We start from the raw sequence: 70122 nt of genomic DNA on the forward strand, positions 1-70122 counted from the left end.
TCCTAAAATTAAGTAAAATGATATGTGATAGATGCTTAGGTGTATAATAAGCATACATTATAATTAAGGAATTGTTATTAGCACTCTAAAAGTCTTATTCTGCATTTCAAACTTTCTATATTATGAAAGAAAAATACACTCATGAAAAATGTAGAATGAGATTTTTGAAATGTCAATATCACTGCCTTACTTTTTGAACCCTTCCCATTTTCTTTTATGGTCTGATGTCTGGTCAAAAGACCTTCATGTCCGTATGGTTAACAAGGTGTAATGAGGATTCTTTCCGGATTATGAGGATCTCGGATATTCTTAAATTGTGTTCGTTTATTGTATATCGTGTGATTAAAAATTATTTTAAATATTTTAATTTAAAATTAAATATGAATAGTATTTAAAGAAAACTGACTACATAATGTACGATCAATAGACATAATTTAAGAATCCTCCTCACAAAGAGAATCCTCATTCCACAAATTGTTAGAATAAAACTGTGTGCGCTATTTAAAGGTCAAAATTTCGTGAACTCTGTGCGCTATTCAGATCTTGTAAATTGTTAGAATAAAGGTCACATTTTCGTGAACTGTGCTATTCAGATCTTGTAAATTGTTAGAATAAAGGTCGAAATTTCGTGAACGGTGCTATTCAGATCTTGTTCCGTGGTGCGTAATAGAGTGCGGCACCCGGTCTCCACCTTTGTGTCTAAAAATAAAAAGAATTTTAACAAAACACTTTCGTTATTGTTTATTTTTAATAAAAATAATATTTTTACTCTAAAATGTCATTTTTGGTATTATTTACTTACAATATATTTTTGCTTTTTTTATTAAAACTCAAAGTTTTCAAGACATTTTCATTAGTTTTCGTAAAAAATAAAAGGTAATGTTGGAAATGAATTTTAGATTCGTATTTCATATAACACAGGAAGGGTGGATTACCATGGTGAAGTCACCAGCTGGTTCATTTTTTGAAAAAATATAACAAGGAATACTAAATTTGTAGATTTCATTTTGTAAATTAAATGACATGTAAGTTAATGATTGAATTATTACTTAAGTGTCGATTACCGTGCTTATTTTTTCTTGATAACATATTATTTAGATTATAAATTTAGTCTACTTAACATTACTCAAAAGTCCTCATATGTGGCATTTTTTGGAACTATAATAGTTTAAATACAAACACTATCTAACAAAAATTAACGGCATAATATACGATTAATTCACATTATTTACTGATCTTCATAACCCTCACTCAAAGAATCCGGAGATGATCCTGTTGGTAACCTCGTGACAGTTTATGCATATATAGATAGATCCGTCATCACAGAGAAGTCACAAAAGATAAAGCCGCTCCTGCTCCTCCTAGGTTACAGAACAATGGCCAAAATTCCAGTGGTAGATTTCTCGAAAGATGACTGCTTGAAGCCGGGGACAAGTTCTTGGCTCTCGGCACGCAACGACGTCTGCCGTGCACTGGAAGATATCGGCTGTTTCACGGCAATTCTTCCCAACAAAGTTCCAAAGGAACTTGCCAACACCTTATTCTCCACATTTGACGACTTGTTTGATTTTCCAACCAGTACTCCTGAAAAGCCCTTCTTCTATGCAACTTCTAATTCCGGGCAACGAACCTACGGGATCATCAACGGCACAAACCCTCAAGATGTTCAACAATTCACACATCTCATTTGGCCCGATGGAAACGATCAATTTCGGTATGATCGATCACTGCTGCATTTCTCAAACATATAGATCTCAATATATAAATATATATATATATATTGATCATACACACACTACAAGAAAAATGAGCTTTGGGTACAAAATAAAGGGCACAATTGAGAATTTTGTGTCAGTTTGACCACCAAAAAGCTTAAATAATTCTCATTCCATAGAGGGCACCATCTATTGTGCCCAATGTTAAAAAAAGTAGACACAAAACAGTAATGGGCACGGAAATCGTGTCGAGTGGGATCACAGGACAACTTTTTTACTGAAAATGGGCACAAAAAATATTTTGTGTCTATAAAAATTATTTGTCAAAGGCACTATATGTTCTCTCTCGTTTGTCTTTACCTCCACTAGCACACCAATAATTAAAATTTATAAAATTGTGGTAAATAATGGTATGAAGCTGTTTATTACCGTGCAATATTTTAGCCTCAAAATAAGTTAGCAATAATGTTGTTCAAATTTGTTTTTCCCGAAAGCTGAACCTCAGATTTCTCACTTACAAGTAAAGAAGAATACCACTACACCATAGTACTAAGTGGCATATTTTAGATTTGCAAAAGATCATTTCCAGGTGCAATGAATGTTTGTTAGATTCGTATCTTTTTGAATTGCTTTTTGGATTGTTATCTTCTTGCAGGTTTGTTTTTTATACTTGGTGATATGGTTTTTGGTTTTAAAGTCCTACTTGCAGTGACACATAACCAACAATTGTGCCCTTAGGGTTGGTCAAAAGTTAGTTGGTCTTCAGATGGACAAATGAGTGAATAATTGTAGATTCCTTTTTATGACACTAATGATAGAAATTGTGTCCACTAAATATTAATAAATAATAAATCACTCTACTTCTCATTGGGTCTTCAAATAGAGAATATATTTTAATAATTATAAATTCCTCTTTTCTGACACAAATGTTAGAAATTGTGTTCAGTAAATATTAATAAATAATAAATACTCTATAGCAAAAGAATATTTTGGCACAATTATGGATTTGTGCCTTTATTCTACTATAAAACGTCCACACTCCCTTACTAATTTGTATATGGAAATTAAGAAGGTTGCTTCATACACATATGTTTCTTTTGAATTTGAGCAAGTTCTACATCATTGACAATGGCGGACAGGCGACGTCGTGGAGTTAGAATTGGAACTGAATCTCCAGCATCACATTCGTATATTGCTTCCAACATTACAACAGAAAATTCCACAACGAATCCTCCAGTTCAACGTCCACGACAACCTGTTAATGCCGGGCGTATGCCTCGTCCTGTTAATAATCAGTACATTCTTACTACTTTTGCTGATGGTCGCCTTGGCTACGCATTACCCTTCAATAACGGATGCGTACGCGCACCTCAAGGACGTGTATTGCCAGCATGGGCAAACCCAGGTAGGACAGAACAATATCCTGTCAATTTGGTTTCTGCTGAAACAACAACTGAACAGTCTACCAGTTCTGTCGTTATTATTGAAGAACCACGCACTTATCAAGCACAAATTCGTCCTAGAGGTCTGTCTGTCCCACAGTTGAGCTCACGAAATATGCAGAATGTTACCGTTGAGATTTTAAGCAGCGATGACGAGGACAATTAATATATTTTGTATTATGTTATATTTCACTGGTGTACTATGAAAATATAACTATCTTATGCTATGCTGGACTCCTCTTGGGTCCTTTTATCAACTTATGTCGTATTCCAATATAATAATGTTTTCTTTCTAATTAGCCCTTCTAGATTTACTCCTACTATATATTTTTTTAGGTTATAATTATGTTTCTCGTCCGCTTCATACCGCAGAATTCAGTGACTTCACAGCGTGGCAACACAAAGGTTATGAGACATTACCAGTAAACTAAAAGATAGAAGAAATGAAAAAAGGAAATAAAAAAGGAAAAAAAAATGCTTGCTTTCATACTTCCCTAACACCCATTACCAGTAAACTAAAAGAAAAAAGAAACGAGAAACCAAAATAAAAAAGGGAAAGAAAAAAAAACTTGCTTTCATACTTCCCCAACGTAAGGCTTCATACTTCTGCTTCACCAAATCGCACACCTGGGCAAAGGAATCATAACTATAAACACAAAAATATCTTTATCCAAATCCTCGTTTTCCTCCAAATCGCACATCTGGTGTGCCTTTGTTCAGGTAATTTCTGAACGGCCGGTGCCGGAATCGCACTGAACTCCTCGTTTTCCTCCAAATCGCACATCTGGTGTGGTGTTCTTCAGGTTATTTCTGAACGGCCGGTGCCTAAATCGTACTCAAGTCCTCGTTTTCCTCCAATTTGCCCAGCTAGTGTGGCTTTCTTCAGGTATTTGATTTTTATATATGTTTTTTTTTTGTGTTCTTATTTGGTGTCGCTTGGATAATCGAAAACCATGCGAGACAGATTGAATCGTTTTCTGGTACTCAATTGTTTTTTGTGTTCTTAATTGTTTCTACGATTTGCTGGTACTTAATTGTTTGGTGGAATTTTCTGTGGGGTCTGATATATAATAGGAATAAAACAAGAAGTAATTGAAAAATATGGGAGAGAGATTGAACCGTTTTGTTTCTAAGATTTGGCTGGTACTCAATTTGTTTGGTGAAATTTTATTTATGGTCTTGAGGTAACGTCAGGGACAATGTTTAGGCCTTCGACCCTTCCCTTAGGCTGCTTATTGATTGGAAGTTCACAATAGAAACTGTTTTGAAGCTAACAGACTTGCATGTTAAGAGGGGTGTAATACATAAGTGTAAGTGATGAATGTCAGCTTATCATCCTTCCAATGTTGTGTAATGGAGCCAGCATGGAAAAAGTAAATTACTCACCAATATGTGCTCTTTTTTTTTACAGAACTGTGTAATTAGGAAATCTGAGATTGTAACAGAGAAACATGGAGTTTTTAGTTGCCTTTCCTACTAGATTTCTTTCGTAATTTATGTATACTCTGAATCAATTTGTTTGGTGCAATGAATACTTTGTAGTCTGATATATATATTATGAATAAAAGAACAAGTATAAGTCTTTGGCATCATATGTTTGTAGGATTTCAATAGCATGATCAATTAATTCCAAGCACTCCAGCTGTTCCTCTTTCTCTTCCTTTGCTGTAACCGACGAAAGCTTAGCACCAACTTATTCTCGGTCTTGGCCCTCTTCAGTTTACTCACTACTGTATGTCAATGGCTTCTTTCCTGGTCTTTGGGAGACAAAGGCATGACTAATATTTGTATTACCTGCACTGGAAAGAATAGGGTTGTCCTTCTCATTTTCTTATAAATAGTCACACGACTAATGGGAGGATAAGGGCAAAGCTCTTATGAATGCAATTCCTCTCTGTTTTATCATCTTGCATAAAATTCAAATGATAGAAATGCACTACATAATCCAGTTGCACATGTAACAACTCTCAATATGCCACCAAACAAATGATTTAATAATTAGAGCAAGAGATCAATGACAATCAAAACATTCTCCAAATTCACTTGACTAGCAATTATAGAATTTTAATACGATTTTTTCCATCTCATTAATCTAGCCACAAAACACAAAGAACATGCAATTCCTTTCATTTAAATCAAACATATCACAAGAAAACGTCGTTGTCGGGGTAAAATAGGTAGAATAATTTTTTGCTTATCATAGCAAACTTCAAATGGAGTTCATTCAAATGAAACAAAATTCTATTCAAAGTAGCCGTTAATGAATAAGGCACTTTAATGTAGACCACATCTGCTTTTAGTTGGTTTGTGATATTTGGGATATTAAGTTGGATCTTTATGAAAGTTTTGTTTCATTGTCTCAATTCACTAATCTTATTGTGTAATCAAATGTCTTATAATTTCATACATGCTTGTAGGTAAAGATGAACAAAGAATGGGTGCATCTGAATAGGACGACCAATGAATACTTGATTGGCAGGCGTGCATTCATCAGTAATGCTTTAGATGTTGCTGCCTTTCAAGGAAAAATTAAGTGCCCCTGTCGGCGCTGTTGCAATATGTTTTATCATGATCCATTTGAAGTCGATCAACACCTCTACGTCGAGGGTATGGATCCCCATTACATAGATATACCTTGGGTTGAACATGGCGAACAGGTGTATACGTCTGATAATATATCAAGTCCAACTACTGAAGCTCATAATGAAAGAAGCCCTGAAAATTTCATGGCAGCGATGCTTCACGATGTTTTCGGTAACCACGTGCATATGGATGAGTCAGATCATGTTGGTGAATCTTCTTTTGCTTGTGACGAAACAATTGATGTGCACCAATTTGACAACATTCTACGAGAAGCAGACGGAGAATTATATCCAGGTAGTAGGAAGAAAAAGTTGGATTTTGTGGTCAAATTATATCAGTCAAAATTGTTATATGGAATGAGTGATGCTGCATTTGGTTCAGTGCTGGCACTAATAAGAGAGCATTTTCCTATGTGCGAGACTCTTCCTCCAAATTTGTACTATACAAAGAAGATTATCCGGGCTTTGGGGTTGGATTACCAGAACATAGATGCGTGTCGAAATAATTGCATGCTATTCTGGAAAGAGCATGTAAATGACATCGTTTGTGCAAAGTGTGGCGCTAGTAGATATAAGCAAAGGAAGGCAAATTCAGGAACGCTCGAATGTACTAAGGTACCGAAAAAGGTTTTACGCTACTTTCCCATAGGTCCTAGACTACAAAGGTTGTACATGTCTCGTTACACAGCTGAGTCAATGATATGGCATTCAGAGATTAGAACTGACGATGGTGTTTTGAGGCACCCTGCCGATTCTCCGGCTTGGAAGCATTTGGATAATACATATCCAGATTTTGCAAGGGAGTGTCGCAATGTCCGTCTTGGGCTTGCAAGCGACGGATTCAATCCGTTTGGAATGCATGGCAAACCTCACAGCACATGGCCTGTTTTAGTTGTAGTTTATAATCTTCCACCTTGGATGTGCATGAAACAACCTTATATCATGATGTCTCTTCTAATTCCAGGGAAAAAAAGTCCTGGTGATGCAATTGATGTTTTCCTGCAGCCGCTCATTGATGACTTGCGGCATTTGTGGACGACAGGTTTGCAAACATATGATACTCACCGTCAAGAAACTTTCACCATGCGTGCTGCCTTGTTGTGGACTATCAATGACTTTCCTGCTTATGCCATGCTCTCAGGGTGGAGCACTAGTGGTGAGAAAGCTTGTCCGACTTGCGGTGATGACACTAATTCTTTATGGCTTAAGCATGGGAAAAAGTTTGCATTCATGGGACATAGGCGATGGCTCCCGATGTCACACAGGTACCGAAGACATAAAAAAACTTTTAATGGATCTCAAGAATTTCGAAACCCCCCTAAACCAAGAACTGCCATGGATTGTTTATTGGAAGTGACGGGATTGACCTTCAGATTTGGCAAGGGTGCAAAGGCAAGTGGTCGTAAGCGGGGGTGGAATGATGATGGACACGTTGTCGGTCAGTGGACAAAAAAGACTATATTCTTTGATTTGCCTTACTGGAAGGATCTTCTACTGCGGCATAACTTGGATGTCATGCATATAGAGAGAAATGTAGCTGAAAATGTTATTGGCACTCTTTTGGAAATTGAAGGGAAGAATAAAGATGGTATTAGGGCAAGGGCTGATCTCGTAGAGTTGGGCATTAGGCATGATCTCCATCCACGGGCAGATGGTGCCCGTACAAAGCTGCCAGCGGCAGAATACAATATGAAACCTGAGGAGAAAAGAATGTTGTGCCAGGTTTTGGAATCAATTCGGGTGCCAGACAACTACTCTTCTAATATTAGCAACTATGTTAATATTCAAGAAAAGAAGTTAATTGGCTTGAAAAGCCACGATTATCATATGCTCCTACAGGTATTCCTCCCTATTGCAATACGAAAAGTGTTACCGAAATCGGTTGTTACAGTGTTGTTAGAGTTGAGCAGATTTTTTCGCCACATTTGTTCAAAAACTGGAACTGAAGAATTATTCAATGGCTTGTCAAAAAACATTGCCTTAACTCTATGCCATCTGGAGAAGTTATTTCCGCCATCATTCTTTACCATTATGGTACACTTGATAATTCACCTTGCGGATGAAGCTGCTGTTGCTGGTCCAGTCCCATACCGATGGATGTACCCCATTGAAAGGTGTCAGTTTCGTAAAACAGCTACTCAGTTTAGTTTCTAAATTTAGTATTTGTTTTTCATCATTACCTTTTGCTTAAAGATTTTTTTTTTAACAATCAGGTATCTACATCTTCTAAAATCGTATGTGCGCAACAAGAGTCAGCCAGAAGGATGTATTGCAGTGGCTGTTAATTTAGATGAGTGTGTATCATTCTGCTCCATGTACATGGATGACTCTATTGTTACCCGTCGCAATAGGCATGGACGTAACTATGATGTTCAGCAATGTGATGCACGACAAGGGCTTCCTTTATTTAGTAGCCAAGGCAAACCAGCAAGCGCTGTTGACACTGTTTTGCTAGAACGTCCGAGGTTTGAAATGGCTCATCGGTATGTCCTAGTAAATTGTCCTCAAATGGCAGAATACTTAAGGTACAGTTATAACAATGACATTACCTTAGTATATGTTTGATGGACTAGCTTGGATCCTGAATTGATTTATGTGTTGGTCTTGTAGGAGACATATGTCACATGTAATTTCTACTCGTGGCAGAAGAACTACTATATATGATGCAGAAAGAGAAGCTTTAGATAGTTTCCCTCAATGGTGTCGGGATAATGTACCTTATATATATTCCTATTAAGTTTCAGTATTAAATGTAGCATTCATAATGGTGTAATTTTGTAACTGTGTTTTAATTCAATGTAGGTACATATCATAGGGGCAAATGATGAGGGAGTTATTAAAGACGATATATGTGCATTGGCTGCTGGACCGATGCAGTGGGTAAATCGTTATACCGCATACATCATGAATGGAAATCGATTTAAGGTTGCTTCTGCTGATCGACATGCACAAACCCAAAACAGTGGTGTTTTTTTAGCATCTGAAGTTAGTAGTTTTGCTACTACGGTTGACAGGAATCCAAGGTATGGAGATGTGGATTATTATGGTGTTGTGACAGATATCATTGAGTTAGATTATCACAATGGTCGGAAGGTTATACTGTTTGATTGTGATTGGTTTGATGTCAAGAGCAAAAGGTTTCGTACTAAGAAGGATGAGTTTGGGTTCACTTTGGTTAATTGTGAACATCATTTACCATCGGATGACTCATTCATACTGGGGTCACAAGCAACGCAAGTGTTTTATGTTCAAGATCCTATTGACACTGAGTGGTTTGTTGCTACAAAGACAAAGCCACGAGACGTTTACAACATGCTCGATACAGATGTAGAAGACCCCAACACAGCTCAAGATATAGAAAACACATTAGGGGATGATGATATAGTGCAAACAAGGCTAGATGTTGCAGAAATTGTTATTGCAGAACGATTATCAGACTTGTAATGATCAAGAACTTATATCTACTATGTAGCTTGTTCATGTATGAAAGATTAAATAGTGCAGGGAAATAACATGAAGACCACGCACAAGTTTTTGGTAGAATTTTTTGGATGATCTTCATTCATCTCGGTGTATTGTATTTATATAGTTTTACAGAGGGTTTACAAGCTTTCACAATTTGCATAAGGACAAATTCTACAAATCAATATTTACATAAAATTAGGGAGCTTAATAAGGCAAATGAATATGATCACGAAATCATCTATTGCACAAATGATGCATGATGAGCATGATTGTCTCCATCTTGTCTATCAATGTATCCAATCATCTATTGGACATGAATTGGCTCATATTATGAGTTGGCAAGCTACTTTCGGTTGAGCATGATTGTCTCCATCTTGTCTATCAATGTATCCAATCATCTATTGGACATGAATTGACTCATATTATGAGTTGGCAAGCTACTTTCGGCTAAAGAAAGGGACAAAGAAAAAGGGGGACATCATTATGATGTCTAGCCCTTGATTTGTGGCTTTTACAAAGGCAAAGATTTGGCATGAGCCGAAAGAGATAAGAGGAGGGAGAGAAGGCGGTAAGGCATTTGGTTATGCCTTTGTGATGAGTAAAGAGAGCATCCAATGGGGGACATCATTATGATGTCTAGCCCTTGATTTGTGGCTTTTACAAAGGCAAAGTGTGATGAGCCGAAAGAGAGAAGAGGAGGGAGAGAAGGCGGGGCCTTTGTGATGAGTAAAGAGAGCATCCAACGGGGAGAGCATTCGGCTCTCCCATGGAAGGTTGAACATGGGTTGAGAGAAAACAAATGATACATATGCAATTAATCTCTAATATAGGTTGAGTGTTATAATATATATATATATATAAACAAAAACAAAAAAAAAAACCCTATGGTATAGGTAGATAAACACAATTAAGCTTCAATACAACTTCAAAAAAAAAAAAAATAACAATGGAAAGCAGAAAGAAACCCAAAAAATAAAAAATAAAAAAGAGGAAGAACCCAAAACACAAGATTGAGTAATGCAAAATAACACATCAAGATAAAGATATTGACAGGGAGAAACAAGATAAGAGAACTGAAACAAGAAAAGAGAAATGAACGGTTTGGGTAACGAGAAGAAAAACGGAGATTTAAATCCCTAATCCTATAATTCAGGATAAGATTAACATTAATCACAAATGAAAAAATAAACAGCAATTACTTAATTAATCAATTTAAGGGTAAATTTGGCAATCTAATACAAATAAGCTTATGTGGATAATTAATCACTGGACCTCATCCGAAAAATAAAACAAATTAAGTTGGACTATAACTAATAATGACTTATAAAATTGAACTTATATTAAGTTTCCCCTTCTCCAAATTGGATTCTCCCTCTATTTTTTAAAATTGGACTTCTCCCTCTATTATATTAAGTTCCCACCACCAAATTCAAAAACTTGGTTTGCCAAAATCTGATTTAAACCCACCGCATCCCAAAATTGTGCCCACTCACTTTTAAAATATTAATTAAAAAAATAGTAGCTATATTAAAGGGTTAGAAACTGGAAAGCTTCCATTCCACCATTTCTCATTCCGTCTCACCTTTACTCTCCCAAAATTAAAAGGACGCTCATTCCAGCTCCTCCGTCCAGTTCCAACCCATTCATCCGTGGAGTCTATCCACCTCAAGCCTACTCCTCTGTCCAGTTCAAAGGCACTCCTCTGCCCTCTGGTGACACACACCGACACACAAGAGGGCCAAGATACATGTAAGGTTTCTGAATTTCAATTTTTCAATGGGTTTCTATTCTTTAAGGTTTAAGGTCAAGTAGGCTGTTTATTTTGTTGAATATGGTTTATGGTTTGAGGACAGTGGGTTTCAGAGGACAGTGGGTTTGGGATTAAGAATCTAGGATGGGTGCAGATTTTTGGGATTGCAGGTCTCATTGAAATTATGAGGGATTTCCCTACCAGTACCATCCCAGTTGTCTTTCAGATAAGTATCCCTCATAGGGAACATATAGAATAGAGTGTGCGAGTACATCCATCATCCCTGGATCGATCATACTCCTATTACTACGTGGCCCTGTTTTTGTTTTTGTTTTTTTTTTTAATTTTCACCATCCATAACGTCGGCAAGTTAAATAACTAATTACTAAGGGATAGAGAAATCGATAGGGTCAAACCTCCACCATGGTGCATAAGCATGATTGCTTTACACCACTACAATAAAACTGGATCTGCTCTACGTGACTATTAAGTGTTCAGATTCCACGGTACTCATATGCATGCCTCTTTTGGTATTTGATGTTGTGGTTCATTAAATGAATGCACAATATAAACTATAACTCTTCTAAGACACTACACATTGTGATCCAGCCGTCAATCTTAGGTCTTTCTTTGATGATCACCTTGACAAAGATCACTCAACTCAAAAGTCACATGATGGTTACAGTACATGGTGGCATCATATAGTGTGTTCATCTTTTTTCTTCTATCAATAATTGTATGTCTTAATGAAAAGATTTTCACTTTTATTTAAGGATATTTTATGCATGATGATAAAATGTAGATAATTTGAATCATTATAGAACTTGTTAATGTTACCTGTATGTTCATTGGTGTAAAAAAATAGTTCTTGTTGGTGTAAATGAATAGTTCGTGTTGATTACACTTCATTTGCAATTTGCAATGTAGATGGCTAATATGATGCTTGATGATGATGCATTTTTGGCATCTATGGGAACTCAACCACACTTCCAATTTGGTGTAGTCACCGAAAATGAATCATTTGCAACCAACCAACCCCATGAGACATGTAGTCGACATACGCAATCAAGTGGCTCTACTTCTTTGTCACCCACAACTCGAAAGAGGAATAGGGGAGTTAACAAAATACGGTGGGGCAGAGGGAGGTGCGAAAAACTGAACTTTAACAGATTTGGTCAACCTATTTCTCCTCGTGACAATGTGGCCAAATTTGGGCGCTACATAGCCATGTTGGCTCGTGATGGTGGAATAATCCCAATTGATTCACCTGATTGGCGCCAAATAGAATCTTCGAAACTTGATCGAGTGTGGTCATTGGTCCAGGTATTGATGCTAATTTCTAAAATTTGACTTGTTGGATGCTTACAATCTTATGTCACAACTTCATTATTGTTTATGTAGGCCACTATAGACTGGACAAATCCAAAAGCTGCTGGCAAGGAGGACAAAGTAAGGGCTATTGTGGAAACGAAATTGCATGATCGTTTCAGGACATGGAGGGCAAAACTCCGTAAGTTGTATTATGTTCCCTTTGAGAACTCCGAGCAGAGGAAGCATTGCAATGATTCTAGGGTAATCCAGAGACAATGGCAATCCTTGGTAGCTTATTGGGATAAAATTGAAAATAAGGTTTGTAAAACTTTCAACACTATAGTTACTATACTTCATTAAACTGTTGTTGAAACGAAATATAAGGTTCGATAAAATGAGTATTTTCCTTTGTGGTGTTCTTTATTTGTTGTGATCCAGCGGAGATGTGCAACGAATGTCAAGAATCGAAAGATGTTAAAGACGAGTCACACAACTGGGACAACAACTTTTGCTCAAATACGGAATGATTATGTGAGTGGATTCTTGTACTATATATTATAATTTTAGTTCAAATGTCTCAAAAACTACATCTCACATTTAATTTTAGTTCAAATCAGTATACATTTGACATAAACTAAAGTATTTTTTTTCTTCCAATTTTTCAGGAACAGCGGTTTATTACCCTTATTGATGTTTGTGTTTATATATAGTGCACTATAGTTTTTGTCATTGTAACTGTGATTGTTTAATGATTGTGGTTGTTTTTGGGATTTTTTTTGTGTCTTAGGCTGAAGAACATGATGGAAATGAACCTGATCGTGTGACTTTTTTCAAAATGACACACACAAGAGGACCTAAGCAACTCCCAGTTGATGATGAATCTGCTAGAATGATGGTAATTTGTACATTTTCACTTCACCAAATTTATTTCCAGCAACCTTTAATGAAATTTTATGCATTTACGAATGATTAAGGCTTTTTCAAACAGTTAGCGTTTGAAAATCTGGAAGTGGAGGTTCGTGAACGTGGTGATGAGGTAACAACAGAGGTTCGTAATAAGATTTATGCAGAAGTGCTGGGCCCAGAGAAGCGAAATCAAGTGCGAGGCTTTGGCCTTGGAGTTGGTTGGGCAGATGTACCAGGAATTGTTACTGAACAGCGAGGTATTTCTAGGGAAGTGAAGTATCTTCGGGAAGCTTATGAAGCTCAGAAAGAAGCCACTGCTGCTGCGGAAGAAAAAATGACTCGTATGATGCATGAGGCAAATGAGAAAGCGGAAAAGATGAAAAGAGAGCAAGAAGAAAGCATACAAAGGCTTAGGGCCGAACAAGAGGAGAATTTGAGGTTAGCAAAGGTGCAAATGGCTGAGCAATTGAAAGCCATGTTGGCACATGTAGGCATCAACATTGGTTCATTTGGAGTGAGTGCTCTACAAAGTACTTCAACTCAGCAGCAAGGGTGTGGAAGCTCACATGCTCAGATTTCAACGGGTTTCGAAGGTGGAAATGACAAGAATGTGCAGTGTGGACCTCCAATTTCTAGTGCTATGATGCATGAGGACTGCCAAAGTCAGAATACTGGTTAGTTGTCATCAAGCAGCCCTTGTAGATGTGTATTTTGTTTATATATTGCTGGTTTAACCATTAGTACGTTTGACTTGGGGATACAAGCTTGGATATGTTATATTTTGTTGTATATAGAGAATCCCGGGCATGTCTAGCATAGGATAACATGTATTTTTTGGTTTAACATTTGGATGGGTTGTATTGTTAGGTTGCATGAATCGGTCTTAACCGAGAACATAGGTTATGTAATATATTAACTTAACTATTTTAGTGCTAATGTTGATTTATGTTTAGTTTGTAATGGATGATTTGTAACTTTCTAAATTTAGGTGGAAATTAGATTCTATGAGCAACCTGATGATTGCCATGTTTAAATAAAAATATCCAATTATGCCACAAATTTTTTTTTTTTTTTTTTTTATTGAAACCCGCCACAAATTTTTAATTGTGCTGGAGTTTTATTGTATTTATTAAAATATAATAGTGGCACAATTTTTAAGTTGTGCCCTTGCTTTAACAATCTAAGCCTTTAAAAATAGCAATTGTGCCCATCTTACACCATACATTCAGTAGCCTTTATTAGAGGTAAGACACAATAAGGGTTGTATTTGTGCTTAGCTTTGGGCACAAAACATCATATTGTGTGTTATAAGTAATGGTGACGCCCATAGAGGGCACAGATACAAACTTAGTTGCTGCACTGTTGCTATTGGTCTATGAGCACAAATGTTGGTGCTTTTTGGCCTCAAAAGGCACATATAATTTTTGGTGTGCAGTGCTCATTTTTTTTGTAGTGACATCAATTTATACTAATAATATGTTCTTTGTTGGCCAGTGAGAGTGCTGACTTCTATGCAAAAGTGCTGGCGGAATTAGATCAAACTGTGACAAGAATGGTGTTTGAAAACTATGGTGTAGAGAAGTACCACGACGATCACGTTCGATCGATGTTTTACAATTTGAAAATGATTAGATACGAGAAACCCGAGAAACTTGATAGTGATGTAGGTTTAAAGATTCATACGGACAAGAACTTCTCCACCATAATCCATCAAAACCATATCAACGGTCTAGAGATAAATACAAAGGATGATGAGTGGGTGCTTTTTGATCCTCCATCTTCATCCGTAATATTCATAGCAGCTGACGGATTTCAGGTATGTCACATATTATTTACCCCTTGAGCACAAGTAATTTGATAACCATTTCATTTTCACCTTTTTTATTAATTATTTGAGTTTTCAAAATTTGGCTTTCCATTTTTATTTTTTGACAAATATTTTAGCAACCAATTACGAGTTGTCTACGATGCAAGTAATTATTTTCCAACAAGGACATTTGTGTTCTTTTATTGGCTTAGGTTTGGAGCAATGACAGAATTCGACCTTGTAGACATAGGGTGACCTTGACTGAAAATGTCGTAAGATACACATTTGGTGCTTTCTCTGTCAAAAGAGGGGTGATACACGTACCAAATGAGCTCGTGGATGAAGACCACCCGTTACTGTATAAGCCTTTGAATCATGTTGAGTTCCTCATGGCACAGAGACATACTGGTGAAACTGAGTATGCCGCAAAGGCATATTGTGCCATTTGACATTTTCTTTGGTCCAACACTCTAAGTCAATCCCGTTATATGGTTTTCTCTTTCTATTTTCTTCCATGTATTTTATTCTACTTTTATTTTTCCAAAACAGTACTAAGTTTATAGGTAAATGTTGAAATAACAAGGAGATATTCTTGTGTGCGGATTCTCCTATGAGACAGAGAACTCAAGGTGAAGGAGGGAAGACAGGGCACAAGGGGTCAAGGGGTCCACCTACTAGATGACCGTCAATGGGACTTTCCCAGTGGCGGAGCCAACGTTGGGGTCACTGTTGCCCATGACCCCAACAGCTTCAAAATTCCTATGTACATTTGAATCTGTATTTGTATTTCACCCCTACAAATAGTTATCGCAAACTAAGTCATAACAACCTCCTTCTATTAATTATGTTTTCTTTTGTCATCCATATTTTTCTTTTCTCTCTTCTTGTGTGCTACTTTATTGTGCAAACCAATTGCTCGACAAATGTCTCAGTTGACAACTTTAGTAGTCTTTAACCTTACTCGATAGTTTCCTACAGCTGCCCTCGATAAGCCTCTAGTAATCATAGTAGTTGTTGATATATGTAGTGTAAGCATTTGGCAAATGTCGGCAGGAATCGACAAGTGCGCACTAGGTGCTCGATGAATTGGTCCATTGAAGTTTTTTTGTCGAAATTATGATCTCATTATTTGAAAATTCGGGCTCCGCCACTGGACCCTCCAATAAAGTCTTTTGATATTGGCTCTGTATCAATGGATTCTCATTTGCCATACATAACTAAGAAGTAAGGCCGTGGCTCCAAAGGGCACATGTCCGTCAATCAAATAGCCAAAGGTCATAAATGATCAAATAATGGCCTTGCGCTTGATACAACCTGAACGAAGGGTAGCCACTTTAAGAGCAACTCCACCGTTGCTTATTGCCTTGGGGATAGGGAATCCAATCCACTCCATCCCCCTCCCCAAAACACTCCAACTCACTCGGGCAATTGTGCTCAAGGCAAGCCCAATGGAGAAGTCAGGCAATAAGAGTACTTCCAGTGTGTAAAGGCTCCCCTTTGCAATAGGCAATTCAATCTCCTTAAGTAAATAGTAATTGCCTTTAATAAACAGTAATTGCTTCTTACATCTCCACCTATACTGAATAACCCAGACAATTTGTATTAAAATATTAATATTTTTTATTTTATAAAACAATAAAAAATAATTTTATTTTTAATTTCGGATATGATCTTTAACCGATCACGTCACGCCACATGTTACTATCCGAAAGTACGATTTTTGTGGTTTCGGATATGATCTTTAACTAATCACGTCACGCCACATGTCACTATCCGAAAGTACGATTTTTGTGGATAGATTTCGATAAGATTTTTAACCAATTCCGTCACACCTCATGTCTATACCTATTTAGAATCGTTTGAAAATATTGAAACGTGGTGTAAGATGGGAGAAAATGGTAAGGTACTTTTTTCGGAATTTTAATTATTTTTTAAATTTTTATTAACTTAATTAATCTAGATTGTCGGATTACAAAAAATGTAATCCAACAGTCTAAATTGTGACACGTAGCCCAACTTAACATTTTTTTTAAAAGCCGAAATATGTGGACCTTTGATATGGAAATCAAACGGTCCAGATTATGCAACGTCATCTAGCCGTCTAGGGAGGTTTGAAATTTTTTTTTACCATTGGAAATCCAACGACCTGGAAGCAACCACGTTGCTCAAGCAACGGTAATTGGGTAAGGCTGACACACGAGTCCCACTGCCTAAAAATATGTCGGAGTCGCGCCACCACGCGCCTGACGTAAATTTTTTAATAACATGTCTGATATTAGCCTTGTATCACATCTCTTCAAGCACTCGGCCCTTGGACTTTTACCTAACTTCTCCCACAGGCTCCCCCTCAGCCCAGGGAGGGGAGGAATGAATTTGTTGCCAATCCACAGGGCAATTGCCCACAGTGGAAGTGCTCTAATCACCTGGTCCAGCACCTTATCTATGTGACTCAAGGTTGACATCATAATGATGTTAGCCACAATTTAAATTATGAAAAATGATAAAAAGTTATTTAAAAAATTATAAAAAAAAACTAATTAAAATATAAAAAATTATGATTTTTTTTATTTTTTATAAATATCGAACTATGTTCTTCCACTTTACACTACATTTCAATATTTTCAAATACTTTCAATCAATATTTTATTATTATTCAAAATAAAAAATAAAGTTATCTTTTATTATCTTATAAAATAAAAAATACTAATATTTAAATATAAATTGCCTGGACTATTCAGTTTAGAGGTGAATATGCACTTGGATAGTTACTGTTCACTTCAGGCATTTACTCTTCATTTAAAGAGATTGAGTTCCCTATTGCCCAAGGGAGCCTTACTAAGTGCTCTAATGGGCGAATAGCCTAAACCTTGGAATATCATAGGGCGACGAAAATTTTATTCTGAACTTAATTAATATATTTCAAATTTGCCTAAGCAATGTTTGGGCATATTTCAAGCAACCTAAGTCCTAGCTTGGATTGGAGGAATGTTGCTTAAGTCTTAGTATTAGATTAACCCACACAATTGTGCACCATCGAACTTAATAATTAAAGAGTATTGTTATGTCCATCCATCTGTCTTATTTTCTCATCCATTTTATAATTAAAGTATATGTGTGTGTGTATATAGATATAGATATATAGTGGTTGAGAAAATAAAACTGATGAATAAACATAATAACAATCTAATTGAATAGGCGTAAGAATATTAACAAATAAGACAATTGTCTAATTGGCCGTAGGAGGCTTATCCTTGTTTGCTCGGATTCTTCTGTTGCGTTCCAAACCACACAATATAGCAATCTCGCAAAATGCGCCTATAAACTTGTTCATGTCAAATTTGCAAGTGTATGATTTGGAACAATTCGAAACAAAAGTTTCAAAACTTATACTTTCAATTACAAAATTAAGAGTGTTTGGAAGGTAAAAATAGGCCATGTCATACTTTCGAGGGCCACTGAAAGTACTTGGTCAAAGAGAAAGAGCAATACCAGTGAGACCCCAAATTTGAACAAGACCAATTTTTAAACATCCAAATTAGTTTTAATAAAAATAAAAATAATAACTTGAATAGCAATCTGCATATAAAGAACCTTGCCACTTTCATAATCCTCATTGCGGAATGGCGTAAACTGCGTAAAAATGAGTAAAGTTTAACAATTTTAACCTTGAGAATTATGGCTATAACCCATAAACTTTTTTTCTTCAATAATTATGGTTTAAAATGATGATAAATAATACAATATTTCATCATCAAAACGCAAGTTCATACACATATGCACCACATAAAACATAAATATTATGAAATAACATGAAAAACACTTTCTACACATGAAATACATTTAAATTAGCTATTGAGTTTTTCATGTGTTACTTATGTGTATAAACTTATGTTTAAATTTTTATGCTTGAACCCACGACATTGCACATGGTTGAAAACCAAATTATTGAAAATGCTGGGAGAGCATAAAGTTTAAGTTTTAAGCCACCTATTGCATATGGTCTAAAAGTGGTGAGAAAAAATGAAAACCAAATAAAACAATGATAATGTTATAAATGTGGATGACCCCATCTAATGATTTTGAATTCATTCATAGACAACACCAAAACTTGAATGTGAAAACATCTGTGCACATAATAGTGACTTTTGGATCATCCATTTTCCTATAAAACCAAATCAAGCAAATGTTTCAAACATAGGAGAGAGAAATAGTAAGTCTCAACAACCAATATTCCATGCTTTGATATTTTACATGAGAGATCCAAAATTATTATATGGAACCATCCGCATTTACAACATAAAATTTAATATTTACCATTTGATTTGTTTATTGTTACCATAAATGTTAAGATATAGGAAGTCAAAAAATACTACTTAAATCTTACTTTAATGATAAAATAAAAAATACTATTAAAATATTTTTTTTGTCCATATAATTAAAACAAATTCATTAATTACTTTTGATTGAAAAAGTGTGCGAGACTCTTTCTATTATTTATATATGTATATTGACTGAAATTCTACACACACACTTTCAGATTAGTTGGAGACAACTTGATACAGAAATTAGGTAATCGTGGGTTTATCAGGAAATGAATAAAGCTACATGTTAAGGGCAAATTATCCTTCCAATTCAGAAAGTAACTGGTAAAGGAAATCAAAAGGCCTTTGCCACATAACCATTTCAGAGCTCGGAGGTGAGACTACAAAGGCAAATGTTATTCAATCAAATAAAACTTGAATAATGTTGTAAATGTAGTTGGCCATATCTAATATACGAGAAAAACTTGTATGAATATTAACTTGATTTAGAATAATGCTGGACGACATTACTAGTCATTCAAAACTTGCCACCTATTCAAATTTAAGCACGATTTAACACAACTGTGAGGAAAAAGAACTCCTGCACCCATCCTCTAAAGCACGGTTTCCAAAATCTTTTTGAAGTTTCACTTGCTGAACTCCAATTTTTGTTATCAGCCATTTTCATTTTGACTAAATCTTCTCTATATTTGTTTCGATTTTATTGGATGTCACCGAAGGGACATTTTGACTATAATTCGAAGTTTGCACTTAGTTTTTTTAGTTTGATCAGTCATTTTCAAATTTGTAATCTCCGTCAGATGAGCACAAGGTTTTACCAACGGTTCATGTCTAATTGACTTTAATTTGTAATCTCCGCTTTGGTTTTCTCTTTCTTTTTTCTTCCAAGTATTTTTATTCTGTTACTTTTTGTTTTACCAAATCAAAACTCTGTTTATGAGTAAATGTTGAAATATCAAGGACTCTACTATGAGACAGAGCACTCAAAGGGAATGGGGGAAGACGGGTACAAAGAGTCCACTACTGGATGTAAGCCGGGGTTTTTTGGTTCCTTTTTCTCAATACAAATCAATTAGATTTTTTTCATGTTTCTAAATTCTTGAGTTTGAAGCTTTTTTTAAGTGTAATTTTATCTAAGTCTTACATGTCAAAACAAATAATTTTTTTTAAATTTTTTTATATAGAGTTAAGATATTTTTTTGGTGTCGCCGCCATCTGGACCTAAAAAATCTCAGGACCGGCCTGCCATTTTTGGTGCCATATATTGAATATAGATTTCACAAAAATCCCTTAATTTTAATTTCTTGAAGGGAAAAGGATCCTCATTGGATCCTTTTCCTATGGATCTAGGGGATCCAGAAATCATGTCCGTTCATCGTACATCGTGCGATCAAAAATCATTTAAAATTTAAAATTAAATATTAATAATATCTAACAAAAATTGACCGTACAATGAACGGACATGATTTCTGAATTTCTCATATCTCCAGAAAAAGGATCCGGCGAGGACCCTTCTCCTTCTTGAAGAGCCATATCCTCGTTTTCGGTATCAAACAAACTCCATGGTGCGGCTACTATGGGCCAGGGTGGCTAGTACATAAGAGCAAGTCTAGTGGAAACGACATGGGTTAGGGGTTAGAGGCTTTATTTGACCTCTCAAAGTATCATCATTTATGAAATTCAGCCATCTCACAATTTTGTTGTTGTAACGATGTGAGAGATTAGAGGTTAAAAAGTATTAGGTGATTAATTTTCATTAGCTACCGGTTTGTTCCTAAGTTGAACCTTCAAGGGCCATCGGCAAGATTCGAAGCTAAACTGGCTGCTTGGAGGGTCCTGGGCTAGTTTAGCATAAACTAGATATGTCCGATTAAAATTTGAATTTTATCATGTACTGCATTTTTACCTAAACTAGCTTGCATGCATTAGATATGCTCGACACACCAAGCTAGCGCACAAGGGATTTTGTGTTACAGGTAACATATGCTATACATCTTGAATTTGGCATTTTACTTAAATGAAATTTTTCATAAAAATGGTTTGGTAATGAAACGAGTATATGAACCAACATGAACGACATCTCGGGGACGCCTCACAAAATTGGAACGACAATAACAAATAGGATCATGTTTACCAAACTCGAAGTTGGTCATCGATGCTATAAAAGGTGTTTGTTCTGCTCCTTGGCGTCTGAGGAACATTTTAGAAGATATCATACGGTTGGCTTCAACTTTTGATGTGATCACTTGGAACCATGTCTATAGGGAAGACTTTGTTATTCGACTTTATTGATACTGAGTCACCGACTATAATATGAGTGACTTTATTTAATGTTATTTATTTGAATAATGATAGAGAGATCAAATTTTTAAACCAAATAACGTGTTACTAATAATAAATAAACAAGTTAATCAACACTTAACTAGTAATCCAATGACCAACTACCATATCATTTTATTGATAAATTTGATTTAAGAGTTTTGATCTCTTTACTATTACCCTCTCTTTTCCTATAAGAAAATGGAATTTCCAAAAATTAAAAAAAAAAACAAAAAAAAAAAAAACAAAAAAAAAAAAAAACAAAAAGGAGGAAAAGACAAGGCTGTCATTATAAATGCAAAAGTTTAGTCAAGTTGCCAATGCTGAAGTTTATGGGTGGTTTGACTTTTCAACAGATGCTGACTTTTTTTGATCAATAGTGCGGTGGCTCACCGTTGACGTTTCCCTATCAATGGTTCATATTTTCAATAACGATCTCCACTCATTTATTGATGAGCGAAGTTACTTTCAAATAATAATACAGTTCTTAATTGCTTGAAAAAATGGGTCAAAATTATTGTTCGTCCATGCAAGTTGAACATTATTTTGTGTGATCGATTAGGGGAAAGTCCACTGTTTAACCACGTAACACAGTTTATGTATATATAGATAGATCCATCATCACTCATAACTCACAAAAGATAAAGCCTCTCCTGCCCCTCCTAGGCCAACAGAACAATGGCCAAAATTCCAGTGGTAGATTTCTCGAAAGATGACTGCTTGAAGCCGGGGACAAGTTCTTGGCTCTCGGCAAGCAAAGACGTCTGCCGTGCACTGGAAGATATCGGCTGTTTCACGGCAATTCTTCCCAACAAAGTTCCAAAGGAACTTGCCAACACCTTCTTCTCTACATTTGACGACTTGTTTGATTTTCCAACCAGTACTCCTGAAAAGCCCTTCTTCTATGCAACTTCTAATTCCGGGCAACGAACCTACGGGATCATCAACGGCACAAACCCTCAAGATGTTCAACAATTCACACATCTCATTTGGCCCAATGGAAACGATCAATTTCGGTATGATCGATCACTTCTGCATTTCTCAAACATATAGATCTCAATATATATATTGATCATGTACATCAATTTATACTAATAATATGTTCTTTGTTGGCCAGTGAGAGTGCTGACTTCTATGCAAAAGTGTTGGCGGAATTAGATCAAACTGTGACAAGAATGGTGTTTGAAAACTACGGTGTAGAGAAGTACCACGAAGATCACGTTCGATCGATGTTTTACAATTTGAAAATGATTAGATAGGAGAAACCCGAGAAACTTGATAGTGATGTAGGTTTAAAGATTCATACGGACAAGAACTTCTCCACCATAATCCATCAAAACCATATCAACGGTTTGGAGATAAATACAAAGGATGATGAGTGGGTGCTTTTTGATCCTCCACCTTCATCCATAATATTCATAGCAGCTGATGGATTTCAGGTATGTCACATATTATTTACCCTTTGAACACGAGTAATTTGATAACTATTTCATTTTCACCTTTTTCTATTAGTTATTTGAGTTGTCAAATTTTGGGTTTCCATTTTTTCTTTTGACAAATATTTTTGCAACCAATTACTAGTTGTCTACGATGCAAGTAATTATATTTCAACGAGGACGTTTGTGTTCTTTTACTGGCTTAGGTTTGGAGCAATGACAGAATCCGACCTTGTAGACATAGAGTGACCTTGACTGAAAATGTCGTAAGATACACATTTGGTGTCTTCTCTGTCAAGAGAGGGGTGATACACGTACCGAATGAGCTCGTGGACGAAGACCAGCCGTTACTGTATAAGCCCTTGAATCATGTTGAGTTCCTCATGGCACAGAGACATACTGGTGAAACTGAGTATGCCGCAAAGGCATATTGTGCCATTTGACATTTTCTTTGGTCCAACGCTCCAAGTCATTCCGCTATGGTTTTCTCTTTCTATTTTCCTCCATGTATTTTATTATTCTGCTTTTATGTTTCTAAAACAGTACTAAATTTATGGGTAAATGTTGAAATAACAAAGAGATATTCTTGTGTGCGGATTTTCCTATGAGACATAGAGCTCAAGGGGAAGGAGGGAAGACGGAGTACAAGGGGTCCGCCTCCTAGATGAAAGCCGATGGGATTCTCTCAGTGGTGGAGCCAATGTTAGAGGTATGGTTGCCCATGACCCCCCAACAGCTTCAAAATTCCTATGTACATTTGAATTTGTATTTGTATTTCACCCCTATAAATAGTTATGGCAAACTAAATCATAATAACCTCTTTCTACTAATTATGTTTTCTTTTGTCATCCATATTTTTTTTCTTTCTTCCTTCTTGTGTGCTACTCTATTGTGCGAACCAATTGCTCGACAAATGTCTCAATTGACAACCTTAGGCCATCTCCAACTGAAGGGTTCAAAGGGCCAGAGGGCCGAAAATAGCCCGAAAACCGTATCCAACTGAGGGCTAGGGTAGAGGGTTATGGAATCTGAGAAGGCCCCACAGAATCGAAGAGGGCTAGAGGGCTGGCTGCATACAGCCAGCCTAGGGCTAGCCAAAATTGATTTGAATTTTTTCTTTTTTTACAGTTTTATTATTATTTTTTATTGACGAAATTTTTCCTATAACTTCTATTTTTCATTTTTTTTTTAAATTCTATTTTTTTTCCTATAACTTTTATTTTACAAAATTTGTAGTTTTTAACAACATTTAACAAATTATTAAAAACATTTCTAGTTTTTCATATTTGTTAAAAAAAACATTTAACAATATGAAACTTAAACAACGTTTAAGTTGTAGTTTTTAAATAATAAATTATGTTTGACCCTATGACATTCGGTTGGAGACCCTTTTTTGTGATAGGGCTAAAACGAGCCATCTGACCCTTTGACCCTCGGTTGGAGGCAGAAGCAAATATGGTCATGTACTGTTCATTAAAATATTAATATCTTGGAGGGCCAGAGGGCTAAAACGAGCCCTCTGGCCAGCCATTGGTTGGTCTCCAACCGAAGGGTCCAGAGGGCCGAAAACAGCCCGAAAATCATCTCCAACTGAGGGCTAGGCCAGAGGGCTGTGGAATCTGAGAGGACCCCACGGAATCGGAGAGGGCTAGAGGGCTAGAGGGCTGGCTGGGCTGGCCAGAAAATGGAGCAATCCTGTCGGTTATAACCGACAGGATTGCTTAAAAAAAAATTTGAATATAGCAGCTAGTCAGCTAGCCGTTGTATTCAAATTTTTTTTTTAATTCTTAAAAATCTAATTTTTTTTTCCTATAAATACCTAAACCATTCATTAAATTTAAGTTCTATTTTTTTTTTTGGTTTTTTGGGCCAGTTATCGTTGTAGTTTTTAAATTTAAGTTGTTGGATTTGAATTTAAGTTGTTGTAGTTTTTAAATTTAAATAATAAATTATGTTTGGCCCTATGGCCCTTTGGCCATCGGTTGGAGACGGTTTTTTGTGACAGGACTAAAATGAGCCCTTTGGCCCTCGGTTGGAGATGGAGGCAAATATGGCCATGTACTGTTCATTAAAATATTAATATCTTGGAGGATTTTGGAGGGTCAGAGGGCTAAAACGAGCCCTCTGGCCAGCCATCGGTTGGAGATGGCTTTAGCAGTCTTCAACATTACTCGACAGTTTGGTACAGCTGCCCTTGATAAGCCTTTATTGATCATAATAATTGTCGATATACATAAGTGTAAGCTTTTGGCAAATGTTGACAGGAATCAACAAGTGCCCACTAGGTGCTCAATGAACTAGCCCATTGAAGTTTTTTTGTCAAAATTATGATTTCATTATTTGAAAATCCTAACTCTGCCATTGGACTCTCCAATAAGTTTTTTGATATTGGCTCTGTATCAACAGCCAAAAGAAAAAGTGAAAAAAAAAATCTCAAATTTTATTTTTACAAGCATGTTTTCTTACTTACAATAGAAAAAAATCACTAATGAAAATTATCCGGAAATGAAACATAATTTAGGTATGAGATATACCTCATCGTTCGACTATGGCGTACCTAATTTTAACGTGCGATCCACTTCCTTTAGCATTCCTTGTATGCTACTGAAAATAAAATGTTGTGTTCCTCGAGGAGAAAACCTAGTGAAAAAAATGCATGTGGTTCTTCAGAAAGGAAGAGGATCCCTTCCAGATCCTCTTTGTGGGGATCTTGGGGATCCTTGAATCCGGTGCATCCATCGTTCATCGTGCGGTTAATTTTTGTCAGATACTGTTCATATTTAATATTAAATGCATATACTTAAAATAATTTCTAACCGCATGATGAACGATGAACGCACATGATTCGAGGATCCTTAGAATCCCCACAAAGAGGATCCGGAGTGGATCCTCTTCCCTTCAGAAAACTGAGGCATTTCCCAGCTTTAAGCTTCAAATGGTCACCCGCACAGCAGCCATCCATGTGCTCAGTTGAAAGTTTCTCGATAAATTTCCACATTATTTGCAGCTCCAACATGTGAAAGGGATAGAGTTTTAAATTGAAAAAAAAAAAGGGTTGTGTCTTGGATGAAAGACCGCTGCTTAACAAGTTTCAGATGCAAAACCTTCTCTCAGTTGACAACCTTAGCAGTCTTCAACATTACTCACCAGTTTCGTACAATTGCCCTTGATAAGCCTCTATTGATCATAGTAGTTCTCGATATACGTAAATGTAAGTTTTTGGCAAATGTTGGTAGAAATCGACAAGTGCTCACCAGGTGCTCGATAAACTGGTCCATTGAAGTTTTTTTTTTGTCAAAATTATGATCTCATTATTTGAAAATCCTAACTTCGCCACTGAACCCTCGAATAAGTCTTTTGATATTGGCTCTACCAACACCCAAAAGAAAAATTGAAAAAAAATCTCTTTTTTTTTTTTTTTTTTTTTACAAGCATGTTTTCTTACTTGCAATGGAAAAATCACGAATGAAAATTATTCAGAAATGAAACCTAGTTTGGGTATGAAATAACCTCATCGTTCAACTATGGCATACTTAATTTTAACGTGTGATCCACTTCCTTTTTCATTCCTTGTATTCTACTAAAAATAAAATGGTGTGTTCCTCGACTAGAAAATCTAGTGAAAAAATGCATGTGGTTCTTCAGAAAACTGAGGCACTTCCCAGCTGTAAGCTTCAAATGGTCACCTACACAGCAGCCATCCATGTGCTCAGTTGAAAGTTTCTCAACAAATTTCCACATTATTTGCAGCTCCAACATGTGGAGGGGATAGAGTTTTAAATCGAAAAAGAAAAAAAGGGTAGTGTCTTGGATGAAAGACCACAGCTTTGACAACCTTAGCAGTCTTCAACATTATTCACCAGTTTCGTACGGGTGCCCTTGATAAGTCTCTATTGATCATAGTAATTCTCGATATGCGTAAGTGTAAGCTTTTGGCAAATGTTGGTAGGAATCAACAAGTGCCCACCAAGTGCTCGATGAACCAGTCCATTGAAGTTTTTTTTGTCGAAATTATGATCTCATTATTTGAAAATCCTGACTCCGCCATTGAACCCTCGAATAAGTCTTTTAATATTGGCATTGTACCAACACCCAAAAGAAAAATTGAAAAAAATCTTCTTTTTTTTTTTTTTTTTTTTTTTTTTTTTTTACAAGCATGTTTTCTTACTTGCAATGGAAAAATCACGAATGAAAATTATTCGGAAACGAAACATAGTTCAGGTGTGGGATAACCTCATCGTTCAACTATGGCATACCTAATTTTAACGTGCCATCCACTTCCTTTTTCATTCCTTGTATTCTACTAAAAATAAAATGGTGTGTTCCTCAACTAGAAAATCTAGTGAAAAAATGCATGTGGTTCTTCAAAAAACTAAGGCACTTCCTAGCTGTAAGCTTCAAATGGTCACCCACACAGCAGCCATCCATGTGCTCAGTTGAAAGTTTCTCAACAAATTTCCACATTATTTGCAGCTCCAACATGCAGAGGGGATAAGAGTTTTAAAATGAAAAAAAAAAAAAGGGTAATGTCTTGGATGAAAGACTGCAACCTAATCAAGATTAGTGGAATTAAAATATGTTTGTAGAAGCAGCTTAACCACTTTCAGATGCAAAATCTTCTCTCAGTTGAGAACCTTGGTAGTCTTCAACATTACTCGACAATTTCGTACAGTTGTCCTCGATAACCCTCTATCGATCATAGTAGTTGTCGATATCGTAAGTGTAAGCTTTTGGCAAATGTCGGCAGGAATCAACATTTGCCCACCAGGTGCTCGATCAATTGGTCCATTGAAGATTTTTTGTTGAAATTATGATCTCACTATTTGAAAATCCTAACTTCACCACTAGACCCTCCAATAAGTCTTTTGATATTGGCTCTGTATCAATGGATTCTCATTTGCCATACATAACCAAGAAGTAAGGCCGTGGCTCCAATAGGGCACGCATCCATCAATTAAATAGCCAAAGGCCGTAAATGATCAAGGAATTGCCTTGCGCTTGATACAACCTGAAAGAAGGGTAGCCACTTTAAGAGCAACTCTACTGTTGTTTATTGCATTGGGGATAGGCAACTCAATCCACTCCCTTTCCTTCCCCAAAACACTCCAACTCACTCAAACAATTGGGCTTAAGGCGAGCCCGATGGAGATGTCAAGCGATAAGAGCACTTCCAATGTGTAAAGGCTCCCTTTGACAATAGGCAGTTCAATCCCCTTAAGTAAATAGTAAATGTTTTTAATGAACAGTAATTGTTTATTACATCTCCACATATGCTGAATAGCCTATGCAATTCGTATTAAAATATGGCTTTTTATATTAGCACCCCACAAAATGGTGAATGCACCCACATTAAAATTTAATATTAAATAACTTATTTCTCCTACTACGCAATGACAATTTTGACCTTATTAGCTTAAAAAAAAATTAAAAAGCTCTATATACACCCCAAATCACTTATAACGTATTATTTATCTTCTTCAACTATCAAAACCCCTCCGACCTTTCATTGTTGAACAAAACTCTAACCAATGAAACTACAAACATGTTGATTGAGAAAAATTATTTTTGACGAATGAAACACAAAATCGATGGTTTGGAAGCTTCACATGAGGTAAGACTTCATATTATTTATTGTTTTAGTGATTTTGACGACATCAATAATTATTTAATCTTGTTTTTGATGCGTTATTCAAGTTTCTATGTTCGTATTCATCTTTTAGGAATCACAAGGATTATATGAAGAATTAATTACCTAAAATTACCATCAAATATTAAAAACAGACAACATGGGTTTTAATGGTGGAATTGGAAACAATCCACATATTAAATCCCAAGCGGCATCTTTTGTCAAAATTTTAGTCAACATTATTTGTCCGAATTAAAAGCTTTATAAGATTTGAGAAATGTGGGATGTATAGAAAATATGCCCACATATAGAAAATGTAAGGTGTATATTAAGAATGTGGGGTGTAAGAGTATTATAGGAAAGTATGTGGGATGTATTAAGTATGTGGGGTTTATTCAACAATTTATGGGATATTAATATAATAAGCCTTAAAATATTAGTATTTTTATTTTATAAAACAATAAAAAAAATTATTTTTAATTTCAGATAGAATTTTTAACCGATCACATCACGCCACATGTCACCATCCAAAAGTATGATTTTTGTGGATATATTTTGATAAGATTTTTAATCAATTACATCTCGCCTCATATCCTCCTTACCTGTTTAGAATCGTTGAAAATATTCAAATATGGTGAAAGGTGGGAGAAAATGGTAACATACTTTTTTTGGATTTTTAATTAATTTTTAATTTTTAGTAACTTAATTAATCTAGACCGTTGGATTACAAAATATTTGAAATCCAACAGTCTAGATTGTGACACATGGCCCAACATAACATTCATTTATTTATTTATTAAAGCTGAACAACATGAACCTTTGACCTGGAAATCAAACGATCTGGATTGTGCCACATCACTAGCTGTTGGGGAAGGTAACTGGTGAAGGAAATCAAAAGGCCTTTGCCACATAACCATTTCAGAGCTCGGAGGTGAGATTAGAAAGGCAAATGTTATTCAATCAAATAAAGCTTGAATAATGTTGTAAATGCGGGTGGTAATAGCTAATAATATTAAATTTATCTATGAATAACACGACTGTAGAAACATATGGGACATTTGCCATCCAATTGCCTATAAATGGATGTCCGAAAACCTACGATCTCATGCTTTGTGTCCTTCATAAATGAATCTAATACCACAACAAAAAACCATCCACATTCACACCATAACACATAATATTTATCACTATAAAAAACCATCCACATGACACATGAATTTGCCAAGCAAAAGGAATGCAATTTTTATCGTAGAAATTCCAACAGCCCGTGTCATCCAATCAGTCCCTTGATATTCCAAATTATCGTACCGACCCATCTCTCTGTTTTTCGTCGCCATTAAAACCCCAGAAAGCTTTGCTGTTTTTGTTTTGATTATGACAATCGGCTCTCGCAGCGGCAATGCGTCAAACGCATTCGAGGCAATGGGAGAAGTAATTTGAAGTGTGAATATAATCTCTCAAAATACATAAGTGGAAGAACACTACTTGGGTGCAGCAAATTCAACAGCCGCCACTGCTGATGGCATCGGTGTTTCTGTACGATGTTGTTGGTGATCTAATGGTGGGGACGCCGGAGATGGTGGAGCTGTGCGAGACGGAGACGATGGAGGCGGCTACATTTTCTCATTAATCCACAAGATGCATGTAAAACCAATTACAACATGTTTGATTAGTTTATTATGCATCAAAGAATATTAAAGATTGCTGGCCCAATAACTTAATCAGTTTCACTTTCTTTAAGATCTTGACATGACTTTGCCATCGCAAACGAAGCTTATTCAGCTAACACTGCACCAAGACATTCTTCCAGGGCAGATGATTGACCCAATACAATGTAACTAGCAATACACTCCATTAGATTATCAATGGAAACAATAAGATTTAGTGTCTCAGACATCCAAGGAAGGATAAAAGCAGCATAAGCTCTCAAGCCCGGCGAAAGGCGAAAGCTCTTAGGCGGCCACTGCGAATGTTCTTGAGAAACAAGCCTTTGGATTTATCATCATAGACAATAAACTATCAAAATTTAACAAAAATCCACAATTATAAGACAACGAGAAAGAACAAGGGCATCAGTTCTCCAAGGTGATAGATAAAACATCAATGAAATTCAGACGCAAATTACCCATAAATACCAATTTGATTCATCACCTGCCCACATTCTTTTCCAACAAACAAATAACAAAAACAAGTGGGGTTGTGTGTGGGAGTGAAATTTGAAGTATGTAAAGTGATGGAATTTAGAAAGAAAGCGATCGGAACCTGTCGGGATTCACAGTAACATCAAACTGTTACCAGTCAGTGGATTGACAGACATGAATTTCTATCGTCACCTCGCTTTATTCGATCAAACCCAGTTCCTTAAACAGCTTAAAAAAATCATAAAACCAACTAAAACATGAAACCAATAGAATAAAAAGAGGCTCAGAACTTCTTAGAGGGTTGTGACCGTCATCGACGGAGCTCGAAAGCTGCCGCCTTTGGCACAAAGAGCTTCATCAAGGCCATCATTACAGGGAATTACATGGAAACACACAGAAATTATGAGTTATGAAGGGAAACGGTGATTGGGTGGAGGGGGTTTGTTGAAGCGGCTATGGACTTGAAGGAGGAGCAAGTGAGCAGATGCTTCGATTTGGGGAGAGTTGTCGCGGAAGAGGCAATTTATAGACTATGAGAAAACCCTAGTTTTGTAAACCCTATGGGCTGAAACGCTGGGCTGCACTGGGTACCAGGATTAGGGTGCAGAAATAATTTTTGTTGGGCTTTAACGGGCTGCTGCTTCATGAATATTTTTGTTTTTACTTTCAAATTTTCATTTATTTGTGGAGATAATTGAGCAATCAGATTCAAACTGTATCTAAAGTCTTTTAAAATTAAATTAATTTCAAATAAAATTATAGCAAAATACTTTTCAAGAACTGTTGTTCTATAACACCATATTTTCTACACAAGTTTCAAACCATTAGATTGGTAGAGATTGAAGTGTTACGGTTAAGGCTATTAGGCTTATGTGAAATCAAGATTATGAAAGACTTTGGGCTGTTTGGGGGCTAAGATCCAAGCACATACCCTTTGCATTTCACACAAGCAAGCATTGAGGGAGAACTAGCCTAGTTTACCTCTTTCCCTAGCAAGCCAACCCTTTTAGTTAGGACTAAACTAGATTCCTACATTAAATGTATGATAAACCCAGCAAGCCAGACATTTAATGCCAATTTTCCCTTCCCAGCTTGCACAGACAACTAACGCGCAAAAGCCAAGAGGCGCGTTACCAGAAGTAGTGCTTGCAAAAAGCTGGCCTGGGAAAGCTCCACCTCAAGAAGAAGCAGAATGTAGGTTTCGACAATGCAACTACCTTACACTGAAAGGAAAACAATAGGAAGGTTAGGGAGAAAGGAAGGGGAAGACCGAGCCACAAAGAGAGATTCCTTTGAAGTCTAGAAAAGAACCCTTCATTTACAAAAGGAGAGGGAGAAACCATTTAAAGGGGATAAAGAGAACACAAAGAGACAAAGCCAAGAAGCACCACCCAAGAAGTAAACCCAGAGAGCTCCATTTAGCCTAGACTTAAAGCCCCAAGAATCATCGTCCATGCTACCTTAGAAATTCCCACAACCTTCCACTAAAGATCCCAGCCATTAGATGCCTTGCTATCACCTTAGAAAGGCCCAAATCATCCAACCAAAAATACCATGCAATCATACATACTCCTTATCTCTCATGTTAAACCAGTAATCTTCTAACTTCCACACCACACTTCACTTGAGCAAGTCTTTATCTTGATTAATCATGCTATCTTTGAGTCGTTGATATCACCGGAATATTTCCTAAGATAAGTTAACTCTTTTGAGATATTTTGGGGCTTGGTACGAATCCGAGCCAAGAGAGATAAGAGGATGTTCTTAAAACCCAACTCTACTTCAACCTAAAAGTCCCGCAACACAGTTCGTGAGTATTGCAAACTGTAGTGTGCTCCTTAAACAAAATGAGATATGCGGACCTCAATATTAAGTCTATTTTTCTGTGTGTTTCTGGAAAGAGAAGATATTATTTATTTATTTCCTATTATGATTTTCCTAATATGTGTGTGTGTAGTGTGTAGTTTTATGAGAAATTATTTGGTTAGATAATTGTCTAGCAGTAAATCAACACAATGTATAATACATTCTTGCTAGAATGTGTAGTTCATATTCACGTTATTCCATCATTGTCGTTGTACAAAGTAAAAATCACAAATTATTGAAATGTCTCATTCTGATCAAACAAATTGACGGTTATGGTGGTTTCAGGTAGATGCGGATTTGAAGTCCTTTGGCTGGCATGGCCAATGGGTCCGTACAATCTTCTCTTGGGGAACAAGTCTCTCTCATTTGAACCTCTTGACTAGGTTGTGCATGAACACAAGTATTTCCAACCGGGCATACTCTTTGCCGGGCACATCCTTGACTCTCCTTTAAAAGGAACATCTGTGTATGTTCTCATCACTTCTTGATCTACGTTCTACAAGTACTTCATCTTCTGAGTGTTATCCCAATTCAGCAACTCCCCTGGGGCTTTCGAGTTTGCAATCATTTCATCTGCTCTGAAATGATTATATAGTACTTGAAAAAGAAGTACGAAACCCCTAAATGTGTACACGTAATACTATTTTTAGTAATATGTTTGTCGTTTAACCCAAGTGCCTAAGTTCTGGGGCATCTGGTGCAATTACTTACCATTGTAGACTGCATTGTAGATGTCAGGGAGTTGTGCAAGAAACTTGACAATGAGGAAGCAAACATCGCTGGCAGTTTCATAACCACCAATCAAATCTTACTATTGAAATCCAATTCCTTCATGTAGGTTCCATCCTGATCGCATGTCATGAGCATGTGTGACAAAATGTCTTGCATCGGAGAAGCCTTGCCATCAGCCAAATCAACCTTCCTCCTGCTTTATGATCTCTGTCAACTTCCCCTTGATGGATTTGGAGGCCTCAATGGCTTTGCAAAGCAGGGTCCCCGGAATGTCAATAGGCATCGATATGACTCCGGCGTTAGCCAAATACAAAGAATGGCCTAGTTTGTCTATGTCCTTTGGGTCAGGCCAAGAAACAAACGTGCAGCGATCGCCAAGTTGTAGCTGCCGTAATATTATGCATGCACATGTAATATATAGGCATAGAGTAGTAGTAGCATTCTGCATTCAACTAGCTATATATATATGCGTATTTTCAGACAATAATTAAATTTAATTAGTAACCTATTTAAATGAAACTTTATCAAATTAATGTCAATCACGAGATTGATATTCTGAATGATATAACATTGTTGATTCTAAATATTACATGTTAAGGAAAATATCTCTATTATTTAGTCAATATTGTAAATTGATATTGTGGTTATTTCCTTTCCTATTTAGTTTCTGGACAAGCCTTACTTGTAGGCTATAGTTTAGGTTTTCCTTTACCCGTATGGTTGTATAAAAGCTGTAAACCTAGTTGTTCAATAAACAAGAATTACAATCCCATTCCGTGATTCTTATGATGGTACCAGAGTGATTGATATCTGGGAAAGTAAACAGTAAACACATAAACAACCCTAGCAAACCCTAGCCATGGGCGATAACACAGACACGAAGTCGAAGTCAACTTTCTCGAGCATGACTTCACATCTAAAGTGGGAGAGTCCTAATCATCCACTTTATCTCCATCATTCAGATCAACCCGGTGCAGTACTTGTGCCGCAGTCATTGGTGGAAGACAATTACAATACATGGATCCAATCCATGACCATGGCCTTAACGGTCAAGAACAAACTAGGGCTTGTTGATGGAACTGTCAAGAAGCCGAGTGAAGATGAACATGAAGAATTGCAGCAATGGAATCGATGCAATAATCTGGTTAAAACATGGCTCTTAGGATCCATGTCAAAAGAAATCTCAAGTAGTGTCATCAACTGCAAGGATGCAAGGCAGATGTGGCTTGATTTACAAGAACGGTTTTCTCATGCAAACATCGTTCAATTGTTTCATGTAGAAAACGAGATCCATGATTGTGTACAAGGCAACATGACGGTAAGTTCATATTTTACCAAACTAAAAGGCTTATGGGACGAGCGCGATGTGTTGTGTTCTATCCCTGCATGTAGCTGCGATACAAAGAAGGAAATCATCTCATATGTTGAGACTCAGAAAACAATGAAATTCCTCATGGGCTTAAGTGATTCCTTTTCCACTGTCCGCAGCAATATCCTCATTCTTGAGCCTTTACCCACAGTGAACAGAGCCTACTCTCTTGTTCTTCGCCATGAGAAGCAGGCGGAAGTCTCAAGTGGAAAAAATACCTCTCAACCTGACGCAGCAGCATTTGCTGTAAAGACCGGTGGCCGCGAGCTTGAAACTGAGAATGGTGGTCCTCGCTGTGGTAGATGTAGCAAGACAAACCACAGCACCAAAAATTGCCGTGCCCATCTCAAATGCACTTTCTGTGGATGGAAGGGTCATACCTTCGAATATTGCCGCAAACGTAAAGCGGCCGCTGAGACTGAACAAAGCCGCTCGACACCTTTCAAGGGCAATCAAGTTGCCGTGCATGACAAGGAAGATGGGATGCCAAGCTTTCCTTTTTCTCAAGACGATTGTAAACAGATCCTTGCCATGTTGAACAAAAACCGTTCCTCATTTGCCAATCACGTGGGTAACTCTTCAACTAATGAAGAACTTTCAGGTAAAGCATTTTCTCTCATGCATAATGGCATTAAAAATGTTTGGATCTTGGATAGTGGTGCAACGGACCACGTTGTTTGCAGCCCTCATTATCTCACATCATCAAGGCCAGTTACAAATCACACTGTCCAACTTCCAAATGGCTCTCTTGCCACGGTCACTCACATTGGACAAGTGGTCTTCTCTCCCACACTTGTGCTTGACAATGTTCTGTGTGTTCCATTCTTTACCTTAAATCTGATATCCATTAGCAAACTTGCATATGATTCCCTTTATATTACCATCTTCCTCAAACAGTTTTGTGTCATACAGGACCTACGCTCGGGGAAGATGATTGGGACGGGAATTGAACGGGAGGGCCTCTACTATCTCGACCCATCCAAGAAAGGAACATGCAACACCATTAGCACAACCAACCCACATCTTTGGCACCAACGCCTCGGACATCCATCCAAAACTGCCTCTATGTTATTTCCTTTTAAACCAAGTTTTTGTGATTCAAATAAGTGTGACATTTGTCCCTTAGCCAAGCAAACAAGAGCACCATTTTCCCTGAGTTCCATATCCACTAAATTTTGTTTTGAATTGCTGCATGTTGACATCTGGGGGGGTTATCACGTTCCTTCTATTTCTGGTGCAAAATATTTTTTAACTATCGTTGATGATTACACTAGGAGCACCTGGATTTACCTAATGAAATATAAATCTGATACACAGCAGCTTCTTGTGCAATTTGTTCATTTGGTCGAAACCCAATTTAATGCTAAAGTCAAAATCATTCGTAGTGATAACGGCCCCGAGTTTAAGCTTGCTAGTTTTTATGCTCTGAAAGGTATTGTCCATCAAACCAGCTGCGTTCACACACCACAACAAAATGGTGTTGCTGAACGTAAGCATCGCCATTTATTAAATATTGCCCGAGCTTTACTCTTCCAAGCCAACATGCCACAACGTTTTTGGGGGGACGCCATACTCACTGCTGCCTATCTCATTAACCGCACTCCCACACCCCTTCTCCACGGGAAAACACCCTATGAAATGTTGTTTCAAACAGCCCCCAATTACTCGCACTTACGTGTGTTTGGCTGTTTGTGCTTTGCCTCTACTCACGCCTATAAACCTTCCAAATTTGATCCTCGTTCCCGTCGTTGTGTCTTTCTTGGGTACCCATATGGCCAAAAGGGTTATCGACTTTTCGACCCCCATCTTAACAAAATTTTTGTCTCTCGGGATGTGCTTTTTTTTGAAAATCATTTCCCTTATCATTCTACCACTTCCGCTGCTCAACCACAGTCCATTCTACCCCCACATCCCTTATTACCCATTGCTGTCGATCCCTTTCCTGTCCCACGACCCATACTACCCTCCACATATACACCCACTGAGCCATCCACCTCCCACACACCCACTGAACCATCCTCCGAGCCCTCACCCTCCCCACCTCCTTCTCCTCATTCCCCACCTGTTACACCCCACCTGCACCATCCCCCGACACCACCATTCTCTATTCCCCCTCCCCAACTCAACCTGTTCTACCCACTCCACCACGCCGTAGCACACGCCCCACCAAACCCTCTTCTTTTTTGCAGGACTTTCATGTCGAGGTTGCTCTCCCGTCCAGACCTGCTCCCGCTTCTTCTACGAACGTGGCTCTTTCCTCGTCAGGTACTTCTCATCCTCTCTCCACTTCTTTGTCCTATGATCGACTCTCTTCTCACCATAAGGCCTACATCACTAATCTTTCTCTCATTCGAGAACCTACGAGCTTTTCCCAGGCTGTCCGTGATTCACATTGGCGTGATGCCATGCACCATGAGCTGGCTGCTCTTCAAGCCAATCATACCTGGACCCTCGTGACTTTGCCGCTGCATAAACGTCCCATTGGTTGTAAATGGGTTTACAAGATCAAACTCAAACCTGATGGCACCGTTGATCGGTACAAAGCCCGCCTTGTTGCCAAAGGTTACAGTCAAATTGAAGGGGTTGATTACCAAGAAACCTTTGCTCCTGTCGCCAAGTTAACCACCGTCCGTGTGCTCCTAAGTGTCGCTGCTGTGCAAGGTTGGCATCTTCATCAGCTGGATGTCAACAATGCTTTCTTAAATGGTGACCTTGCCGAGGATGTCTACATGACCTTGCCTCCTGGTTTCGGACGAAAGGGGGAGACTCGAGTATGCAAGTTGAATAAATCCCTCTACGGTTTAAAGCAAGCTTCAAGGCAATGGTTCATTAAGTTATCTCATGCTCTGAAGGCTGCTGGATTTGTTCAATCACGGTCCGACTATTCACTATTCGTCCGAAGTCGTCATGGTAACTTCATTGCTTTACTGGTATATGTTGATGATGTGATATTAGCAGGGAATAATCTGCATGAAATTGAAGAAACCAAGAAGTTCCTCTCTCAGCGTTTCAAGCTCAAAGACTTGGGGCAACTCAAATACTTCTTGGGAATAGAAGTTGCACGATCAAAGCATGGAATTACTATATGCCAACGTAAATATGCTCTCGAAATATTGGAAGATGCTGGGTTTCTAGGCGTTAAGCCTTCTCGGTTCCCTGTGGACCAAAATTTGTCACTCACACAAATGGAAGGAAAGGAGCTGAATGACCCTTCATCGTATAGACGACTTGTGGGCAGGTTAATATACTTGACCATAACAAGGCCTGACTTGGCTTATGCTGTTCACATGCTAAGTCAGTTCATGGAGAAACCTCGGCAACCACATCTTGATGCTGCACACAAGGTCCTCAAGTACATTAAACAAGCACCTGGACAAGGGATTTTTCTTCCTTCCACAGGCTCATTGCAATTACAAGCATTTTGTGATGCTGATTGGGCTAGATGTCGAGATACCAGAAGGTCGATAACAGGGTTCTGCATTTTGCTTGGTCACGCACCTATTTCTTGGAAGACTAAGAAACAAACGACAGTATCTCGTTCGAGTGCAGAGGCCGAATACCGTTCCATGGCCACCACATGTTGTGAAATTGTATGGCTGAAGAATATTTTGAAGGACCTAGGAGTGAACCATTCGCAGCCAGTGAAGTTGTTTTGTGACAATCAAGCAGCATTACACATTGCTTCAAATCCTGTTTTTCATGAAAGAACGAAGCACATAGAAATCGATTGTCATCTAGTACAAGAAAAGATTCAAGAAGGAATGGTACGCACGGCTTACATACGGACCAACGATCAACCAGCTGATATTTTCACTAAGCCGTTGAGTTCAACACAGTTCGAAGTTCTCCTTGGCAAGTTGGGTGTTATTAACATACACTCCAACTTGAGGGGGAGTGTTAAGGAAAATATCTCTATTATTTAGTCAATATTGTAAATTGATATTGTGGTTATTTCCTTTCCTATTTAGTTTCTGGACAAGCCTTACTTGTAGGCTATAGTTTAGGTTTTCCTTTACCCGTATGGTTGTATAAAAGCTGTAAACCTAGTTGTTCAATAAACAAGAATTACAATCCCATTCCGTGATTCTTATGATTACACAACCTACATGGACCACCAAAGTAACTAGGAGTTAATTCGTTCTTTGGTGCTTGAATGCTGATGCGGGCATGCCTATTTGCTACCAAAACTTGGTCAGGCGAAGGTCTTGAATGGTGAATGTGGTGAAATGTGATGCTGATTTATGAATTAAGTGATGCCAATTGGCATAACCTTAGTTTCACACACTAGGCCTTGGATTCTATAACCTGAAGACAAGGTTATGCCAATTGCTGTGAAGTTTAATAATGATTCGGCTATCTGTGTGCCGAAGTTTAAAAGTAACATGAAAATAACACCTCGCTTCATCAAGAAAGCTGATGAAGTGACGTCTTTCAGCAAAAGAATAAAAAATTCTTCGGCGGCTAAGACTTGGATAAACAGTCAGATAGACTTGGAAAAATCCCTGTCTAACCAAACAGTCGAAACTCCTATGGTAAACTGAATCTACAACACTAGCCCTGTTTAACCAGACGGCCGCCTTTGCTGGTTGCTTCTAGAAAGTCCCGTCTACCCAATCGATCGTCCTTCGTCGGCTGCCAACCCAAACTCGCCTAACTAGACATACTTTGTGTTGATGGTTAGTAAGCAATTTAGTTTTCTCAAAAGGTGTGAGAGATTTTGCATTGAGCGTTGATTTGGATTTTGAGTTCAAGCTCTCCTCTACATTGCAAATTCTCTTGTATTTACTGGAAAAAAAAAAATTCATTGATTGCCAAGTCTGCCGAGTTGTATCATAAAAGTAGTCTCCTCCCCCATGACATTCTATGAGGTACATAGTTGTTTTCGGATATTACAAAATGTTAGGACAGTCTACTGGTGCACAATGGCATGGTTGTCAAAGTTATAGCTCATAATGTAACTTACAATTCACAATTAAACGTCTTAGATATTGAACTCAAGTCTCTTAGAGTGAGAAACTAACTGATGTTAACAGCCAGATGTAGTGTGTTTATGAACTGGTGAATAATGTCAACACCCTTCTTCTTACTTGTATGAATAAACTTCTCCCAATCTTTCCTCCCAAGTAGTTTAGCAGAAGGCAAGGGACCATTTTCTATTTCGACATATCAGAAGATGTATGACTAGTATGGTTCAAAACTGCTGATGAGAAAAGAATTGTTGCATTCTAATAATTACCTTTATAGGTGATGAACCTGATTGGCGAAAAGGAAAAGTTGCGGTAATGGTGGATGATATGGTTGACACTGCTGGTCAGTGAAGTGTTTACCTCGCTTGAACCATTTCATCTGAGATTTTATCTTTAAAAAATTGCTGGCATTTCTCACTTTCTAAACAAGTAATATGTTGTAGGGACAATTTCAAAAAGAGCAGCTCTATTACATCAGGAGGGGGCAATAGAAGTCTATGCTTGCTGTACCCATGCTGTGTTGACGTACCAACCTCCTTTGTAGTGTTTAATCTTCTTCTTCCATTTCACTAAATAACCTTCGTTGTTATTACCTCTTTCTAGAGATAACCTTCGTCTCCTCGTTTGACGGTACAACAGTATAACTTAGATTTTGTTTTTCCTTTTTAAGTTTATAAAATGGTTTGTAATTCTAGCTGGCAATTACTGATCCAAGTTCCAATTCTACTAAATAAGAATCGATTATCCACCTTATCTACTACCACCTGTTAATTTTCAATTTGATATCGATATGAACCCACAACTGAGTTTATTTTGCTAGTTGTTTAATCATTGTGTAACGTAGTGGTGATACCGTCTGAATCATAAGATAGTGACCTTGTTGGTTTTTCTTTACAGCCTTCCTGCAATAAAGAGGTTGTCAAATGGCCTGTCTCAAGAGGTGATTGTGACAAGCACAATTCCTATTGCAGAGAAGAATTACTTTCCCTGTTGACGGTCCTTTCAGTAGCAAACCTTTTGGGCGAAACTATATGGCGTGTGCATGATGATTGTTCTCTGAGGCAATGCCAGTGACGGACTCCCTTTAAAATCTATGTTATGCTGTTTTCTATATTTCGATCCACATTGGTTTACCCATCCAAGTATTCTGATTTATTAGTTCTCCACATATGTTTAAGTGTTTTTTGGGTGGGGGTGGGGGGAGGGGTTAATGTCCGCACGTAGGTCTCAGGATATAGCTAGGTTGCCTTTTAAGAATTGCAAGAGTTGGAAGATTTGTAATAGAGTAATGTAGAAAGAGATGTCAATTCCAGGAGCTGGTTGGGCTCCTAAAGGGACATCCTGCTTTCAAAGCCAAATTTTGACCTAGTTCAGTGAGCTTATAGCTTAGACAGCTTTGGAAGTTTCAGCTGTTAGGCTTGATGGAAAATCATAAATTGTTATCAGGAGTGTATCCTATAGAGAGTGATTTTTGGCCGCTAGATCTCGGGTTTTGGATCCTTGACCAAGAATTTTAATGGTCAAAACCCTAGTGTACTGTATTTCGAGAAAAGTTATACAAGAAGCTTTATTATATCTTATACATCAAGATTTTTGGCCGTGAAATCTTGGTAAATGGAACTTGACTAAAAATTTAACCTGCAAAATTTCTGGTGCATATATGGCTAGGATACTGTGCAGCATATTAAAAACTCTTATGAATTTGATATTTGATGGAAATTGGTAGTTATTAGTACAAGATGATGACTATTTTCAAGTGATGATAAATTTATTTAAAATATAGCAACATTAATGACATAACACACAACATGGTTGCTAAAACAAGAAAGAAAAAACACAATACATAAAAAAAAAAAAGACAATAGGGGATAAGCTAAGCTTGGAGCCTTCGAGCATGGAAATCAAACCCCGCAATATTCCTTGACAGAAAACCCAGCTCCAACGTTACGATAATTGGCCACATAAAATTGAACATAATCCAACATATGCAATGGCTTATACTTCACGGGGTGGTCGTCTGCGGTAAGCTCGTCCGGCGCGCGTGTCACTCCTTCCAAGTATGAAAATAGTCCAAACGAGTATCTTTCCTCATTCTCCTTCAAATTGACTCTATGTTTACAAGATGGTATTCTGTCATTGCTCCAAACCTAGGCAAGAAAAAGCATAGATTATAGTTGATCACTAGAAATAGAACCCCTTTTAGCCTATGACAGCCTCATTTATATCCATGAAACAGAATGATTAATGGAAGTGTATGGTGGCATACCTGAAATCCATCACATGCCATGAATAGGAAGGACGAAGGCAAAGGATCAAAACCAATCCATTTGTTATCTTTTGTATATATCTCAAGACCTTTGACATGATTTTGGTGGAGTATGGTAGTTAAAGTCTTGTCTGTATGCCCGGATAGACCCTGTCCAGTTCCGATTTTCTCAGGTTTCTTATATTTGTTAAAGCGGAGAGTGGACACAGTCGATTGAAGGTGATCGTCAAGGTGTTTTTCTACGTTGTAGTTTTCGAATACCATTCTTGTCACCGCTTGATTTAGTTCTGCCATCACTCTTCTATACGCATCAGCAGTCTCACTAGACAAAAGAACATTGTAAAAGGTGAGTCGATATATCCCAAACTCAATCATTTATCAAATGTATACTAAACCATACCGATATTGATCATTTCCATTAGGCCAAAAATGATGTTCGAATATTCGCGATTTTTCACTGTCTGTACCAGTTGCCAAGCTTTCATGGAAAGGCCCCGTTACATGACCATCAATTAATGGTTGTTCCTGCGGAGTTTGCGCTTTAGTTTCAATTGGGAAATCAAACAGCTCTTTTAATGTCCCAAACATGCTGTCGTGAAGCTCAGGTGAAACTTTGTTGGGCAAGACTGCCATGAAACAACCAAACTCTTCGAGTGCACGGCAAACATTCCCACGTACTGAGAGCCAAGAACTTGTCCCTGGCTTCAAGCAATCCTCTTGGGAGAAATCTACTACTGGAATTTTGGGTACCGTTTGGGTAACACTTGTGACACTCATCTTTTTCTTTTCACAAGTTAAGAGTATTGAACTAGAAGCTGTAAGGGTATTGAACTAGAAGCTCCTAGGATATTGAACTAGAAGCTGTAAGTTCTCAACCGATTAAACTGATATTTATAGAGTAGCTAAGTCGTGTGTTTCTGATTTGTCTATGAACTATGGTTATCTTTTTGTTAGAATTCCTTTGTCCCACATCGGCCAGAAGGTTTGAGAACAAGCCTTTTGTTGATGCACAAAATCGGCGAGGACTTTGGTACAACAGAAAGTGTCAAGTTTGTGACTTTCGCTAGATTGCTCTGGTCATTAGTGTGGAGAAGTATGTAAATGAATAGAGACAGGGAAGCAAATAACACAAGATGTACGTGGTTCACCCAGATTGGCTACGTCAACAGAGTAGAGGAGTTCTCATTGGTTGTGAAGGGTTTACACAAATACATAGGTTCAAGCTCTCTTTTTGTGAGTTCTAGTGAATAGTTTAGTACAAATGACATTAGGGATTATTGTGGGAGAATGATCCCCTTTTATAGAAGAGAGTTTCTAGCTTTGTTCTAACATTGACACGTGTCGTGTTGTGATTGGCCTCTAATATCGACATGTGTCGCGCTGTGATTGGCTTCTGATACCGACATGTGTCGTGTTGTGATTGGCCTTCTGGTTGGAGGAAAAATCTTGTTGGTCATTGACGGTATGCTGTTGACCGGTGCTTAGTAGTTTCGGGATTGGTCAAGTATGGTACAAACACCCTTTAAATAGAATTACCCCACTCTAACTAATTCCGATACTTTTTGCAATAAAACCCCACACCTGACGGATTGAGCGGTTGGCCAAGTGGGGACAGTATCGGTGTTGTTGGAGTGGGCCCATTGCTTTAACACTTTTTGCTCACAACAGTTATTGCTCTGTGGACAGAAGACGGCCATATACGTTTTCATGATTATAGAAGATACCAAAGAAAACATTAATTTAGAACTTCAACATCGGCACCAAAGCCAAATTAGGGTTTGATACCAATAGTTGTGACGTCGGAGCTTCATAAGCGTAGGATTGTATCTTAAAAGACCTCGGTTTCATCAGAAATGAACCACCTTTATTGTCGTAACTTGCACTTCTTCGATGTAGGATTCTCTTCAAAATCATGTTGGCCCCAACTTAACACCAACATGAACACCAAAAAATGTGATTTATGTCGAATATTATTAACTAGCTACGTACTACTTCTTTTATAAGTCAACTTGTGTTCATATTATTACAAGGAGCTATTATTAGCACTCTAAAAATATCATCATTACTTCGAATTTGTAAAAATATTAAAAATAAATTTGTAAAGAAAAAGTGCAAGACGACATATTTTAGTGACGACAACAGCACTCGAATCATATACTGGCTGCAAATTCAGTCGACTTGTGTTCTTGTAATTTAGTGATCAATCCCTTTAGTTCTGGAGTGGATTTACATTGTTAGATTATTTTATCTCTATCAATTATGATGCGTTAAGGAATAACAAGTCGGCATATTTTATTTTTTTCTCTTATCAATTATGATGCGTTAAGAAATAACAAGTCGGCATATTATGGCCTAACTTTTCTTCATATTTTTCCTTTAGGCGACTACTTTTCTTCATACCAGTTTTGGCCCGACTTTCCGAGCTTATGTATTTGTTTTCCGAAACCATCCGGCAATGAAGGCGAGGGCGAGAACAGGGGCATAGGCTAAAGCTCAACTTTGGCAGGATGTTCTTAATGAAAACAAGGGTGAACAACCGGCGAAGTAACAATCACTCTTAGGTTCTTGTCTTCAAAATAAATTAATCCTCAAAAATAAATTAATCAGCAAAATAACATTAAAAGGTAACTTATATTTTGCACCCTCAAGTTTAGGTGCAATTACAAGTCCATATTTCAAGTATAAAATGCGGCAATATCATACATAAACTTACGAATTTATTGGAATATGAATCTGGAAAACCGAATTGAACTTGATGCAAGGCGCAGCAGGGAGAAAATGAAAAGATGAAATGGATAAGTAGGGTTCCCTATCTCCTAGTGCAATGAGAGGCCTAAAAACCCTAGATGCCTACGACGTAGACAACTAGAAGAACAAAGTAACAACTCTAATTTATTCTAAAAGCACTTTCAATCATTTTAAAAGGACATTCAAACGAGCCCAAAGGCACTTAAAAACGAATTTACAACTTTAATTTCAATATGATAATTCAAACAACTTCAAATTTATTTGCCCTACAAATACAAGTATTTATAGATTTACAACTTAAAGTGAAAAATATGAAAAGACAGATGAAATAAACTTACAATAAAACTCCCAAAAAACTAAAAGATTTCAGTTAATACTAGATCTCATAAGTCACAAATTAAAGCAGGATACATGCATTATCTCTAAATATGCATGTATTTTACTATCACTTTAATCCCTTAATGCCATAGCTGCCACTAAGTTCATGTAATAATGATCTTGGTTCATGGCCTGGATTAAAATTGTAAGAAAAAGTTCTTCGCCTAGCCACCGCCAGTCCCGTCAGCTCCGCCTAATCCCACCTAGGCATCCGCCTAATATGGTTTCCGATTTTGTAACCGATTCGATGTAAATCATGGCTGTCGCTGACCATCCAACGCCTAGGCCAATTTTTAGAACAATATTTCCATTAGGTATAACATAAGATTTTGTGATATCTGATAGTGTATATATTTTAAATTGAAGATCGAATTCGTTCATTGTATTCTTATAGGGTGGAGGAGTGTAGCTATAAAAAATATTTAAAAAATTAAAAAAAAAATCATCAAAATCGGATCTAAAATAACTTTTAAATCGTGATTTTTCCTTTATAACCGTGAAATTTTTGTCCCGTTACCTAACCTCTGAATATTTATTTTTTGTGATTTTTGATGTGTGTGATATCGGAGTATAAACAAACAATTTTGACGGTTGGACTGTTGAATTTTTTTTTTTTTTTAATTGTGTATCTTGTCAAAATGATGGATTCAAACAAAATCATACATTTTGACAAAAAAAAAAAAAGGTATACATAATTAAAAAAAAAATTGAAAGAGGCGGGAGAATAAAATTTTGGAGACTACTGAATATGGTCAAAAATAAATATTTACAACAAGCTAGACTGTCAAAAATACATATTTCATTGTTGGACATAAAATTTCTGACACTCGAGTTTTTGTCAAAAATATATCATCGCAAAAAAATAGATGTCATATGGAAAGTAATTTTAATAATCATTTAAGTATTTGCGACCATATTAACATGTCGGAAATGAAGAAGTTTGTCATTTTCAAATTTTGATCTGACGAAAACTAACTACTAAGGACAGGTTTTGTGCGTCGATAAAAAAGTATTTTCAATGGCAGGTCAAAAAAAAGTATTTTACATTGAAAAATTTACGCAGCCAAGCGAGGACTTTTTTTCCAGCAAAATAAGTATTTGCAACGGCAAAATGGCTTACCTACAGCATTTGACCCTCGCTAGTAACCTTTTTTTTTTTTTTTTTTTTTTTTTTGTAGATCAAGGATCACATGCTTCATTGCACATGACAAACACCATAAGTTTTAGAGAACACGAAACTATTACAAGTGAATAAAAAAATCCTTAAGCTGAATTACCTCGCAATATACATGATCCATTGGAATATCAAAGTAACCCAATGACTGCCCACAATGAATATCAAAATACCTCGCAATTTACATTGTTAGATTATTTTTATCTATAAATTAGTGATTGTTACTTTGCTGGTTGTTCACCCTTGTTTCATTGAGAACATACTACCAAAGTTGGGCTTTAGGGTTTGGCCTTATTCTCGCCCTTGCTTTTCGTCGCCGGATGGTTTCTGTAAAACAAATATATAAGCTATGAAGGCCAAATGCTTCAACCAAAATATGCCGACTTTTTATTCCTTAACGCATCACTAATTGATAGACAAAAATAATCTAACAATGTAAATTGGCCCCAGAACTAAACTAAAGGGATTGGTCACTAAATTACAAGAGCACAAGTCAACTCAATTTGCAGCCAGTATATAATTCTGGTGTTGTCGTTAACACTAAAAAAATGTCTTCTAGCACTATTTCTTTACAAATGCTCTCTTACATTTTTACAAATTCGAAGTGCATGACATTTTTGGAGTGTCAAAAATAACTCTATATTGGAACACAAGTTGACTTATAAAGGAAAGTAGGTAGCTAGTTAATAATATTTGACATAAATCACATGTTTTGATGTTCATGTTGGTGTTAAGTTGGCGGCAACATGGATTTCAAGAGAATCCAACATCGAAGAAGTACAAATTACGACAATGTAGGAGGTTCGTTTTTTATTAAACCGAGGTCTTTTAAGATAAAATCCTACGCTCATGAAGCTCTGACACAACAATTGGTATCAAACCCTAATTTGGCATTGGCGCAGATGTTGAAGTTCTAAATTAAGTTGTGAGCAAACAGATAACCATAGTTCACAAAGAAATCAGAAACACACAACTTAGCTACTCTGTAAATATCAGTTTAATCGGTTGAGAACTTACAGCTTCCAGTTCAATATCCTTAGAGCCCTCAAAACCTCTTAACTTGTGAAAAGAAAAAAGAGGAGTGTCACAAGTGTTACCCAAAAGGTACCCAAAATTCCAGTAGTAGATTTCTCCCAAGAGGGTTGCTTGAAGCCGGGAACAAGTTCTTGGCTCTCAGTACGTGGGAATGTTTGCCGCGCACTTGAAGAGTTTGGCTGTTTCATGGCAGTCCTGCCCAACAAAGTTTCACCTGAGCTTCAGGACCGCATGTTTGGGACATTAAAAGAGCTGTTTGATTTCCCAATTGAAACTAAAGCTCAAACTCCGCAGGAAAAACCTGTAACTGATGGTTATACATCTACGCCTTTCCATGAAAGCTTGGCAGCTGGTACAGACAGTGAAAAATCACGCACATTCGAACATCACTTTTGGCCTAATGGAAATGATCAATATCGGTGTGGTTTTGTTTACATTTGATAAATGATTGAGTTCGGAATATACCGATTCACCATTTACATTGTTGTTTTGTCTAGTGAGAGTGCTGATGTGTATACAAAAGTGATGGCAGAACTACAACAAGTGGTGACAAGAATGGTATTCGAAAACTATAATGTAGAAAAATACCATGATGATCACGCCCAATCGATTGTATCCGCTCTCCGCTTTATGAAATATAAGAAACCCGAGAAAACCGGAACTGGACAGGGTCTACCCGCGCATGCAGACAAGACTTTTACTACCATACTCCACCAAAATCATGTCAAAGGTCTTGAAATATATACAAAAGATAACAAATGGATTGGTTTTGATCCTTTGCCTTCATCTTTCCTGTTCATGGCGTGCGAAGGATTTCAGGTATGCCACCATACACTTCCAGTAATCTTTCTATTTCATGGATATAAACGCGGCTATGTCATATAGGCTAAAAGGGGCTCTATTTCTATATGGATTAACTTCCCTCTTCACCTGTACGAGTGATCTGAAGTTCAAATCCCGTAAATAATCCATGTTTTTTATTGCCTAGGTTTGGAGCAACGACAGAATATCATTTTGTAAACATAGAGTCAGTTTGAACAGAAATGAGGTAAGATCCTCTTTTGGACTATTTTCGTACTTGGAAGGGGTGATACGCGCACCGGACGAGCTTACCGCCGAGGACCACCCCCTGAAGTACAAGCCATTGCATATGTTGGATTACGTTCAATTTTTTCTGGACAATCATCGTAATGTTGGAGTAGGGTATTCTGTCAAGGAACATTGCGGAATTTGATTTCCATGTTCAAAGGCTCAAAAGCTCAAAGGCTCCAAGCTTAGCTTATCCCCTACCGTCTCTCTCTTTCAAAACGTTTTGTGCTTTTTCTTTTTTATTTTAGCAACCATGTTGTGTGTTTGTTTTCAATTACAAATGGAATTATGTCATTAGTGTTGCTATATTTAAATAAATTCATCACCACTTCAAAATAGTCATCTTGTACTAATAAGTGCAACTTCCATCACATATCAAATTCGTAAGAGTTTCTAATATGCTCCGCAGTAACCCATACACCAAATTTTGCAAGTCAAATTCTTGGTTAGGTTCCAATAATCAAGATCTATTGGTCAAAAATCTCGATGTATAAGATACACCAGAGCATTGTACAATTTCTTTTCTTCGAAATATGGTACAATAGGATTTTGACCATTAAAATTCTTGGTTAAGGATCCAATGCCCGAGATCTAATGGCGAACAACCACTCTGTATAGGATACACACCTGATAACAAATTATGATTTTCCATCAACCCTAACGGCTGAAACTTCCAGGGCTGTATAAGCTATAAGCTCACCGAACTAGGTCAAAATTTGGGTTTGAAAGCAGGATGTCCTTTAGGAGCCCATCTCCTGGAATCGACATTTCTTTCTACATTACTCCATTCCAAATCTTCCAACTCTTACAATTCTTAACGCAACCTATATTCTGAGACCTACTTGGGGACATTAGCTCCTCCCCCCACCCCCACCCGAAAAATCTGTGGAGAACTAATAAATCAGAAACCTTGGATGGGTAAACCAATGTGGATCGAAATATAGAAAACAGCATAATATAGATTTTAAAAGGAGTCAGTCACTGGCAATGCCTATCATCGTCCATGCGCCATATGGTTCTGCCCAAAAGGGTGTCGGTCACTGAAATATGCTACTCACAGAACAATCATCATGCACGCGCCATATAGTTTCGCCCAAAAGGTTTGCTACTGAAAGGACCGTCAACTGGGGAAAGTAATTCTTCTCTGCAACAGGGATTGTGTTTGTCACAATCACCTCTTGAAACAGGCCATTTGACAACCTTTCGATTGCAGGAGGGCTGTGAAGAAAAACCAACAAGATCATTATCTTATGATCGATATGGTAACACCACCACGTTACACAATGATTAAACAACTAGCAAAATAAACTCAGTTGTTGGTTCATATCGATATCACATTGAAAATTAACAGGTGCTAGTAGATAAGGTAGATTATCAATTTATCAATTCTTATTTAGTATAGGTGGAACTTGGATCAGTAACTGCCAGCTAGAATTACAAGCCATTTTATCAACTTAAAAAGAAAAACCAAAATCCAAGTTATACCAGTCAAATGAGGGGACGAAGGTTATCCCTAGAAAGAAGTAATAACAATGAAGGTTATTTAGTGAAATAGATTAAGAAGATAAAACACTACAAAGGAAGTTGGTACCTAAACACAGCATGGGTACTGCAAGCATAGACTTCTCTTGCCCCCTCCTGATGTAATAGAGCTGCACCTTTTGAAATTGTCCCTACAACGTATCACTCGTTTAGAAAGTGAGAATTGCCAGCACTTTTGAATGATATATCCCACATGAAATGGTTCAAGAAAGGTCACTTGACTCACCAGCAGTGTCAATCATATCATCCACCATAACCGCAACTTTTCCTTTTACATCGCCAATCAGGTTCATCACCTATAAATGTAAATATTAAAATGCAACAATTCTTTGCTCATTAGCAGTTTTGAACCATACTAGTCATACATTTTCTGATATGTCGAAATAGAAAATGTTCCCTCGCTTCCCGCTAAACTACTTGGGAGGAAAGATTGGGAGATGTTTATTCATACAAGTAAGAAGAAGGGCGTTGACAATATTCACTAGTTCACAGACAAGCTACATCTGGCTGTTAACATCAGTCAGTTTCACACTCTGTAAGACACTTGAGTTAAATATCCAATACGTTTATTTGTGAATTGTGAGTTACACTAGGAGCTATAACTTTGACAATCATGCCATTGTGCACCAATAGATTGTCCTAACATTTTGTAATATCCCAAAATAACTATGTACCTCATAGAAAGTCATGGGTGTGGAAACTACTTTTAAGAGGATGGGTAATGGCAGAGAAATGTGACAAGTAACATGATTTATATCTTGAAGCCAATTGATGAGAACAAAAACTTCTGTGAGAACGACTGCACACAATTTGTTATATCTATCTCCTAATATAATGTTGCATGTCAAGCATTATACGCTATACAAAGATCTAAGCAGGGTTATGGTGAAGAGATTACCTCAGCAACATTATGTCCGTGACGCCTTTTGTCTACAATGGCTAAAGGTGCATCAGATAACTTTTTTGCAAAAGCACGTGCTCTTGCAACTCCCCCAACATCAGGGGACACCACTACCAAATCATCTGAACAAATTGTCTTGCTTGCAAGATAATCAAGGATCACAGGCTTCATTGCACGAGACAAACACCGTAAGTTTTACAGAACACGAAACTATTACAGGTGAAGAAAAAAAATCCTTGAGCTGAATACCTCACAATATACATGATCCACTGGTATATCAAAGTAACCTATTGACTGCCCAGAATGAATGTCACAAGCAAGGACGCGGTCTGCACCTGCTATGGTTATGAGGTTAGCAACCAGTTTGGCTGCAATGGATTCACGCCCTTGAGTCTAGAGAAAAATAGAAGAATGCAAATTAAGAAATAATACTTTATCCGTCTCTATAAGTATAATTCAGTTCAAATGACAGACAAGCCATGCCTCAATTAAAATAGATGTGAATAACTGTAAATATGAAACTTTGCTCTGGTTGCAAACTTAATTGATATCCCCTCCCATTGATAAAGCATGAATAAAACCACTGAGACTGCAACACTTTCCAAGTTTTGTTTGTAATCTTTGATCTCCATATATTTCCGACAGATAGATATCCACGACAAGTTCATGTACAACACAGATGAATATAAACTTGCCTTTCTATCAGCTCTGGCATATCCAAAATATGGAATTACTGCAGTAATGTTTTTGGCCGATGCCCTCCGGCAAGCATCAATTACTATCTGTAGCTCCATGAAGTTCTCATTTACAGGAGGGCAGGTTGGCTGCAGTAAGAATACATCACATCCTCTAACACTCTCTCCCAATTGAACATAAACTTCACCATCAGCAAATCGCTTTATGTTGATCTTACCAAGCTCCAATCCCATGTACCAAGCAATTTCCTGCGCATCACCTCAGAGTTAGAAATCATATGAAAAAGGCCTCAAGAGCTATAAGAGATTTATTGTGTTGAAATGACAAACTTAACAAATTTTTGAAGCAATACACAATAGTTCAAAAACAAAAGACATACAATGCATGGCTCATCCTTATCTTTTCAAGATATAAAAATGGAAATGATAAACACGCACCATTTTAGCCTCTCATACACATGCCTAAGAATGTGTTATGGTGCTACATTTTGAATCAAAACCATTGATTATATCAAATCATGCCTAAGGATGTGGTCCAGATTCTTAACATGCGAGACATCTGGTAAGAGAACAGTACCGAGTATATGCAGCATATAAGCTAACACAAACAAAAACACACATGCCCACGCAACGTGTGCACACATATACATATACAAAGACTTTCTGTATTGCTGTAATTCAATGTCAAAAACAGCTTCATAAATTTAAGATGGCAGATAATGTTGAAGTTCAGTCTTGTATTTGTAATGAAGGTTTGAAATAGTGCATCAAACTCAGATAAGCTTCTTTCTTGTGCAAAGAACATCAAGTAAGTAGAGTAGCAAGAACGACGACAATTAACCACTAAGGAGCTGGATTGGAAGCCTTAAGGGCACATTCTGAAACTACTAAGTGGAAGGTCCAAGACATTATATTCTACAACACAAGGCATAATAGTTTATATTCCCAACCGGGGATACTCTGAACAGGCAGAAAATGCAGGAAAGAACTTAAAACAATTTCTGGAAAATTAATAAATATTGGTTCTATGTATAGCAAGAATTCTGTAAGAGTCCTAGTTACTTAAGTATATCATCGTCATTAAAACACTAAACATTTTTTGCTCTATATGCCAACGGGGAAAGCGGAAATGCTCATTGAAAGCATACATACACTAAACTATAAACGAAATTTTGATTACCTGAGAGAGAGCAGGATTTGCTGTTCCAGAAAACAGTTTGAGCCGGGAACTATCTCTGTTCACCGATTTCTCCAAGCGTGCCGATTCCAAGAACTTAGGCAGTGTTGGTTCGTTAACAATCGGAATGATTGCCTTCCCATTTCCGTATTTAATTGGTTCCGGCATACCACATTTCTACCACAATTATATACACACAAATTATTGAAATTTGAAAAGGAATTCATATACCTCATCAGAATTTTATGTAGAAAATGAAAACGAAGACAACAAATTTCTTTAGCTGCACCACAATACCCACTACCAGCATTTCACCCAAAATGTCAAAAACTCACAAAATTTGCACAAAATTCGTATTAAAAATGGAGAAATCCAACACCTAAAAGAAATTTACTTATTAAAAACAAAATAAAAATATTTGCTGTAAGCCTAAAACCAAACAAGCAAAGCAGAAAATAATAAACAGGAATTCAAAGCCGAATCAGAACATAAAATTATGAGCTTGCTTACGACGCTATTAGGAGCGTAGATTCGAGAGGCAGAGTCATTGGGCAGCAGAGTTCTATGGCTGACGGAGCAGCGAGAGAAGAGAGACGAAAACGACGAGGACATTGAAGACGATGAGGCAGCCATTCCTGTATCAATCCAACAATTAGGGTTAGGGTTAGGGTTTTGGAAAAGAGGAGAAGGAGCCTGCCTCTCTGTGTACTTTAAGAGCTCGGTGGCTGTTTATCTATGGCGGGGGTCTCTGTTTTCCACGAATTTCGGATTTTTCATGTTTTTTTTTTCTCTCAAGATATAAACGGTGGGAACACGGAATAAGAATACGACACCGTTTTGAGTGGCTGAGGGTAGGTTTTGTCGTTATCCAAAGGGAGATGGGGCCAGCGAATCCAAGTGAAGTGAGACGCCGGGAATCTTGAATGGATGAACGGCAATCGATTCAAGTCCCAATTCCATGTACTTTAATGTTTTCATATTTTGTTTTCCCTTTATGTTTTTTCTCCTATTCACACACACAATTTCCTTTTTTTTTTAATTTTTTTAAAAGGACATAACTCTTGCCTTTTTGGTATGAAAAATGTGGTACGTTTTGTTTTTGTTTTTGTTTCTATATTTTTTTTTTTGAGTAAATCGATATTTTTATATTAAATGAAGAAAAATTTTGGTCACAATGGGTAGCTAAATTTGGTATTGAATTTGTCATCCACGAGATTCAAACTTAAGATCTCTCACTTCTAGGCGAAAATGAATACTATCATACCGTAGTACTGAGTGGCTGGTGATAGTTTTGTCTTGGGTGGCCAGAATTTTGTTACTAGTTTCTATCTTTTGCCAACTAAAATGGAATCTTATTCACCAAATGCCTTGTTTGATTGGCTAAATGGAGTAGGTTATAATCAACTAAAATACATTTGAATCTAGTCTGTATTTATAGTGTTAAAATATAAAATAGATATGACCGGATATGATGACTTACAAATTTATCTTACAAATCATGCCAATCCAATCTTATTCCTATTACCTAATCCTACCCAGCCGACCAAATGGGCCCAAAAGCAAAGTTCTTTTTTCAATGGTGGAAAAAAAATTTGTCCAAAGTAGTCAAAGCGTTTAATGGTAAACTCCCAAAGGAGAGAGGATCCTCGATTCCAGGGATCATCTACTCACATCCGTTCATCGTGTATTGTGAGATTAGTTTTCGTCAAGTACTGTTTATATTCAATTTTAAATATAAAAAAAATTACAATGATTTCTAATCGCATAATGTATAATGAACGGATGTGATTTAAAAATCCCAAAAATCTTCACAAAGAGGATCCAACGAGAATCCTCACTCCTAAAAGCAGCAGAAAATATTCAAAATTGGCTTGCAAATTTCAAGACTATCTATTTCCGTCACAACTATTGTAAAGTAAATTTCGTGGAGGATGTTCTTGCTATTGTCAGTGTGTCTTCCTTGGACAGCTGGGTCTTGTGGCAAACTGTTCCTGTTGAGGTGTGTTTCTCTTGACTTTGAATTTTTTTTGTAGTTTTGCTTGCCCTCCCTCCGGGCATTTTCTTTGTGACTGTTCTTTACCTATCAAAAACGAAAAAAGATAAAATTTGTACAAAATGGGAGTTGAAGCTCAAGTATCCTTGTTTACATCTATAACTTATTAAGTGAATGGTATAAAATATTTTTACAGAATGGTAGCACGAGGTCATACTAACCTTGGTGCAATATACCTTTTCAAACAATTAATGTCCAATTGACTTCCTAACGAGAGTAAAAAAACTGTGTAAAGACTAAATATCTATGAAATACAAGTTTCATTGCCCTACCATCGTTTAAGACCTTGTTTCCACACATTTAAGTCTGATTAACTCATTCATAGGATATTATCGACATAATATGAAGCTAAACTCGTGATTATTAAAAATTTTCTTTTTATTAATTAAATAAAAAGGAGTTGTGACATTGACCAATGTTACAAAATTGACTTATAGGTCATAACTCAAACAATTTAACAACAAACCACCAGTTGGATCCTCACAACTCACAAATTAGGTGTGAGCCAAATACATTTTAACAATCAATCAATCACATCTCCAAAAACTAAGCTAGGACAGCTAAAAACACAACTCAGTACACCAAATGTCATAATATAATTTGTTAGAAATTTTTTAAAATTCAAACAAATTATATTATTACACTTGGTGTAACAAACATATTCCCGACACATTAATAAATTGTAAACACGAGAAATTCCTGAAACAAGCGACAAGAATACGTGTACAAAATAATATATTTTGTATTAATGATTTTGGGGTTACAATCTCTTTGTAATTTGGTCCTCTGATTCTATCTTCGAAGGGTGTACGTTTGTGGATGAATTGTTGATCCAAAGGGCCGTCGGGGCTTGATCTTAGGATGAACAGTTGATGAATGATGAACACTTTCTTCAAGGGGCCGTCAGGGCTTGATCTTGAGTTGGTGGGAGTTCTTCAAGGGCCGTTGGGGCTTAATCTTGAAGGAGGATGGATGATGAACGATGAACACTTTCTTCAAGGGGCCGTCGGGGCTTGATCTTGAGTTGGTGGAAGTTCTTCAAAGGCCGTTGGGCTTGATCTTGAAGGTTGGTGGATGAGCGGATCTTCAAGGGCTTTTGGGCTTGATCTTGAAGGTTGGTTGGATGTGTGGATTTGTTGAGGTTGTTGATCCAAAGTGGCCGTTGGGGCTTGATCTTAGGATGAACGGATGATGAACGATGAACACTTTCTTCAAGGGCCGTCGGGGCTTGATCTTGAGTTGGTGGAAGTTCTTCAAGGGCGTTGGGGCTTGATCTTGAAGGTTGGTGGATGAGCGGATCTTCAAGGGCTTTTGGGCTTGATCTTGAAGGTTGGTTGGATGTGTGGATTTGTTGATCCAAAGGGGCCGTTGGGGCTTGATCTTAGGATGAACGGATCTTCAAGGGCTTCTGGGCTTAATCTTGAAGGATGAACGGATGTGTGGATGATGAACACTTTCCTCAAGGGCCGTCGGGGCTTGATCTTGAGTTGGTGGAAGTTCTTCAAGGGCCGTCGGGGCTTGATCTTGAAGGTGGATGATGAACGATGAACACTTTCCTCCAGGGCCGTCGGGGCTTGATCTTGAAGGTGGAAGTTCTTCAAGGGCGTTGGGGCTTGATCTTGAAGGATGAACGGATGATGAATGAATCTTCAAGGGCCGTTGGGGCTTGATCTTGAAGGTTGATGGATGATGAACGATGAACGGATGTGTGGATTTGTTGATCCAAAGGGGCCGTTGGGGCTTGATCTTAGGATGAACGGATCTTCAAGGGCTTCTGGGCTTAATCTTGAAGGATGAACGGATGATGAACGATGAACACTTTCCTCAAGGGCCGTCGGGGCTTGATCTTGAGTTGGTGGAAGTTCTTCAAGGGCCGTCGGGGCTTGATCTTGAAGGTGGATTTGACGAAGAACGAAGATTGCTTTCTTGATCCTTCGGGATTTGCTTGAGAGCTTTAGAGTTTCAAGGCTTCTTTCTTTCTTCCTTCCTTCTTTTCTTCTTTTCCTTTCTCCTTCTCCTTCCTTCTTTTTTTTTAAATGAATGCATTGGCCTCCTATTTATAGAATTTCAAAACTTGATTTTTGGATTTAAATAATCAGATGAAATAAATCATTTCTGCCAGGTATTGACACGTGTCATATTTGATGACTTTTCCAATTTATTTCGATTTTTCGTTGAATCACACGCTACATGTAAAATTTATGTGACACGTGAACATTGAAATTTAATTATTGGTCAACATTCATTTCACCGAAATTTTGATGTCTACATAAATCTTTCAAAAAATACATGGATTTCTTTTTTGGAAAAATAGGTCATAGTTGTGGGCCCTACGTACTGCTGCCACTTGCGGCAGCGGCTGCGATGGTTCAAAGTGTGGAAAATCGATTTGCAAGATACAACCAGATGCCTAATATTATTATCGAGATACAGAGATGAGAGGATCAACTTGCACACGTGGTTTGATTTGAAAAATTGACCATAAAACGCGAGGTGGCTGTCGACCCTCAATTCAGCTTCTCAAGTGATCCAACGGTTGGTTTTTCTATGAGATAGACATGACCGGACATGATGAGTTACAAATTTGTCTTACAAATCATGTCAATCCAATTTTATCCCTATTACCTAATCCTACCCAGCCCACCAAATAGTCCCAAAAGCAAAGTTCTTTTTTTAATGGTGGAAAAAAAAAAATCAGTCTAAAGTAGTCAAAGCGTTTAATGGTAAACTCCCCAAAGAGAGAGGATCCTCTTTGTCAGGATTATGAAGATCCTCTAATTATATTCGTTCATCGTGTATTGTGCGATTAGTTTTCGTTAAGTACTGTTTATATTTAATTTTAAATAAAAAAATTTACAATGATTTCTTATCCTATGATGTATGATGAACATATGTGATTTGAGAATCCCAAAAATCCTTACAAAGAGGATCTAGCAAGAGTCCTCACTCCTAAAAAACCAGCAGAAAATATTCAAAATTGGCTTGCAAATTTCAGGACTATCTATTTCCGTCACAATTATTGTAAAGTAAATTTCGTGGAGGATGTTCTTGCCATTGTCAGTTTGTCTTCCTTGAGAGCTGGGTCTTGTGGCGAACTGTTCCCGTTGTGGTGTGTTTCTCTTGACTTTGAATTTTTTTTGTGGTTTTGCTTGCCCTCCCTTCCGGGCATTTTCTTTGTGACTGTTCTTTACCTATCATAAACGAAAAAAACATAAAATTGTCAAAATTTTTGAAAATAAACTATAAAATCGAGAGAGAAAAAGAGAGATAGTGAAGACAAATTAGAGTATTATTTCCATCTCATTAGACTCCTTTATAAAGAGTAAGCATAAATGGGAGTTGAAGCTCGAGTATCCTTGTTTCCATCTATAACTTATTGAGTGAATGGTATAATACATTTTTAAAAATAATAGTAGCGGCGGACCTAGAATTCTGAGTGAGGATGAGCCTCTCACAAATATATATATGCATGTGTGTAAAAGTTGAATTCATAACATGTTAATACATGCAATTTGTGTAATCTTCACAAAACTAAAAACCTGTATTAAATTCAATACTAAGAAGACAAACCTAGATAACCAAGTAAGAGGTAGACTGTGGAAGGCTAAAGAAAATACAAAGAAGTAGAAAAATAAGGATTAGGGGAAGAGGTCTGCAAATAAGGAGAAAGGGGGGTTGCTTTAGAAAATTATAGGGTGTATAGTACCGTTAGCTAAGAGAATCAAACCAGTAGTGGGGTTGGTTTTTCCATTTAAAATGAAATTGCACCTCTCTTCTAAAAACTCCCCTACCAAACTCATCGTTTCATTAAACAGTCAAATAAATTCAAAACCAAAGCAACCTAATGATGTCGTTTGCTTCATCTTCTTCCATGAGGTTCACACCTCTGCAAATAAAAACTTGAGGTCATTGGTTGATTTCATACACCCTTCACAGAAGTCAGGATGGGCCTGAGACTACCCTAATTCGTTGGTGGCACCGCCCCTGAATGGTAGCATGAGGTCATACTAACCTTGGTGCAGTATACCTTTTTAGACGATTATTGTCCAATTGACTTCGTAATGAGAGTAAAAAAAAAACTGTGTAAAGAGTAAATATCTATGAAATACAAGTTTCATTGCCCTACCATCGTTTAAGACCTTGTTTCCACACATCTAAGTCCGATTAACTCATTCATAGGATATTATCGACATAATATGAAGCTAAACTCGTGATTATTAAAACTTTTTCTTTTTATTAATTACATAAAATGGAGTTGCTACATTGACTAATGTTACAAATTTGACTTATAGGTCATAACTCAAACAATTTAACAACGAACCAATAGTTGGATATTCACTACTCACAAATTAGGTGTCAGCCAAATACATTTTAACAATCAATCAATCACATCTCCAAAAACCAAGCTAAGATAGCTGAAGACACAACTCAGTACACCAAATGTCATAATATAATTTGTTAGAACTTTTTTAAAATTCAAACTAATTATATTATTACACTTGGTGTAACAAACATATTCCCGACACATTAATAAATCTTTCAAAAAATAAATGGACTTCTTTTTTCGAAAAATAGGTCATAGTTGTGGGCCCTATGTACTGCTGCCACTTGTGGCAGTGGCGGCGATGGTTCAGAGTTTGGAAAATCGAGTTTCAAGATACAACCAGATGCCTAATACTATATCAGGATACGGAGACAAGATACGATCAACTTGCATACTTGGTTTGATTTGAGAAATTGTCCGTAAAACATGAGGTGGTTGTCGACCCTCAATTTAGCTTCTCAAGTAATCCAACGGTTGGTTTTTCTATAATTGGGTTTTGCTAAGTCATAGGCTCTTAGATGGTGGTGGAGACCTCATCCATCACTCCTACAAAGGAGGTTTTAATCAAAATTGTCCTGAATTTTCAAAACTTATGAATTTGGTTTTTGAGATTATTCATCGTCAATTATTTTAGTTATTCTGTAAAAAAATTCCATTAAATTGAAGGTATTTTTGTCAAATTAACCCCTCCACTTGAATTGGTGATCTTCAATGTAACTAAGTTTTTCACATAATGACCAAAACGATTGACAGTGGACAATCTCAGAGACTATTTTGAATAAAAAGCCACTAGAAAAATTGTTTCCTGTAATTGCATTGTGGTCCAAGTTAGGTTTTGATCGCCCTTTACATGGCTCCAAGTTTAAAATGTTAGGTCATCTCAAATGGATCAGGTCATAGGGCTATAGGCTCTTTTATAGCCCAAAATGAAGAAAAAAACCCTCTTGACTAGAGGTTCAAGCCAAAGAAAAAAAAGGGACCCACTGGGCCAAACTTTAGCCCATGGCCATCAAGCTGGACATTTGAAGCCAATCAGCCAGCCCAAAAGTTGGGTCTAGTTGTCAGTAACGCACATGCTAGCTGACGTCAACTAGCAATTAGATTTGAGATTTTTTTTAAGATGAAATTAAAAATCTATTTTTTTCCTATAAATATCTAAGCAATTTCTCACATCCTTTTCACCCTTCCATAGTATCTTACATCAATTTATTTCAATTTTTCGCATTTTGTAAACTCCTATCCAATTTTTTTTTTTGAAGCAAAACAAACATAGCATTCTAAAAAATTAGTAAGATTACATAAATAAAGATAAAAAATAGGAAGAGTTACTCATTTATAAATATGGTAGTTTAATTCAATTAACCAATAAAGTTAAAGAACAAACTTAAAAAACAATAAATTATTGAGGGGCAAAAAAATAGCCTCATTCGGTTAGAGATGATATATAAATATGGCTTGACAGTGCATTAAAAAATAATTTTTTGCAAGGCTATAATCTGGACAGAAGCTAAAAATGACCAATTCGGTTCGAGATGACTTTAATATGTTTTGAAAATTCTTTATATTTCTCTCCTTTTTATAACATTTTACAAAAAGACCAAAATACTATATTGCTTTGAGCACTCGCAAATTCTTCCTTCTAACTCGAAACCGTGTGCTTATGTCAATGGGTTATGTGGTAATTTAGGCTATTGTATCTGTGCTGCAGCGTTCAATATACTCAATGGAACATGTCTAGATCCTTGGACGCTAGTCTACTTTGCTTTTTCTCCATTCAGTGTTGAGATGTCAACACCTGCACGTAACTACTTTAAGATACAAATGAATTGCGACCTCCTAATGTTGTTAGGAATTTAGAGAGAGAGAGAGAGTCGCCTATAAAAAATTTAGAGATAAAAAGAGGGAAGGTTTATCACACACAATCATGTACATGATTTAGCAAATTTTCTCCCTTCAGTATTTTTACGCAAATTATGATATTCATGGTTTGGGATTCGAAGAAATCCTCTTGGTAGTTCTATTTGATCCTACATTAAAAGACAAACAAGTATTTTTAATTTTACGGGAAAATTGAGGGTTGTAATTTGTAGTCTTTCACTGAATGGAATTCAAATTTTGTCACCAATCGTCATAACTAAATACATTTTAAGAATTAAAAAGAACAAATTAGGAGCTTCACGCACTCTTTTTAGTTTCACATATCTTTTTGTTTAATTCTAATTTTTAATTCTATTTGATTTATTCAATTTAAGAACTAGAAATAAAGGAAATATAAAATGATAAAGCTGACGTCTAATTCATTTTTTCCTTATCAGAAGAGAAATGGAATCATAAATTGGACCTAACAAAGGGACGAAAATGTAAATAGACATTCCCTTTGAAAGGAAATATAAGTTCGAAACTACGATACGAATCCCTTGGCCACGAGTCTCCCTGCTCTAGCAGCCACTACTGAAACTATCATTTCACTCTCAAGATCAGCTTCTCCAACAATGGCGGCCATTGCTCCACCCTCCTCTTACTCCTTCTCAAAACCCTCCCCTTTCTCTTCCTCAGCCAAATCCCACCCCTCCATTTCCAGATTCAACCCCCCCTTCTCTCCTCTTCCCCAAAAACCCTCTCCCCTCCGCCACCTCCGGATCTCCAGCTCCCTCTCCCCCAAAACCGATACCACAATCACAACCGCCACCACCACCACCACCACCAACCCTCTAGACACAGAGGCCCCAATCTCCCGATTTTCCCCTGACGAGCCCAGAAAAGGCGCCGATGTCCTCGTTGAGGCGCTCGAGCGCCAAGGCGTCACCGACGTCTTTGCCTACCCTGGCGGCGCATCAATGGAGATCCACCAGGCTCTCACGCGCTCTTCTTCCATCCGCAACGTCCTCCCGCGCCATGAGCAAGGCGGGGTGTTCGCAGCTGAAGGCTACGCCCGCGCGTCGGGTCGTCCCGGCGTGTGCATTGCAACCTCCGGCCCCGGCGCAACGAACTTGGTTAGTGGCCTCGCCGACGCGCTCATGGACAGCATACCGGTGGTGGCAATCACCGGCCAAGTACCCCGGAGAATGATAGGCACTGACGCCTTCCAAGAGACCCCAATTGTTGAGGTAACAAGGTCAATCACTAAGCACAATTATCTTGTTCTTGATGTAGAGGACATTCCTAGGGTTGTTAGGGAGGCCTTTTTCTTAGCTACCTCCGGTCGACCTGGCCCGGTTTTGATTGATATACCCAAAGATGTGCAACAACAGCTTGTGGTTCCCAATTGGGATCAACCCATTAAGTTACCTGGGTACATGTCTAGGTTGCCCAAGTCCCCCAATGAGGGTCACTTGGAGCAGATTGTGAGATTGGTGTCCGAGTCCAAGAAACCGGTTTTGTATGTTGGTGGAGGGTGTTTGAACTCCAGTGAGGAGTTGAGGCGGTTCGTGGAGCTCACGGGGATCCCCGTGGCTAGTACTTTGATGGGTCTCGGGGCATACCCGTGCAATGACGAAGAACTGTCACTCCAAATGCTTGGAATGCATGGCACTGTTTATGCTAATTATGCTGTGGATAAGTCTGATTTGCTGCTTGCATTTGGGGTGAGGTTTGATGACCGGGTTACCGGGAAGTTGGAGGCATTTGCTAGCCGGGCTAAGATTGTTCACATTGATATTGACTCGGCGGAGATTGGAAAGAATAAGCAGCCTCATGTGTCGGTTTGTGCTGATGTAAAATCGGCACTGGAAGGGTTGAATAGGATATTGGAGCAGAAAGAGAGCAAGGTTAAGCTTGATTTTTCGGCTTGGAGGGCGGAGCTGAAAGAGGAGAAAGTGAAGTTCCCATTGGGTTTTAAGACTTTTGGGGACTCCATTTCTCCTCAGAATGCCATTCAGGTTCTTGATGAGTTAACTGATGGGAACGCGATTATAAGCACTGGTGTTGGACAGCATCAAATGTGGGCAGCTCAGTTTTACAAGTACAAGCGGCCTCGGCAGTGGTTGACATCAGGGGGATTAGGAGCTATGGGCTTCGGATTGCCTGCTGCTATCGGGGCTGCTGTTGCAAACCCGGATTCTGTTGTCATTGACATTGACGGTGATGGAAGTTTCCTTATGAATGTCCAGGAATTGGCAACGATCAGTGTGGAGAAACTTCCAGTCAAGATAATGCTGTTGAATAACCAACATTTGGGTATGGTTGTGCAATGGGAGGATCGCTTCTACAAGGCAAACAGGGCTCATACTTACTTGGGGAACCCAGCAAATGAGTCGGAGATATTCCCAAATATGCTCAAGTTTGCAGATGCTTGTGGGATACCGGCTGCCCGTGTGACAAAGAAGGAAGATCTGAAAGCAGCAATTCAGAAAATGTTGGACACTCCTGGTCCATACTTGTTGGATGTAATAGTGCCCCATCAAGAGCATGTCCTGCCTATGATTCCGAGCGGCGGTGCTTTCAAAGATGTGATAACGGAGGGCGATGGGAGATCAAGTTATTGAAGTTGCGGGCTGCGCAGCGCCTGTTTTTCATTCGGAAGAGTGTAATTTAGAGGTGTATGTATAAGTTTTTAGTTTATGTGCTAGTATTAGCTTGAACCAGTTGTGTCTGTTAAGTTTTGGCATCTCTTATTTAACTTGGAATAATTTTTAGCTTAAAGTTTGTGACTGATGATCAACTTTTTTTGGTGAGTTGAAAGTGGGGATGGAACTTGCACTGTGATGCATAGACATAATTGCATCTGCTAAACTGATTCGAGTTAAGAGTGTATTTTTTTGGGCTGTGGGCCTAAGACTCGAGTTTATTGATTCGCAGTTTCACTTACAAAAAGTGCGATTAAACTCGAGTTTTAGGGGCAAGGCACAAAACTACCCTCGACTCTATACATAAATGACCAACAGAAGATGACAGACGGATCAACAAGTACATGGTTGTTGAAGTCTCCTTTAGAGCATCTTATCTATAGTCCCCTAAAAAATTGAAAAATTAACAGGACGAGACAAAGAAGCAACCCAAGATTTGTCCTGATGACCACACCATTTTTGCCGACTCGCAGAGCCTGTATGGTAGACCGGATGGGATAGGATATAGGTATAAAGAGCATCACGGACAAAAGGAAAATTTTATTTTATTTTATTATTATTAGTTTTTTTTTTTTTTTTACATTAAAGAAAAGATTGTAGGCTTTACCTAATAATAAACTAGTAATAATGTGATTTAAATTTGATTTTAGCAAGAATTAAACATAAGACCTCTCAGTTACAAATAAAGAGGAATATCACTAGATTGTAGTACTAAGTAGCTTGACCGAAGGAATTTTACAAATTAAATTTTAGTTGTGCTATATTTAAGAATTAGGGCTAGCAAAAATATGATTCAAATTTACCTCTGGCAAAAATTGAACACAAGACCTCTCACTTACGAGTGACGATCAAAAACTTAGACATAACCTCAACTGTAAGGGCAACACGAACGCTACGCATGTACGGCATAGTATACCAACATCACGAAATGAAACGGCTGAATCACACTTCCAGCGCATTAGTGGTGTGGTACTCGTAGTGCATTTTATCATGGAACCCGGTCGAACAGGAAAAACAGCCATACAGTATGAATTCGTACTGTATAAACTTCATGACTAATGTGCTACTGAATCCATCGTTCGAGCCCATCCCATTCAACATCCCTCCATTGTTTTAGCCATTATCATCCCTCCGACATTTTATTGGTTAAAAAGTACAATGACAATCATCAAGCAAGTAAACGAATCCAGAACAACAAAATTTTTGATTAAACGAGAAAGAGACAAGGTCCCAAACATCGAAAACTAGAAAGTGCATGTATCATGGTCTTACAGAAACAAGGAGCATATGAGAACTAAAAGCTAATGCTTTCTTAAGGTTTGCTGCACCTATCATCCGTCTAACTTGATCTTCAGCATGACCTGCAACCACACGGGAAAACAAAATCAGTCCCCAATCCACATCCGATTCTACAACGAAAGATAACAAATATGTTTCAAATACTCCTAACCAACTTGCTAGTCTACGGTCTGGAATCCATAGTCTAATGACACTGTAGTCTATATTATTACATATGAATAAATTCAAGATACAAGAACATTGGACCAATTTTGTACATCAACATTTCTGTTAACCGTCCTTGATTCGACATCAATTTCCTAAGATACATAAGGCAGAATAATAGACCAACAGGGTAACACCAGAACTCGAACTAATCAATCGTGCCACAAGCATATCTCCCTATTTAGATCATATCACCAGATTCACCACATCCATTTCTACCAAATATCACGATGCAACGCCAAACGGCTATCCGTCCCAAACCACTAAAATAATCATAATGGGGTGAAACATTCAAAACCAAGAACAATGCACACATCTAAACAAAGAGTGATAAAAATCTCAACATTAAAGAACCATTGCAACTAAATTGTCATAGAAGAAAAACCAGTTATATATATGGCACTCAACGACTACGTTCCTCATCGAAACTTTCCACAATTTTTATAAAATTGAACAAACAAGAATTACCATAGTCAAATTAATCCGATTTCCAACTAATAAACAACCTAATCAAATCATAAATCGATCGAGCAAACCAATCAATGCATTTGATTAGATACAATAAATACCTAAACAGATCCGACGATGATGTTGTTGATGGGGATGAAGATCAGCTTCACGAAGAACCCGACGAAACCCATCACGACGAACCCGATCGCTGTCCGGAGCGCGACCTTGGAGAATTCTATACGACAATCAACCATCAAATCTCATCAATTACACATGCACATCAAAGAATATAACTTCTGAGAAAACACAGATCCGACCCGAATACTGAATTACCTTTGCGATCGGGCTTGTGGCAGCGCTTGACGAGGCGAATGCTGTCCTTGGAGAACTCTCGGAGCGGATCCACCACTGAGTCGATGGCGTCCATTTTCTCCTGAGCAAATTGGGAGACGAGGAGAGAGAGAGAGAGAGAGAGAGAGAGAGAGAGATGCAGAGGAGGGAGGAGTAGGACGAAATGGTCGGGTTTTGTAATGTTTGCGTGCTCACTTTTGGTTTCCTTTGATTTTGGGCCAGTGAAAAAGGCCCAATACAATAAAGAGTTCAGGCTCAAACACGGTAAACTCAAAAACCCGAGCCCTAAATCGATCGGCAGTTGTCGGAACACCAGTGGACACGGGTTGAATATGAGTGTGCAACCAATCACGTGCGACTCTCTTTACTTTCCAAACTAGTTTCACTTTAGAGCAGATCCACCCCACACTTTTTTGCCCAGCACCCTGTCCAATTAGCAACCCAGCACCCAGTCCAAACCCTCCAGCACGTGAAACAGCCTGGCACCCAGCCCACGCCAGGCAACAAGCCAGCCCATTTCGGACAGACCCAGAAGCCGGTCCATTTCCCTGGCACGTGCACAACACTCGCAACTGGGCGCAAGTAGCCGACAGCGCTGCAGCGCGGGCCCCGCGTGTCAGCGCAAGTGGGTTCGAACCGGTGAGGGCCACGTGGCCCTCCTTAGAGTCATTGGATTTCCAACAGCTAGTTTTTGTAGGCCGTTGGATTTCCAATGGTAAAAAAAATTTAAATTTGACTTTTAAAATGGACCGTCCGATCACAGATCGACGGTCCACGTTTTTTTCACAAAAAAAAAAAAGGCCCAACGGTCAGAATTTTGACCGTTGGCCACGTGGCAGCTTATTGGCTGTTGGATTTGATTATTTTTCAAATCCAACGGTCCAGATTAATTACAACATTAAAATTTATTAAAAAATAATTAAAATTTGTGAAATTTTTTTTAAAAATGCAGAAAAATTTTAAAAAATTAATTTTTTTTTTCTATAAATACATAACCCTCATCTTATGTAATTTCTTATTTACTTTTACAACTTTATTTAATTTGTTATGTAATTTCTTATTTATTTTTAGAACTTTATTTAAGTTCTTATGTAATTCAAAAAATCTTAGCGGAAATCTATTCAAAAAATAGTACGTTCGGATAATGACACATGACGTGACGAGATTGGTTAAAAATCCTATCCGAAATTAAAACTATTTTTTTATTTATTATTTTATAAAAAAAGTATTTAATATTTTAAATGGACTGGGTGCCAGCGCATTTTGTAGGGGTGGAGATCGTTTGTGCCAGCGCATTTTTAGACTGGGTGCCAGCACATTTTTCTAGGGTGGAGATGCTTTGGCCTATTACTGTTCATTGGGTCTATTACTGTTCAATTAAGTGGATAAATGGGCTGGGTGCTGGCGCAAAGTCTTTAGGAGTGAAGTTGCTCTTAGGGAGAAACCATTAGGTAATATTGTGCTACCACGTCACTCGTGATACTCTCGTTTAAAATTTGGCACAGGGACGTTTATCACAGCTAGATTTATAATTTACTTGATCGTAGCAAAATATCATATTTTTCTACCAAGCGATGTCTTCTGGCGATAAAATAAAGGAGCAATGCGCGATGCTGGAATAGTGACATTTTGGGCTTAACTTGTTTTTTTGGAGCCCAAGATGACCTCGGATGGGTTCGTGGCCTTCTGGAGATGAGTTCAGAACGTTCTTATCTTTAAAACAAGTTTTTATGGGCCGGATTCGGAGGAGATTTGGGGCTAAAACGTGGCTGGACAAGTACTTGGCAGATTCTCCTAGTTTAATTAGGGTTTTATTTTCTAAGATATTTTATTATTATTTAGTTTCCTAGTTGGAGTAAGAGACCTATGTTTTAGGGTTTGTGTGATTGCTCAGCAAATATATTGCTTTGCCGTTCTTAATCTTGGGATACGCTTTATTTTATGCTACTTTGGAGACAGAGAAGTTGGCTAGGGTTCTTGGAGATTTTCTACTTTAAGGTGTTTTCATTCCTTTTATTCTTAATAATATTTTCTATGATTTCAATTATGAATATGCGTAGCTAATTCCTTTTGCTAGGTTGAAGCCTTAAGCCTTAGCATGAATATGTGATTTTTATTTAATTGCTTATGATTGATTGCATGCATACTTTCAATTATTGATCACCATGATTAAAACTATCTAATTGTCTTAATGCCTGATCACCATTAGGATTTCTAGAAAAGTAATTTGATGCAATTTTGGTCGGAAGGTTCCCTGAAATTGACGTTGGCTTCTTGTGATTAATAATTGTAATTTCACTTAAGATGAACACCACGTCTTAAGGGTTGCATGGTTTTTCAAAGGGTTTTCATAAAGCATAATGAGTCTTTCATGTTCAGATTCGATCCAAACATCTGGACGGGTTGCATGTTAGATATACATTCTATGTTGGAGGTTCCAAGTAGAATATAAATTAGGAAAACCTAACCTTCAAAGTGGCATTTGTAGATCATAAGTAATTGGTAAAAATACATATGATTGCTTGGTGATAGTGGAACCCTAGTGCTTTTATAAATTGATATTTAAAACTCGTTTCTTTTGTCATATTAGTTTTTAATTGAAATTCGTTTTTTAATATTACCCAATTTCAGAATCTCTTTTCTCAATTTTTAATTTTAAGTATTTAATTAGGAATTGTTTCTACATAAATTATCCAAATAGTCTTTGAGAAGAACGACCTTGCATGAGCATCTATACTACAATAGCCTTGTATTCTTGCAAGTATTTTATGTGTTTTTATCCCTACTTTTGTAGATGGTAAAAATCCTATCAAGGACGATGGTGGTCGCTGGGTTTTTTTATTTTTCAAGAATTAAAATTTTTTTTATTCCTAAAATAAATTATAAATCCGATAAAATAGTCCACATGTCAAATTTTAAACGGGAATATCACATATAACGTTGTAATACAGTACTACCTAATAATTTCTTCACTTTAGGATCATGAACTTGAATAACTTTTTATATGTTTTTTCCGTTAATGGAGATCCTTGAAAGAGGTGACCTAAGTAGCAGAGGTAACTGGTTGGATTTGCGGTGACAAAAAACCATAGAAGCCAAATACGAGACCAGTTAACTGAGGCGCAAGCTTTAGACCAAAAATATAAAAGAAGGGATATAATAAAGTAGGCACAAGAGAGAAGAGGGTGAATAGGGAAGAAGACGGGCGGAGATGGGTGTCACCGACCTCGACCAAAGGGAGGCGTCGGCGGGTAAGGAAGACGGGTTTGTAGAGTTATTTGCTTTTGGCAGAGTTATTTTTGGATGAGTTTAAGATATTTTCATGAAAGTACTTGTGCTTTCTGAGATTGAGATGATATCAACTTTTCACGGAGTAGTTTCAAGCAGGCTTAATTTTGTCTTTCAACAAAGTAACTTGATCAACGAGGTCATATATAATTCTCTGTTTTAGGGTTTCTTAGGTATCTTCTATGATCTAATTTTTTGTTTTGTTTTTCAAACTAATGAGTATTAAGCAGTTTAGATACATTTATCATTTTTGAAAACTTACAATTGGATCCAAGAAAGATATTGTTGTTGCCATCGCTTTGCACATGAAAATCCCTAAATCAAGGAGCATCCTTGTGAGCATCACGAATGAGGAAAGACTTGTTGACTATAGACTAGGTCACCGTTAGATGGAGGATCTGTTGACTCATGGCTCCATCACCATTAGATGGAGAGTTATTTATACTAAGACGTGAGATATTTATTTAGTGGCTTGGATGAGGCTATATCACCATGGCTTAGCACTACACAAAGAAGTCTTCTTGAGGTAGACTTGGAAGGGAGCACAATCTCTCAAATGAAGGATGGTCTCTCAAATGAAGGATGGTCAAGCAAAGGCCACATCCCACAAAGGGTTGTCTAAAAATTGGCTTACAAAGAGAAGGCAGCCAGAAGAAGGGGGAGAGCCCGGAGAGGGGTCCAAGCTCCCAACAAGTAGATTTAGGTTATTGTTTCACTACCACTTCCATATCTAAATTAGAAAATGAAAATTATGTTGATATGTTCGGTCCTTGCGAGACTTGCTGTCTTACATTAACTAACTCCTGCTTGAACGCACAACAAATCTA

General features: G+C 37.5%; 9 protein-coding genes, 4 non-coding genes and 1 pseudogene across 13 annotated transcripts; 7 read left to right on the forward strand and 7 right to left on the reverse strand.

The window, feature by feature from the left end:
- The first annotated feature begins 1376 nt into the window (after positions 1–1376).
- LOC125474645 (probable 2-oxoglutarate-dependent dioxygenase AOP1.2) lies at positions 1377–1751 on the forward strand. Its single transcript, XM_048578599.1, has one exon. It carries the CDS (start codon positions 1377–1379, stop codon positions 1749–1751), a length of 375 nt encoding a protein of 124 aa, XP_048434556.1.
- Positions 1752–5492: 3741 nt separating this feature from the next.
- LOC125474646 lies at positions 5493–9183 on the forward strand. Its single transcript, XM_048578600.1, has 4 exons — positions 5493–7853; positions 7953–8264; positions 8350–8452; positions 8542–9183. Exons 1-4 carry the CDS (start codon positions 5581–5583, stop codon positions 9181–9183), a joined length of 3330 nt encoding a protein of 1109 aa, XP_048434557.1. The 5' UTR covers positions 5493–5580.
- Positions 9184–9693: 510 nt separating this feature from the next.
- On the forward strand, positions 9694–13850 carry LOC108865365. The gene is made up of 6 exons (XM_048578601.1): positions 9694–10953; positions 11882–12277; positions 12356–12583; positions 12704–12796; positions 13053–13160; positions 13254–13850. The coding sequence occupies exons 2-6, from the start codon at positions 11882–11884 to the stop codon at positions 13848–13850; spliced, it is 1422 nt and encodes a 473-aa protein (XP_048434558.1). The 5' UTR covers positions 9694–10953.
- Positions 13851–14723: 873 nt separating this feature from the next.
- Positions 14724–15427, forward strand: LOC103962485 (probable 2-oxoglutarate-dependent dioxygenase AOP1). The gene is made up of 2 exons (XM_009375184.3): positions 14724–14987; positions 15191–15427. The coding sequence occupies exons 1-2, from the start codon at positions 14724–14726 to the stop codon at positions 15425–15427; spliced, it is 501 nt and encodes a 166-aa protein (XP_009373459.2).
- Positions 15428–22157: 6730 nt separating this feature from the next.
- LOC103962482 lies at positions 22158–23885 on the forward strand (annotated as a pseudogene).
- Positions 23886–30566: 6681 nt separating this feature from the next.
- Positions 30567–30692, reverse strand: LOC125474647. The gene has a single exon (XR_007256108.1). It is a non-coding gene; the product is annotated as a small nucleolar RNA SNORD14 (small nucleolar RNA).
- Positions 30693–30745: 53 nt separating this feature from the next.
- Positions 30746–30841, reverse strand: LOC125474648. The gene has a single exon (XR_007256109.1). It is a non-coding gene; the product is annotated as a small nucleolar RNA Z101 (small nucleolar RNA).
- Positions 30842–30932: 91 nt separating this feature from the next.
- On the reverse strand, positions 30933–31019 carry LOC125474650. Its single transcript, XR_007256111.1, has one exon. It is a non-coding gene; the product is annotated as a small nucleolar RNA snoR14 (small nucleolar RNA).
- An 82-nt stretch (positions 31020–31101) lies between these two features.
- Positions 31102–31188, reverse strand: LOC125474649. Its single transcript, XR_007256110.1, has one exon. It is a non-coding gene; the product is annotated as a small nucleolar RNA U61 (small nucleolar RNA).
- A 10257-nt stretch (positions 31189–41445) lies between these two features.
- LOC103962481 (deoxypodophyllotoxin synthase-like) lies at positions 41446–42799 on the reverse strand. Its single transcript, XM_009375182.2, has 3 exons — positions 42423–42799; positions 42023–42344; positions 41446–41903 (listed from the first exon to the last, which is right to left on the reverse strand). The coding sequence occupies exons 1-3, from the start codon at positions 42797–42799 to the stop codon at positions 41658–41660; spliced, it is 945 nt and encodes a 314-aa protein (XP_009373457.2). The 3' UTR covers positions 41446–41657.
- Positions 42800–47068: 4269 nt separating this feature from the next.
- On the forward strand, positions 47069–49022 carry LOC103962526 (deoxypodophyllotoxin synthase-like). The gene is made up of 4 exons (XM_048578602.1): positions 47069–47232; positions 47393–47776; positions 47855–48176; positions 48346–49022. The coding sequence occupies exons 1-4, from the start codon at positions 47069–47071 to the stop codon at positions 48589–48591; spliced, it is 1116 nt and encodes a 371-aa protein (XP_048434559.1). The 3' UTR covers positions 48592–49022.
- A 139-nt stretch (positions 49023–49161) lies between these two features.
- Positions 49162–53449, reverse strand: LOC103962480 (ribose-phosphate pyrophosphokinase 1). The gene is made up of 8 exons (XM_009375181.3): positions 53272–53449; positions 52765–52938; positions 51585–51833; positions 51139–51282; positions 50887–51054; positions 50215–50284; positions 50038–50119; positions 49162–49664 (listed from the first exon to the last, which is right to left on the reverse strand). The coding sequence occupies exons 1-8, from the start codon at positions 53392–53394 to the stop codon at positions 49484–49486; spliced, it is 1191 nt and encodes a 396-aa protein (XP_009373456.2). The 5' UTR covers positions 53395–53449; the 3' UTR covers positions 49162–49483.
- Positions 53450–61577: 8128 nt separating this feature from the next.
- LOC103962479 (acetolactate synthase 1, chloroplastic) lies at positions 61578–63791 on the forward strand. The gene has a single exon (XM_048578598.1). The coding sequence runs from the start codon at positions 61631–61633 to the stop codon at positions 63620–63622; it is 1992 nt and encodes a 663-aa protein (XP_048434555.1). The 5' UTR covers positions 61578–61630; the 3' UTR covers positions 63623–63791.
- Positions 63792–64886: 1095 nt separating this feature from the next.
- LOC103962478 (protein transport protein Sec61 subunit gamma) lies at positions 64887–66152 on the reverse strand. The gene is made up of 3 exons (XM_009375179.3): positions 65990–66152; positions 65776–65891; positions 64887–65064 (listed from the first exon to the last, which is right to left on the reverse strand). Exons 1-2 carry the CDS (start codon positions 66081–66083, stop codon positions 65776–65778), a joined length of 210 nt encoding a protein of 69 aa, XP_009373454.1. The 5' UTR covers positions 66084–66152; the 3' UTR covers positions 64887–65064.
- Positions 66153–70122: the final 3970 nt, after the last annotated feature.

This window comes from the organism of the source record quoted next, unplaced genomic scaffold (assembly GCF_019419815.1).
Source record: "Pyrus x bretschneideri cultivar Hongxiangsu unplaced genomic scaffold, Pyrus_bretschneideri_v1 Contig125, whole genome shotgun sequence".
NCBI classification, from domain to species: Eukaryota; Viridiplantae; Streptophyta; class Magnoliopsida; order Rosales; family Rosaceae; genus Pyrus; species Pyrus x bretschneideri.

Coding starts and splice junctions, on each gene's coding strand:
- LOC103962481 (XM_009375182.2), bottom strand. CDS start 42,799: ATGAGTGTCACAAGTGTTACCCAAACGGTACCCAAAATTCCAGTAGTA. Junction 42,345..42,422: donor AATGGAAATGATCAATATCG/GTATGGTTTAGT, acceptor TCTTTTGTCTAG/TGAGACTGCTGATGCGTATA. Junction 41,904..42,022: donor TGGCATGTGATGGATTTCAG/GTATGCCACCAT, acceptor TTTCTTGCCTAG/GTTTGGAGCAATGACAGAAT.
- LOC103962526 (XM_048578602.1), top strand. CDS start 47,069: ATGGATTTCAAGAGAATCCAACATCGAAGAAGTACAAATTACGACAAT. Junction 47,233..47,392: donor GCATTGGCGCAGATGTTGAA/GTTCTAAATTAA, acceptor ACTTGTGAAAAG/AAAAAAGAGGAGTGTCACAA. Junction 48,177..48,345: donor TGGCGTGCGAAGGATTTCAG/GTATGCCACCAT, acceptor TTTATTGCCTAG/GTTTGGAGCAACGACAGAAT.
- LOC125474645 (XM_048578599.1), top strand. CDS start 1,377: ATGGCCAAAATTCCAGTGGTAGATTTCTCGAAAGATGACTGCTTGAAG.
- LOC103962480 (XM_009375181.3), bottom strand. CDS start 53,394: ATGGCTGCCTCATCGTCTTCAATGTCCTCGTCGTTTTCGTCTCTCTTC. Junction 50,285..50,886: donor ACGGACATAATGTTGCTGAG/GTAATCTCTTCA, acceptor TTACATTTATAG/GTGATGAACCTGATTGGCGA. Junction 49,665..50,037: donor AGTACCCATGCTGTGTTTAG/GTACCAACTTCC, acceptor TTTTCTTCACAG/CCCTCCTGCAATCGAAAGGT.
- LOC103962478 (XM_009375179.3), bottom strand. CDS start 66,083: ATGGACGCCATCGACTCAGTGGTGGATCCGCTCCGAGAGTTCTCCAAG. Junction 65,892..65,989: donor CCACAAGCCCGATCGCAAAG/GTAATTCAGTAT, acceptor ATTGTCGTATAG/AATTCTCCAAGGTCGCGCTC.
- LOC103962479 (XM_048578598.1), top strand. CDS start 61,631: ATGGCGGCCATTGCTCCACCCTCCTCTTACTCCTTCTCAAAACCCTCC.
- LOC108865365 (XM_048578601.1), top strand. CDS start 11,882: ATGGCTAATATGATGCTTGATGATGATGCATTTTTGGCATCTATGGGA. Junction 12,584..12,703: donor GGGATAAAATTGAAAATAAG/GTTTGTAAAACT, acceptor GTTGTGATCCAG/CGGAGATGTGCAACGAATGT. Junction 12,797..13,052: donor CTCAAATACGGAATGATTAT/GTGAGTGGATTC, acceptor TTTGTGTCTTAG/GCTGAAGAACATGATGGAAA.
- LOC103962485 (XM_009375184.3), top strand. CDS start 14,724: ATGGTGTTTGAAAACTATGGTGTAGAGAAGTACCACGACGATCACGTT. Junction 14,988..15,190: donor TAGCAGCTGACGGATTTCAG/GTATGTCACATA, acceptor TTATTGGCTTAG/GTTTGGAGCAATGACAGAAT.
- LOC125474646 (XM_048578600.1), top strand. CDS start 5,581: ATGAACAAAGAATGGGTGCATCTGAATAGGACGACCAATGAATACTTG. Junction 7,854..7,952: donor TGGATGTACCCCATTGAAAG/GTGTCAGTTTCG, acceptor TTTAACAATCAG/GTATCTACATCTTCTAAAAT. Junction 8,453..8,541: donor CTCAATGGTGTCGGGATAAT/GTACCTTATATA, acceptor AATTCAATGTAG/GTACATATCATAGGGGCAAA.